At 37.2% G+C, this 72,089-nt stretch overlaps 2 protein-coding genes across 3 annotated transcripts; one reads left to right on the top strand and one right to left on the bottom strand.

Annotated features, from left to right (window-relative positions):
• Window positions 1-12,700: 12,700 nt before the first annotated feature.
• LOC115975611 (derlin-1) lies at window positions 12,701-19,388 on the bottom strand. 2 transcript variants are annotated; one of them, XM_031096469.1, is made up of 7 exons: window positions 19,201-19,386; window positions 17,409-17,544; window positions 14,927-15,000; window positions 14,670-14,763; window positions 14,053-14,181; window positions 13,758-13,918; window positions 12,701-13,235 (listed from the first exon to the last, which is right to left on the bottom strand). In XM_031096469.1, the coding sequence occupies exons 1-7, from the start codon at window positions 19,215-19,217 to the stop codon at window positions 13,106-13,108; spliced, it is 741 nt and encodes a 246-aa protein (XP_030952329.1). In that variant the 5' UTR covers window positions 19,218-19,386; the 3' UTR covers window positions 12,701-13,105. The 2 variants fall into 2 exon arrangements, with proteins under 2 accessions (XP_030952329.1, XP_030952330.1); XM_031096470.1 differs by lacking the exon at window positions 12,701-13,235 and adding an exon at window positions 13,244-13,471 and having other exon boundaries at window positions 13,730-13,918; window positions 19,201-19,388.
• A 49,197-nt stretch (window positions 19,389-68,585) lies between these two features.
• Window positions 68,586-71,695, top strand: LOC115975610. The gene is made up of 2 exons (XM_031096468.1): window positions 68,586-69,413; window positions 70,420-71,695. Exons 1-2 carry the CDS (start codon window positions 68,824-68,826, stop codon window positions 71,081-71,083), a joined length of 1,254 nt encoding a protein of 417 aa, XP_030952328.1. The 5' UTR covers window positions 68,586-68,823; the 3' UTR covers window positions 71,084-71,695.
• Window positions 71,696-72,089: the final 394 nt, after the last annotated feature.

The raw sequence follows: 72,089 nt of genomic DNA, 5'->3' as shown, positions 1-72,089 counted from the left end.
GCCCAGTCCAAGGTACTATAGCAAATGACGCGAAGAGCACTTAAGGGGAACCTAAGTCCTGCTTTCAGGTGCTGCTCATACACTCTGACGTCTTCTACACCCTTGTAGTAGCACTTTTCACGCTTAAAAGGTAGACGCATTGGGATGTTGACGGATATTTGGTACTCCTCCCTAAGCGTGTTGAAGTGTGTTTGTTTAACGGAGGAGATGAAGTCATTTATTGTCCACAACGGTAGCATAATGAACTTCCTAAATCCATCAGGGCCTACAGTGGACTGAATAGGGGGTTCACCAATATCTACATCATCACCGTTTGAGTCTCCCTCCAAACCATCATGTTCATGTCCTCATCTCCTATGGAAGGAGAGGTCGCCGATGGTTCCCTTTCATGACTTGAGGTGCCGAGGTCATCAAGACCTGACGGAAACACCTCATCGTAGCCCGCTACCTTGTGGACACACGATTGTTCACTCGACGCACTAGATATCTATCACCTACACGTGACGGATAAACCCTACGACTCTGACGGTCTACATAGACGATAGGTGTGCAAAAGTTTAAATAAGTAGCAAAGAAATTCAACATAAGGTAAAAATACTTGCCAGTAAGAGAAAGCAACAAGGAGTGGCTGACGATCGCACGAAGTAGACGGTTTGCCAATTTAATAAGGTTGACGATAGGACTCTAGTTGTAATTTCATTAAGGAAAGTAAAAATGAAAGGTAAAGGACCGTGTGTAAATATAGAGGGAACGACACAGAAGATGAAAGGATGCTTCGATCTGAGTGATTAACCACTAAAAACATGCCACGTGCCCCTACGACATTTATGGCCCTAGTCTAGTTTGTCAATCAAAGTACGTTCCTCAAAAGATGAGTTAGACTGTTACTCCACAGGTCCGTCCGGAAAGGAAAGTGACGGACCCATGGAGTGAAGGGGCAGCTGAAGGGGATAAAAATCAAAGCATGACAGATACATAAGCCTGACGGCACTAATTATGTAAAACGACGGATTGAGGTTCTGGACAGAAAGAATGCATGACAGGTAGTCCTATACAGATGGAATCCTTGGTGTATGGACATGAGGGCGACTGATGTCAAGGCCACGTGGCACCTATGGGGCTTAAGTGAACTCCAAGGAATCCTAAATGGAAATATCTTGCACTTTACATTTGACTTTGGTCAAGAAACCCCTATATGGAAAAAATCTCGTAAAGAAGGTACTTTTATTAAGATCTTTTTCCATAAGGAAAGATCTTTCGACCCAAGAAACAGAGTCAATTTTATACTACTATAAAAGCTCAATGCCCTCAGAAAACAAGGTACGGATAATTGACCCCAACTCCGGCACTCTAGAGTTGTGAGAAGTTTTCTAACTTAACCTTCGGAGGGTCTTTGGCGGTACCACACCAGTACTCTTCTAAGGTTTTCTTGTTCTGTGTTGTGCAAGTGTTGTCTTGAGCATGTGAGGACTATGTGACTTATTAATGATTTCCGACATCATCATTCTTTTATGGTTTTTTTTTTGTTTTTTTTAAAATTTTTTTTTATGTTTTGGGAGGAAAGAGACATAAAATGGGAGCAAAATTACATATTTAGCCTCATTTTTAACAGAAGTGAGTTATAGAACCCTAACTAAACTAACCTCAAGTGGGTAAAGTGTCAAATTTCAAACCACGAGTAAGCAACTTAAATTTCGGCCAAACCACAAGTGGGTAAATTGTAATTAGCCCTTCTTTTTATCTATACTACTATTTGAGGAGCTTCCCATGTTTGAACCGGATTTTTTTTTGGTCCAAAATACCCTTATTTCCTTAAGTTTAAGTATAGACAAAACTAAAGAACAACAAAGTAAAAATACATCTTTAACTTCCACTAAAATATTGTCTACAAAATAGGATTACTCTCTCACTAACCCACTTATTCAGAACCAAACTTCACGTTTAAACTTTTCTCTTTCTTTATTTTTTTAATTGGCCAAAATTTTTACTTTTTTTCTTTTTTAAAACCCATGTTAAAAAGTTACTATTTTTTTGGGTAAAATTTAATAATTTACATCAATTATAATTTGGGATTACTATATTTTCCAATCATGAAAAAACCTAGAGGTAAGATGAGTGTTATGCATTTGTAACAAATATTAAAATTATAATTGATGCAAATTATTAAATTTTACTCAAAAAATAAAAGAGCCTCTGAGTACGCACGTGAGCATGTGCTTAGAGGCTAGTTTAATACTTATATATTTGGGTAAGAATTTGCTACATTACTACATACAATGTTGCAGGACTTACTGCATACTGGGTTACGTGTCAAATTATTATTACTTCTCAACCATTCCCCTTTCTCTCTCTCTCCCTTCCTTCTCCTCCTTTGTTCTTCTCACTTTCGAATACCTAGCCCCAAAACAAAATCAAAATACAAATTTCTCTCTCTCTCTCTCTCTCTCTCTCTCTCTCTCTCTTCACAAATAATTGATTATTTATAATGATTAACCTCGATGAATGGAGAAAATGGTCATATTTCATAAGATTCTACCTAATACTAGAATCCTCTATAGTTGAAACCCTAAGCTCTCTTGGTCTCTCAAGTCTCTCTACCTCTCTTTAGATCAAACTCGCTCTCTAACCTTCCTCTTCTCTCAAACCTTCTCTAAACCGAAGCTCCATAACTCTACCACAAACCTCCATGGCCAAACCCTTAAGAGCTTACCAACCACCGGTGGTGGTCTTCTTATCTTTCTCTATTGTTATGTTCAGTCTATTTTTCTATGTATGGTTGAAAACTCCTTCCTTTCTATATTTGTTTGGTTGGTTATGGGTTTGAGAATTTGGTATTTTGTTTAAGGATTTGAAAAATGGAATATTTGAGGGGTTGATTGTTGGTCCATTTGTGGGTTTTGGGTAGGCTAAAACAAATGGGTTTTGATTTGGTTTTATTGGCTGTGATTTGTTTGTATGTATGTAAATCTAAGCATGTGTGTACAATTATTTGAGAGAGAGAGAGAGAGAGAGAGAGAGAGAGGGTGGTGTTGGGGTTTTGAAGAGAGAGAAAGGGATTTGTCATGAGAGAGAGAAAGCATGAGAGAAATGTTAACATTAGAGATTAGCAGACGTTACCATTAAATTGGTCACTTGACAAGTGTCACTATAATTGTTTGACACATTTACCAGTATGCAGCAAATGCTGCAACATTGTATGTAGCAAATTCTTGGCCATATACCAATAGTTACAAACTCTTACAAAAATAAAGGATAAGATGGTTCTATTGAAACACTTAAAAGTCTCGGTTAGAGTTATCTATTATTAAGTAAGAGTTATTTATTATTAATTTACTAACGTATAACTTGTGCATATGCATGATACAATTAAAAAAAATTACAATTACATACATATATGGGTTCAAATTATACTCTCTCTCTCTCTCTCTTTTATTTTTTATTTTTATTTATTTTGGATATACACATGAGTTTACTCTTTTCTTTTTTTTTTTTTTTTCCTTTTTTGTTTATTGAGTTTTTGCTGATTTATTTATATTAGACCCTTCATCTTATACACCTCATTAACTCACCTAGAACAAAATTTTTAAAAACTTAAATAGTACATATGGCACAAAATTAGACAATAATTAAAATCCAATTTAAAACCTAATATATATATATATATATAAGGGGGTGGAAGTGCACAATATTTATTAAATTAAAATACTTAAAGTAAAATGTTGAAGATAAGAAAGCTTTAAAAATAAGTTGTTGATATCATAACAAAATATAGTTTAGATAATAGATTAAAACACTTACAGGAGATAATAGTAGTTACAAGGCTTTGAACTGGAAAGGGAAAAGGTTACAAGCTAAGCAGTCTGGGAACTAAATGGGACTTGAAACTAGCAAAATTTTGTGGTGCCCTATCTGAAATGGACATCCCCCTTTTATAGGCAAAATAAAACACTATTTAAACAGTGAATAGAAAACAGTAAAATCGACTTTTTTACTATTCATCGTAGGTCAGCAAAATTATCAGCATGTGCTGCCTGGAGGGAATCATTCCTCGTGGGTAGGAATGGCAACAGGTCGAGTTCAGGGCGGGTTTTTTGATACCCGAACCTAACCCATGGGTCCTCCTCCGTTACCCGAACCTAGCCCGTTTAATAAACAAGTTTTTTTTAACCCCAAACCCACCCCGTTGGACCCCACAGGCCCCATGGGTATTGTCTAGCCACTTCTGGGCCTAATCTAAAGTTGTGACCCAATCCGACCCAATCTTTAAAAAAAAAATATATATATATATATATATTTATATATATATATCGATTTTACATCCAGAAATCACAACCACAACCACAGAAATAGAAACACAAATCACAAACCCAAACATAAACACAAACACAAACACAAATCAGCTTGTATTTTTGGCTCTTCTTTGTTAATAAAGATTTTTCACTAATTAAAAAAAAAAAAAAACACACACACACACACACACACATCACAAGTCCAAACATAAACATAAACGCAAATCAAATTTTTTTTTTTCACTCATAAAAAAATAAAAACACAAATCACAAACAGAAACACAATCTCGTCCTTCGATCTAACAATCCTATGCTCAGATTTAACAATCTTGTGCTCCAATCTAATAATCTCGTGCTCCTCTGTGACAAATAGCAACCACCACGAGATCCGTGCTCCTCCGTGAGTGAATGAGAGTGAGGGTGACTAGGTGAGGGGTGGCTGAGAGAAAATGAGAGTGAGAGTGAGGGAGGAAAGGGGAGGCGAGGTAGAGTGAGGCCGTGGGGCTGAAGGAGTCCATGAGGGGAGCTTGAGGCTGAACGCGGCCGTGGGGCCGTGAGGCTGAGTGAGGCCATGATCGTGAGGGGAGCGTTTGAGGGCGATAAAGAATGGCCAACGATGAGAGCTTGAGAGAAAGAGAGAGGGCGGCTGAGAAGTGAGGATTAGGTTTAGAAAATGATATCTAAAAGGAAATGGAATATTTATACTAGGGTTTTTTTTCTTTTTTTAATATTATATATTTATATGGGTCGGGTATGCATAAAACCTGGACCGACCCGAACCTACTTTGGGTTTGATTTTTATAATCCAAACCCGACCCTATTGTTTAACGGGTCGGGTCGAGTTGGGTACCTGCGGGTCGAGTTATATTTGCCATCCCTACTCGTGGGGAGAAGCTAGAATAAGAGTCATACTCCTAGCAGGGAATCAAAACAGTTTTAGTAACTTTAGCAAGGAATCTGAAGCCTTACCAGGGAATTAGTGCAGTCTTAGCAGGAGAATTATATTAGCAGTTTTGTCTACTTGTGCTGACAATGTTAATTCTCTCCTAATTCTAGTGTGGAGGCTTCATCATGGCCAAATAATTCCTAATTGTAGTGGTAATAAGGATTAGTATTAGCAACAGTGGCTTCTGAGGATGCCCCTAATTCTTGGCCATCTTCTTCTTCTTCTGAGTTAGCATTTGCAGCTTCTTCTTCATCCTTCCATTGCTATTTTAACAGGGCGATTAGGGCAGATTTGCTAAGACCATCAAAAGCAAACTTCTTCTTCTTTGGTCTTGGCAGAAGGCTTAGCAGGTTTAGCAGTGGATATGGTAGCAGTGTAGTTGCAATGGGCTGAGGCATAATTGTCAACACAAGGGGGTAAGCTGGAGCTTGAGCTTTATCATGAGTAATGGTGTTAACAGCAGGGAATTCTCGGGTAACATTATCAATAACATCTTGGGTGTGGGAAAACTTATCCCACCATTTAACAAACCATTGCCGAGTAAGAACATCCCCTTCCTTTACATACAGCCATTTCAAGATCCAGGGGACCTTGTATTTTTTAACAAAGTGAAGTGTCACAGGAAATTTAGCACCATGTGAATCTGTTTTGTAAACACTTGTAAAATACTTGAAGGAGCCAATCAGAGGTCTTGGAAAAATATCAGTATTAAGGCCAAATTGTGTCCACTAACGAACGAACCAAAGAGGTAGGTGAGAATTGAAATTTTTATCAAAATGAACAAACCCAGAATGAGTCATATTTTCATCTTGGTGTAGCATGAACTTGAACTAGGCATGGATGTAGTCATGGTAAGAATAAGGAATAGTCTAGCCAGGTAAAGGTTTTGTAGAAGCAAGACTGAGTCCCCATTTTTCTTCAGTAACAATGTCAAGTAAGAGAACACTATGGTAAATAACTTTGGATGTATCAGCTTTATCATGTATAGGTTTGATAAATATTGACTTTTCATGGAACAAGATAGCAGAATAATATCTTAAATCTTTACCGATGTGTTCGGGAATCCAGTGGAAATTCTGAGGAAAATATCCTGTAGCAAGTTTAAGGGGATCTTTGATCATAGCTCTGTTAGGGTCAATAGAGAACATGTTTTGGCAATATTGTTTTGTGATATATTGAGAAGCATTAGGGTTTCTGGAGAAGGTGGTTTTGACAGGTTAGTTAACAGGGACCATAGCATATGGGTCAAAAGAGGATGCTATCACAGTAGAGTAGTTTTATTTGGGGATAGTACCTAAGGTGGTAAAACGGTTAGCAATGTCAACAAGGGAAGTAGGTTCTTGCTTAACAGTTTGTTTAGAAGTATCTATAGTAGGGTGTTTGTCTTTCGACCTTCTACTTGCCATTGTGGCACTGCAGGAATTCACGGGTAAAGAAATCAAGGATGGTATTTTGAGAACCTTTAATATATTCAATATCAAAATAAAAAACACTTAAAATAGCTTGCCATTGAGAAAAAATATGTTTTGAAGCAATATTTTCAACATCCTTTTCTATAACATACTTAGCACTTTTGCAATCAATTTGTAATAAAAACTTTTGATTTAGCAAATCACTTTGAAATTTGGAAATACATAATACTACAGATAAAATTTCTTTTTTAATAGTACTATAATTTATTTGTGCATAATTCTAGAATCCTGAATGAAAACGAACAATTTGTTTGGATGAGTTTGGTGAAATGCGTTGTTTCAAGATACCTCCATAACCAATGTCAGGGGCATCAGTTTCAACAATTTCGAAAGCATTGATGGTAGGAATACCAAGACAAGGCAGAGTTTTAACATGGGACTTGATTTGTTTGACAAGAGAAGTATGAATATCAGACCAAGGAGGAGGATTATTCTGTAATCGATCAAATAGAAGTTTACATAGTTTTCTTAAGTCCTTATAAAAGTCTGCAATGTAGTTTAGAGACCCAAGGAATCTTTGTAGCTGTGTTTTATCATTAATGACGTCAGGAAATTTATCAGCAAACTGAATAGCTCTATCAATGGGACAAATTTGTCCTTCAAAAATGTCATAGCCAAGGAAACGAACTTTTGTTTGAAATAGTTTGATTTTCTTAGCAAAGACAAGAAGACCATTACGTTTAATGGTATCAAGGAATGAATACAAATGTTTCCAATGTTCATCAATGGATTTGGAGTAGACAAGAACATCATCAACGTAAACAATGGTGAAATGACTAAAGGAATTGAAAATATCATTCATAATGTTTAAGACCAAAAGACATAACATTCCACTCAAGGAGTGGTGAAAGTAGTTCTGTACTTATTAGTTTCAAGGATTTGGACTTGCCAAAACCTAGATTTCATATCGAATTTAGAAAATATGACAGCATCACTTAGCCTATGTACTAGGTCATTCTTATTAGGGATAGGATACCTAATCCATTCTAATACCTTGTTCAAAGGCTTGTAGTTAATAACTAAGTGAGGAGCCCATCTCTTAATTTAGCATTTTTTTGAACATAAAAAGCAGCACAAGACCAGGGGACTTACTATTCCTAATTAGCTTTTTTGCAAGCAAATCATGAATTTCCTTTTTACAAAATTCAACAGTTTCAGCATTCATTTGGATGGGACAAGCCTTAGTAGGAATGTTTTTTTCATTAAAACTTTAACATAAGGCAAATTAAAAATATGCTTTTTCCTATGCCAAAAAGCATTAGGGATATCAGAACAAACATCATGAATCAATATTTTATGAAAGTTATCAATTTTGGATTGTAATAATTTATCTAAAAGTTGTTCAGCAATTTTCTTATACCTAACTTCTTATTTTAAAAAATTTAGGTGTTTGGTTTTAGCATGAATCAAGTTTAAAGAATTATCAGTATCAATTTCAAATTTGGAAGCAAATTTAAATTTCACTTTCTGCAAAAAAGTTCAGTAGTAATACCATCATGTTCAATAAGAAAAGGATATAAAGAATTTATGAAAGGAATACCAAGAATCACTTTGTCAATCATGTCTTTAACAAGAACAGAGGGAACTTTAAAACGAACATTGTCATGGCAAACATGAGCATTATTTAATTCATATTTAATTTTCATTTGAGTACCATTAGCAGAAAACAGTTTCTCTATGGATTTTTCATAATATTTAGAAGGAATTGTTCCTTCTTGAATGCAATTCATATCAACACCAGAATCAATCATTGCAATAACATTGAATTCATATTCATAGCAAACAACAATTTTAAATTTTGAAAACCATTTTGGAGGAATTAGTATGTTGATAAGACTGAGCTTGTTACCATCTATAGGAGCATTACCAGAAAGAGGAGCTTATTGATTAGGGCTGTCTTCACCTCTCTACTCATCAGGCTCACTATCAGTTTGTTCATTATCAAGTTTTTTTTATTTTTTTTTTATCAATTTTTAAAAGTAACATTTCTTATTTTAAGCTAAAGTTATCATTTTTAACATTCTTTAAATCATCTTTTAGTTCAGCGATTTCTTTCTTAATAATAGTAATTTCATGTTGTAAGTCATTGACAGTTATTTCTCTGGACTTCTTTTTATTAAACCTTTCTAAGGTCTCATCAAGACTTATCTTTGATTTCTTCTTTATATCATTTTCCTCCTTAACCAAAGTTTTCTTGAGCTTTTTTAGATATTCATCTTTAAGCTCAGGATTCAATTTGGCTTATCAAATTTATTAGCAAATTTTCTTGTTCTTCTCCTTTGGTCAAAACATTAATTGTTTTGCGACCTTCAGGTAGAACATTAATAGTATTATAACAAGAGTTCTAAACCAATAATTAAGCTTGTTTTTGAGGAGAGAATATCAATTTAATCAGGTTTTTTGTTGCAGTCTTTACTAAAGTGGCCATATTTTCCACAATTAAAACAGTTTCATTTACTAGGTTTTTGCTTATCCTTTTTCTTATAAACATTTTTCTTTTTAGCATAAAAATCATTAGGTTTAGTAAATCGTTTTTTATATCTTTTATATTTGTAATATTTATGGACTTTATCATGTTTCTTATTTCTCTTTTGCCTGGAAAGGGCAATAGGGGGTAAACCATATTGCTCACAAAAATTGCCCATTTCATATTTAGCCTTTTTACTATTTTTTAACTACTGTTTTAACATTTTTTGATCATTACACATGTTAGTACCAAGTTTTTTAATAGTGCTAAAAATATCACCATTGTTAAATCATCATAATTAATAATACCATTTTTATCAGTTAATTCTTCTTTTACCTTATGTGCAAAAAGAGGAGGCGGTCCAACAATAAACTTCTCTTTCCAATAAGGTTTCAAGTAGTCTTTTCGAAGCATTAAGTATTGACCCCATCAAGAATACCTTGACCAATTCTTTCATAAAAAATGGGTAAACCATCATCATCTTTTTTAACAGCCTTTTTGATGGATTCTCTAGACTCTTCGGTAAGATATTTTTCCCACCAACTGCAAAGGGTTCTAGAAAAACCGGTAGTAAGAAGATCAACAATTTCAGCATGGTCAAGATTATGGTTGGGGATATAAGCATTAGCAACCATAGACATATGACTCATTTTATTAATAATTTCTTGTTTAGGTAAGCCATCAATGTTCCATTCATAGAGTTTGTCAGTAGAAACAGAAAAATGGGTTTGAAAAAATCTTTCTTCAAACTGCATATCAGGAGGGGTAGGTTTTGAATACCAGTTTTTTGTAAAAGACATGGGATTGGGTTTTACGACAATTCTTTTAACTTTAGGTAATTTAAAAACAAATTTATCAGAGGCAAAGAATGAGGAATCTGAATCTGAATCTTCAGAAAAAACAATCTCTTCTTTGTTTCTTGAAATAGCATGGGCAGTACTAGTAGAAGTATTCTGCTCCGTTTTTATTTTTTGTAAATCAAGAAGCATTTGTTCAACTTTTTCAATAGTTTTAGTCTAGGTGGTCTTAAGGCTCAAGTTTTGCCTTTGGCTAGATAAGTCAATCAAAGGTTTTTCAGTTTTTGAAGAAGTAGGTTTTTCAATTTTTTTCTTTAATACGGTCGAGTTGTTGGCCAATAATATGTAAGGAATTATTAACAAAAATTTTTTGTTCAATAATCTTTTTTGTTTCAATAGAAATAGGTGTGTTAACATCAATTATTTCAGCAATTTTGAAAGGAGGGGCCTTTATCTCAATCCCTTTACAGTTAATAATAAATGTGTCAAGGGGTGGATGACTAGACCGAACAATAGTTTTATCTTCTTTAACAAAATTTGATTTCTTTACCATATTCAAATTGTTTTTGGAAATATTCTTTGGAACATGGTAGTTTTCAATGAAATCAAAAAACAAAATATGTTTTTGCAGTTGGTGCATTTTTTCTTTCCATTTTCTTTTAACACAATTTTTTTCTTTCTATTCAAAAGTAGCATGATAGGATTTTCTTTTCTCTTTGTTTTTTGCAGATTTAAACTCATTAAATAAAGCTACCATATCAATAACAAAAGCTTTGTTTATAACTCTTAGTTGGCTATGAATAATAGGGGTTTGAAAATTGAGGGCAGTAGAAGCTTGAAAATTAGAAGCAGTTGAAGACTCGGCTTCAGTCTCTTCTTCTTCTTCAATGACATGCTTGCCATGTTTAGAAGGATGCTTTGTTTTCGTGGAATAATAAGCCGTGCTTATTTGGGAGTTGTCACTTGCAACTCCTTTCAGCTTTAAATCAGGTTTTTCAAAATTCTTTTGTAAGAAATCACTGAGATCTTGATCTCTTTTTGAAATGTCTTCAGAAACAGTAGATCCAGCAAAATAATATCTTCTTTCTTTAATCATAAGAGGTTTGTTATCATCAAAACTTATTTTAACAGTTCCATCAAGATATTGTTAGATATGGTCAAGATTTAACTCATCAAAAACAAACTTAGCAGGTTGAGCTTCTTGTCCCAACAACCATTCTTTGGGAAGCTTAATATCTTTCCATTGAATCATTTTTGGAATTTGAACCTTACCATCAGGAGTGGAACATTGGATTAACAAAGTTTTATCACCAGTATCTCTTAGTCTAGCATGAGGATTAAGGGTAGTCTTTACCAATCTATAATAACTATGATAAATAATAGCAAGGGGCTTACTACCTTCATCCATATCATAACCAAATGTCAAGATATTTAAAGTTAAAGCTTTAACAATATTAGGATCATATTTTCAAAAAAAAAAAAAAAAAAAACAATATTAGGATCATCCAAAGCAAGAGGAAGATCAGGATAGTAGTTAAAATAAACGGGACCATAAAGCAGAGATGAGGTAATCATGCGAAGAATACTAGAATGGAAATCTTTAAATCTAGCATCTCTTAAGCACATAAGCACAGAAGCATTAATACCTTTTCGGGTAAGGGGTTTAACAGCAATTTGTACTAATCCAATATGCAAAGAATTGAATTTTTTAGCAAGAAAATCATTAGTACTTGTTCTATTAAACAAACAACATTTTTCATGAGTTCTTGAAATAGAATATGTTTGCTCAACAGTTTTAACACTAAACTCAGAATTGAAAGTAGATTGAACCCAACTAGTCTTATAGATGGATTTAGTATCAACTTTAGGAATACACCATTTCTTAAAATCAGTGAAACCAGTTTCTTCAACAAAGTAGTCTTCTTCATTTATAATATCAAGAGGGACACTAGATCTGGAGCTAATAGAAGAATTGGATCCAAATAATCTATCCCTTCTATCCTAGGTTCAACACTTACTTGTTATGTTTATTCTTACAACCATTGCATTTCGTAACACATACCCTAATCAACCCTCTACCTCTCATGCCCTAAAGCTTCTTCTAGCTAAACAAGCCTTAGGGAGGCCTTAGGGAATTCACTTTCTGATAAGGGTGGCACCAACGGAGATAAGAAGAAAGGCACAACAAAGAAAGTATCAAAGATATGTGTGTGTGTGTGTGTGTGCATTGCAGGCTGAGCGAGAATTCATGAATTAAAAAAAATAATAATAATTTACCTTTACCTTTAAAATTATATATTACCCTTTTACTATAAATTTATTAACCACTTCTATTCTTTTGGATTTGGTGGCCAAAGCATAGAAGAGACTACTCTTTTTCTTCAGTGAATGGAGATCAATTTTACATTCCGATTTGTTCATGGGAAGTCACAAAATTAAACTACCAATAATAAGAAAATGTTGCTGATGGATTGAATTTGGAGGATTCTTCGTGCGCATTAGTCATTTTGGCAAAGCTCAAATGTCAAAGATGACCAAAATAAGAACCTAATCATTATTCACTTCAAATCTCTGTTTAATTAATTAAAAAAAAAAATGAAATTTGGCTTAAAAATTTATTGGTATTTAAAATCTAATACCTGTCAAGGATGCCTTCTCATCCAGTTATAGGTTTTGCAGGATTCTGCTTCTATACATTTCAAAAGAAAAGAAAAGATTAAAAAAAAAAATTGATTATCGATGGCACAATTAAATGTTAAATAGTTTGTGTTGCACTAAATTTTAGCAATTCTCTTGTGCTAAGACCATATCAGTTACCATGTCCCATACAGTAGTAAAAAAATTGAATTGAAAAATAGCAAGCTTCCAAAAGGATCCACCAACTATTCTGTAACATATTTTCTTTCAGTTCTACCCAAAAAGAGAGAGAATTCTTCTTGAAAAGACATTTGAATAATGAGAAATAGAAAAATGGTGAAGGTTGAAATGCAATTGTCAGGATCATGTTGCTGAAACATTTCCCAAGCACAATCATCAAATACTTCACTTCCCCAGTTAGTGGTGTCATCCAGAAAACGGCGAAGATGTTGGAAATAATAGGAAATCTTCTGATCCTATGGTAAAAGGTAGCAGAGTTAATCATTAAGTCGATAAGACCTTCCCCTGAAAGCCGTACCAGTTGTCGGTTCAGGTTGGGCACGACCTGCAGGCTGGGCACGACTGATTGGCTGAGCTCCTATCTGCCACCTTGCGACTATTTTATGTCTGTACAGGTACAGTTAAGGAAACTTGCAGAAAATATTAAAAATGAGTGAGCAAGCAAGCAATAACAGATGAACTGGAGTACTGAAGAATATTTAATCAATCACTAGCTCCACTAATTTTTGGGGGTCTTGCAAAGGCCTCAGTTCTCAATTCCAACATGTACTAGGTCACCAACAGCAAAAGCAGTTACCCTTTATGAAACGATCTTGGACAAACTAATCAAATCTGTTGGTGTCCTAAAAAGAAAAGTCAATTATTGCCATCAAACTGTGAGGATTTATCATCTTGTATAACAGTGGCATACAATGCCCCTCTCATTTAGGCGTGGGACCCGTCCCTATGGCAGAGGGATGATGTATGCAATTGTTACACAAGATACCATATCGTGGATGTGTGTGTGTGTGTGTGAGAGAGAGAGAGAGAGAGAGAGAGAGATGATAAGGGCTTCACAAGGAGCAATTGGGTTAAACATATTTAAAATTGCAAATTTTCACCTTAAACAACCCAAAATTTGAAGGATACACCCACATTGGAGTCTCCAGTATGTTTTTGCCACCAGCAAGTGGATGCAACACTGTCAAGAAGTAATACAGATGCCCTGCAATGATTCCTAGCAAATCTGGCATAAGCGGTGAACCGAAAATAACATCCATAGCAAGCATGGTCCATGGTAGATAAAATGCCTGCAATAAACAAATATTGATGTCAATTTCATATTTATCAAACATTCAGAGACTTAGCCCAAACAGAAAGTTTAGAGGTCAGGGGCCTTAGGGTGACCCAATCAACTGTTTGAATGAACACAAGTTAGCCATACCTTAAAAGTCACAAGGCCATATATGTTGATTTGGGCATTTGGAAACTCTCTACTCCAGACATAGAGAAGCATGAACACAAGTGATATTCCTAAGAAGGGGGACCAAAATATAGGGATTGCTGATAATACCTAAAACACACGAGAGAGGAAATGTAGAAAAAAAAAACCACTAATGTTAGCATATGCATTTAATAATAAGGAAAGATGTCTACAAAGCATAATACCATAAACTCAAACACAGATTGGCACCAGAAGGGAAAGGGGGAAAAAACAGGGGTGGGGGTTAGGACTTAGGAGGAAGCAATGTGCAATTGACTCCCCCCTTCCCTTTTTTCTCCTTTTCTCTTATTTTTTCATTCTTTTAATTATTATTTTTTTCCTATTTCCCTTCTAAAACTTTTTTTTCTTTTTGTATAACATAGGAGAACTTCACTCAGATTAGTTGCACATTGCAGAGCATACTGAATTTCCCTTCTAAAACTCTCTCATCTCTCATGATTTTGAGCAAGCCCAATCACAACTCCACTACATAATGAATCTCCCCCTAATTTAAAGGACAGATTACTATTGGTTACCAGATCACAAAGCTGAACAATAATGAAAATAATCTCACATACCAACAATGAAAAGGATCCAAATATCATCATCCACAAAAAGTCTGCTGTCCGCCTATCAAATGGTCCCTTCTCAAGCTGAACTCCATATCTAGCTCTATATAATCATTCACAAGAAACTGTGAGTGCATGAAAAGAACAATTCCCCATTGCAGATCTCAACTGATCACTTAGTTCTCACACTAGCAGTAATGGAGAGTTGCATGAAGATAGATCATATTGATGCACCTCATTAAAATTTCCGAGTAACCAATACTTACATCATTAATAGGCGGATTCCAAAATTGATAGAGAAATTGCCAAGGAAAAAGAAATTTGTAATAAGCCTCCACACCTACAAATGGATGTGAAATTATCAAAGAGTTCTACATAATGATTGCAAAGAATAATTCATATAATAAAGAGAAAAAAAAAATGATCCCATATGAATAGCACACTATGTCTGTGTGTGTGTGTCAATAAGCACACGATCGAATTTCTAGAACTCTTTGAAGTTCATACATACAGCAACTCTTAGAAAGGATTAAAGTTATTTTAGAATGAATTGACACAAGGATCACCCAACTAGCCCCTTATTATGTACGTATTGATGCCTTCAACTTTATAATTTAAAATTTTATGTAGCCACAACATACAGCCTCTACACCAGAAGGGGAAAAGGGAAGGGGGGAGGGGGAAAAAGTATTTTACTGTTTCTATAGCAGAACAGACATAATCTATATATTTTCAAACTGGGGCAAAAATGGCCAAATAACACTATTTGGCAAAATTTGCAGCAATTTACCATTGTTCATGAAATAATTTGAAGAATACCATCCTTTTAAAACTCGAGTTTATAAAACTCAAGTTCACAAAAATCAAGTTCTATTAATAAAAGTGCCATGGTGGCACCCAGTGATGTGGATTCTACAAATAAAAAATGCCATGTGGAACTTGAGTTTTATAAACTCGAGTTATGTGTAAGGGGAACTCAATTTTAATAAAATTGAGTTCTGTGTAAATATTTAAAAAGAACATTATTTAACTTGAGTTTTTGTAAATCGAGTTATATGTAAATTATTTAGAAAGAACATTATGGAACTCAATTTACTCAAAATCGAGTTTTGTGTAATTTTTATAAAAAGAACATGCTGGATCTTGCCATCTCCCATTCAGTCACTCTCCCCTCTCTATAACTCAGTCCAGGTCTCTAAGCAACATTTTTGCCTGGTCACCATTGAAATCAAATACATCTCTCTTTCCTCTCATCTCACCAGAAACCCAAATCCCACTAAGGTAACTCAGTCCGTCTCCTCCCAGCAGATCTGATCTGTCTCCTGGAGATCCACTCAGACTAAAACAAGAAAATCAATATTGTTTACTTAGCTGAGACTGGTGCAAGAACATACTTAATACAGGCCAGAGCAAAAATTCAATTAGCAATTGTATTTAACCACAATTGTATTGAAAATTGTTTTATCAATTTGTCCACAATCAATAAAATTCAACATCTGGTTCATCAATCAATATAATCACATAGCTAAATTTAATTAAAATAACCAAGACACCTAAATAATTGCACATAAAGTTTTTTTTTGGACATCATGGACCTTCTGGTGCTTTTCCATCAAATCCCCAATTTTTCCCACCATCCAAACACAGTCAAATGCCCAAAATTCAAAAACCCTATCTCATTTTATTTCCTCTCTCACACTCTTAAAACCAAACAAATATTATCCAAAATAAAAGAGAGGGGTTTTGTACCCTTTGATTTGAAATTCAATAGGAATCTAATGATTCAGATCGCCAATTCTTACTTGATATTGTCAACGTCAAGATCGGCCTTGTATTAATACGGATTAATTGGGTTTGATTTTGGTTCTTAACGGGTGATTTCGGTCTGGTATGGTTTCCAGTAACCAACACGTCTGCGACGGTGGGTTGATTCAAACTGAGCATTGGTTTCCGATGAGAGACGGAAGAGTTTGTGTAGGAGAGGGAGAGGAAGAGTGAGAGTGAAAGTGTGTGGCAGAGGCATTTGGGTTTTGTTGCAGTAGAACTTGAGTTATATAAATCGAGTTCTGTTTACACATAACTCAAGTTTTATATACTTGAGTTCCACGTGGCATTTTAAATTCCCAAAATCCACGTCACAGGGTGCCACCGTGGAAATTCATTAATAGAACTTGATGCCCATGAACTCAAGTTTTATGTAGAACTCGAGTTTTAAAATAGTGGTATTCTCCAAAATATTTCACAAACAGTGGTATATTGCTGCATATTTTGGAAAATAGTGCTATTTGCCCATTTTTGCCTTCAAACTGGTCTATTATGGGGAAAAAAACTTTTTTCACTTTTTATAAACCTTAAACCTTAAAACATCAATACTAGCACATGACTGAGATTCTCTTAATGAGTGGCTAGAAACCTAGTGTTGATTATACAGATTCCAAATTATATATTTCAGGGTGCTACATATCAGCTGCAAGATAGGTTTGATTAGCAATTAACATACATAGATACAGGTCAATAAAAGTTTGATTTCCATCTAAGGTCATCTAAGCCCCTTTCCAAATACATGGAATCAACAGACTGGTGGATTAAGCAATGACAATTTTGTTGCGGCTAGCTTCAAATATGAAAAATATCAAATTGAAATACATTAAATTAAAATATTTTAAACAAAATAAAGAGTTTAAGAATGAATATTAAATTGTACCAATAGAGCATGTAATCCAACATCCACAAAGATCAAAGATGTACCTGAAAATGTGTGAACACGGGTTTATATATTAACGCAATATTTTGAAGATCATACAGCTTAAACTGATAGGCTGTGGTCATCAGAAGGCAAAGGGTCCCAAAAGCCTTGCTTATGGGTGGAAGAGACTTATAATATCTGAAACGAAAGTGAACAATAAAGCGTACATCGAATAAAAGAACCAACTTAAAGTTAAAAACATTTGTTAGTTCTTCAAATAAAAACGATAAAAACAAAAATATATATATATATTTCTGGACAATCATATTCAAGCAAGGTGGATAACTAATACAACAACAACCAAACCCTAGTACCTAATATCAAGGATAATATGTCTAAAGTACAGGTACTAGCACTGCCACTATAACAAGTACTTTGCTGCTATCAAGCACCAAGCATAAAGAATAAGGCATATAAAGCAAAAGAACATCATTTTTTGCTATATATAGAGAGAGAGGCACTGTGATAAGTGAATACATCACCACATTAATGTGTCCCTATATTGAGGTCTCATTGCTACATGTATCAGTTCACCATGACATTTCCACATTTTGAATGTCCTAAACCACAGATAAAGAACTTTTTGAATAAATATAATCTGTGTGTTGAAAACAATTCAATGCCAAGCCTTACTGGCAACGACCGCAGTCATTGACCAACTTAGGGGAAAAAGATTTACGATATAAATTCTGCTGAGAGTTATGAAGCGTAATAATTTTTCAGGCAACAGATAAACCCAAGAGAATTTTATTTATTGGTAAGTTACGCATGCACCTAGTGATCATGGATTTGCAGCTTCATCCTGCATCCCATTAATATTGGAGGAAGTGCCAATTGAGTTATAGTTAACTGGCAAAAAAAAAACTGAGGTACTGAAGTGCATACATTCAAAAAACTCAGATTGTGCAAGGGTTTACCTCAATTTTCCCCTTATCATACCTTTCCTAGCAACTTTCTGCCAATAATTTTGATAACAAGTGTGCCACTAATTCAATAGGTGAGTGTAGTTCCCCCGGCTCGCACACACTAGGTAATTACAGGGACAAATCCCTTGGGAGTGACCCCAAAGTGTTTAACTCTGCCAACATTTCTGCTAAAATGGATGTCCAGGGCTTTATAGGTGAGTGTCGTCTCATGTCCCAAACACAATGGGTTATTACAGGGGCAACCCCTTGGGAGTGGCCCCAAAGTGTTGATTTCTGCCAATATTGAAGACATAGATATACAAATGACCTCTCAAAATCGCCTATTCATAACCCTGCTTTTGCTCCCATCCATAATTTAGCAAAGGCAATATCTTCCAGTAGAAGACTCAGAATTTTCTATGTTATTAAACGATATTGCACATGAAGATAATTAGATAAGTAATTATTAACCACATGCTGTAATGGTTTCCGTAGTATAAAGCAAATATACGTAAGATTTATAGCTTATGCTTATATGAGAAAATTGTTCCACAACGTGTTCTCAAAATGCTTGGAATAACTCTACTCCACTGCTAGCTAAATAAGCAGACCATTAGCACAAATCCCAAAAGTCAAACATTGTTTCCACACACACAAACCACAAAGAATTTCAAATTGAAGTCACAACCATGCCCAAAACAGTTTACAGACTCAACAACAACCGAAGAAACAAAACTCTCATAATCAGAGAAAGCCATATGAGATTCATTACATCAATATTATATGAACAAACACCCAATTGAGGAATCAATAAATTTCAGTACAATACAAAGAAGCAATAAACAGAAAACAAAAATCTATGAATTCGGAAAGGAGAAAAGGGTATTACTCAGCAGGAGAAGACATTGCAATTGCAACAGAGCAGACCCAGCTTCTTTCTCTCTTGGTGGGTTCGCGAAGCCAGCCAATTCAAAATTTTGAGATCTCAGCCCTGTTTGGAGAGGAAAACTTTCTTCCAGAATAAGAAAAAAGAGAACAAGAGAACACGACACGAATGTTTTATGAGTAGGACCCAGAAGCTTCGTATACTTAATAGTAATTGTAATTGAAGAGTGCGTGCGTCTTGCAGACTCTGGGCTATGATCATAAATAGGTTTAATTTAAGGTCCATGGATGGTTCCCATTGGGCCTGATGTTCACAAAACCACCTAAGACCGTGGCCCAAAACTGGCTATGATTTTTTTTTTTTATGAGAAAAACGGGCTATGAAAAAAATTTATCTGGGCCACATAGAACATTTTAGTGAAAGACCCAAAAAAGAAAGAAAAAAAAAAAGACCCAAACTAGTTTAATGTTGGCTCTAGGTCTGGGCCACATTGGCCTAAGGCTCTCCCACTAAAAAAAGACCCAAAGTTAAGGGAAAATAATTAATTTTTGGTAAAAATACCATATTGATCCCTACATTTTTGAGACACAAATAATTTGGTCTCTATATTTTGATGATAGTCAATTTAATTCTTATTATTTTCAACTTGCAATTAATTTAGTCTATACCGTTAACTCACTAACGGAAAATTTCTATGTGGCACATGACATGCACAAGTGGCATATTTGAAGCTTACTTAGAAAATCAAAATAATAATAAATATTTGGGCGAATTACAACTTATCCACCTGTGATTTGGTCAAGATTTAAGTTAATTACATGTGATTTGAAATTTCATACTTTACCCATCTGAGATTAGTTCAGTTAAATTTCCTTAACCCACCTCTATTAAAAACATGGCTAAATATGTGATTTTGCTTCACTTTTATGTTTCTCTCCTCCAAAAACACAAAAACCATAAAAATTCAAGATCATATAAAATTAAAAAGAATTCAGCGAAACATTTGCATCATGGGATTTCAAACCACAGGTAGGCAACTTAAATTTCGATCAAACCGTAGGTGGGTAAAGTGTCAAATTTTAAACTACAGGTATACAACTTTAATTTAAGTCTCTCACAACTCTATAAATAGAGGGGCTAACCCATCAGTTAAGGCACCCAGAACTCCCTCAAATGTTTGAGAAATTCTTGAAGCTTGGCCAAAATACTAATCTTCACTATATCAGATTTTTGTAGAATCCCTTCTACCATTTCTCATTTATTAGTATACTCTTCTTAGAAATTAGAGAGATCATGATCTCACTACTGATTTCATTAATCTAGTAATTGAGTTTATTATTCAAAATCTCTCCCATTTCTAAGAATATCCCCTTTGCTTTCTGTCGATGCCTCGCGGCAGTCGACCACCCATTGCGACGACGCTCATCCTCCCTTAGGCGGCTTTAAGCTTAGGTGTTGTGTGAAAATTAGGGTGAAAGGATAAACTTTTGGTGTGTGACTTAAATTGATTCAATTTTGATCTATAATTACCAAAGGCAAGTGAATTCGCCACCAATCATTAGGTTTTTTCTAAGGTGTGATTGATCACTTGACTCTAATTGATTTTATTACCAATCTTAGGTTAAGAAAAATGTCGTTTTTCCTAATCTAATATAGACAAATAAAAAATCTTGATTCTTGAGTTCAAAAGTCTGGTTACGTGCGGGGAAGGTGTTAGGCATCTCATAACGCCTGTCCAAAGACAGTCCTTTGTTTTGGTAAAATCTTAATTTTCGAACATTGGCAATTTAAAACAAGCTGTTAGCATGAACTTTTGAGGCTTTAAAATAATTAGGCTATAAGGGTTGATTTTGAAAGTGGTGTGGTCTTAATTAATGCTTTGCTAGCACATTTTGGAATTGTTTCCAAATTTCCACCACAAAAATCCAATAGCATTTCACCTTATTTTTTGTGGCGAAAATTCGGCAACGTTTCACCTCTAGTGCGTCATAGAACACAAAACACTATTCTCACCAAGCTTTCATTGTGAGAATATAGCAATAAAGGTGCCCCCTTTCCACAGCAAAAATCCGGCAGAGTTTCACATTTGGTGTGCTATGGCACACCAGTAGGGTTTCATGCTTATGTATACGACGTGTGACAATATGTTCGTACTAAGGTGAGCTGAAGCTCACCAAAGCATCAAACATTTTGATGGTGTCTCATACACGGGGAAACCAATGTCACTAGCTAACATGGATTGAAACAATCACACCGCGATGATTATGCGCACAATGTAGTATGAATATGCACCTATGGCAATTGTCTTAAGCACATACCCACACTACAAGGTCAAGAGCACCCATGATCACAAGAGGGTTGCTTTCCTGTTGAGAGTCCATAATACAAAGTGCACGACCACCCACAAGTAAACAGAGATATATATATATATATATCATGCACAATGGTAGCACACAGAGCAGAGAAATAAACTAGACATTGCCAACGAGGGTATGGCCCAGTAAGGTACAGGAAAGATAAATTAGACATTGTCATACCCAAAGAACGTGGCCCAAACAAGGTATAGGAAAAGAAAGCCTAGTCTAGATACAAGGTTCTAAAGAAAGAGGCTAGGAGAGAGAAAGAGATAACCACACGAGAGGCTAGGCCTCCAAAACTACTGAACATTGCCCTTTTTGGGCTTGCATCTTCTTGTTTGCATTCTTGCCCTTTTTAGCTTGCATCTTGGAAGTTGCGTCATTTCTCCAAGTGTGTACATGCAACAAAAAAGATGACAAAACCAGCAAGCAAGCAAAGAGATAAACATAAAGGAAGCACATAAAGGGGCAAACAAAGAAAGAAAGTGCATAAAAGGGAAAACAAGCATGTTGAAGCACAAAAAGGAGCAAACAAACATGTTATCAAGCAAAAGAGGGGGTCCTAGAAGGACAAATGTAGGTTTGGATTTGGTGTTCATAGTTTCATTATATTGGAGTACGGACAACACACGTGCCATCAGGCAAAATTCCTAAAAGGGACTCGGGATCTCGCGTACAAGAGATGAGTGCGAACCCATAAGAGATTATAAGTAGGGACTAGGCTTGATGATATGAACAAGCACACAAAGACACATGTATGGACAATAAACAAGGATGCAAATATGTAAACAAACAAAGAGCTAAACAAGATGGCACAAAGCAAGCAAAGCATGTTATCACACAAAGGGAAAGGGTAAACATGTTAAAAGGCACGTATAAAGGCTAACATGAGAAACCCTAACATGCACACTAAGCAAAGGAGAGAAAGGCATGCAGCAAACATGCCGAACATCACTATGATGTACCCCTACACATGGTTACATCCAAACAAACCACCAAAGGGGATGATGCAACCAAATAAGCAAGTGGCCCTAAAGACCAATAAGCAACAAACCCACAAAGGGAATAAGACAAACACATGTCAAAGACCTAGATCTAAGCAAACGAGCATGGATCCCAACATGAACACAAGGAAAAGGGCAAACAAAGCACAAACATGCATAAAGGAACTAATCCAAACCCTTTATTGAGACTTTGTTGTATGGATGTAGGCCTAGACCACAAGATCTAGATCTACACCCTACCTAAAAGCCAAACACAAGAAGGTGGCAAAGGGCACAATCAAGAAATTCAGACATATCCTAGCCTAAGAAACCTAGGCCAACAACATCAAAGCGATAAAACATGTGAAAAAGCTAGTAGACATGCTTGGAAAACAACAAAACATGCTAGAAACAAGATACAAGAAGAGATATACTAGAAAAAGCTATAAAACATGTTATAAAGCAAGATAAAGCACTAAAAACGCTAGGAAATTAAATTGGTGTAAGTAGTAGCTAAAAAACAACATCTGCACCCCTAAACCTCAAATCCAAGGTACCAAGACCAAGGAGAGGAAAATAGGAGCAAGAACACTACCTCTTGATTGTTGGAAAATGTGGGAAATCAAAGGTTTTTATGTGTATTTTGGAGAGAATTTAGAGAGAGAGACAGAGACAAAAAGACAGAATTTGCCCAAAAAAAGCTCCAAAAATCCCAATTTTTTTTTTTTTCCTAGGGAGTTTGGGAGTATTTATGCTCAAAATATAATCATTCAGCTTCCGGCAACCCTTTAGGGTGCACCGAGTTGTTGCTAATGTCAGCAATTCTAACTTTTCCAGTTTTGACTTTGATTGTGCATTTGAAGGCCCTCCCGGACTCTGATTGAGCTGATTGTGGTGTCTCTGGAAAGGTATGGATGTCTAGTTTCCAAAACACTTGAAAATTGAAAATCCAATGGTTGGATCAAAATTTATGGCCTCAGGAAGCGAGCTGATGCGCCCAACACAATTTTCAAGATATCTTAGCCGTTTTAACTCCAATTTTGACCCATGAATAATAGTTAGAAAGGGAATTCAATAACATTCACTATGGCATTGTTTTAACTTGTTCTAACAGTTGGATCAAAATTAGGGTTTCTAGTGCTCCTAGGGGTCAATCTTGGGTTAAACTTGGTCAAAGGTGACAAAAATCTCCGAATAGTTCTGGTTTGATGTAAAAACATTAAAAAAAGTAGTTTTGGGGGGTGATTTTGAGCAACTTTTACTTTTAGTCAACCCAAAGTTGACTAAGGGCATTTTGGTCAATTTGACCTAAAAAGATACTTTGAGAGCTCTAATGCCCGAACAAGTTGTGTCACATCAATCTAAATGTTTCCACGGCCCCATGGTGAAAAGTTAATATTTTTAAAATTTTAGGGGTTCAATACGCAAATCGAGGATAGACAAATTACGATATCTACACTTTCACTAATATGTGCAGGTATATAACATGCTTTAGATCTTCATTTTTTTTTACATACTTCTATTTTAAATCTTTATTCTCACAGGCTTCTGTTTTTAGATCTTGATAATTCACATCTATAAAATGTAGATCTAGATTATTCACATGCTTTAATGTTATATCTTCATTCTCACATGCTTCTATTTTTAGAGTTTGATGATTCACATGTTTAAAATGTAGATACAGATCATTCACATACTCTAATGTAGATATAGATTATTCACATGTATTGGTTTTGAATTTTGTGATTCTAGAATCTAGATTTAGGATTATCTTGAGATTTGCCATTATTCCATGCTAAAAAATGTTTTCTATATGATATATCTAAGTTTAGTATTTTTTTTTTTGTTTTAGTATCTAAAAATTCCTTTTTGCACATTATATTGCTAGATCTAGTATGTCACGTATTAATAAACGTTTTTTCCTATATTTTTGAACTTTTTTTTTTCTAATATTTTTGTTATAAAAATTCAGATCTAATCTAATATTTTTATTGTAAAAATTCTGATCAAATATGTTATAAAAATCCAGATTTGATATTTTATGTCTTAAAACCCATATTTTTGATATAAAAATCTAGATATGATATTTTACATCTTAAAAAAAAAATTATAAGAAATAAAACTAGATCTGATATTTTTATGTCTATAAAAATAATTTATTTGTCATAACAAAAGTAGACTTAATATTTTATCTTCATAAAATAATTAATTTGTTTATATAATATAGATCTTATATTTTTCTTAGTAAAAATGATCTCTTTTGCATGGATTAAAGTAGATCTATGAGTTCTAATTAAAAATTTAATCTTAGATATATAAATACAATTGTCCCCCCCTAAAAAAAAAAAAAAAAAAAAAACTAACAATTGTATGTTTGCATTCAAAATTAATGTGTGTTGTATGATTTGTGTCGTGTCAATGCTTGTCGATATATGAATGGTTATCAATAATCTAGAAGACCAGATTTTTTCAAGTAAAGTGGGGGCCTAATACCTTCCAACTTTGTTACCTAGTCCCCAAACTAAGATCTCGGGTTTAGTAGCTAGTGTTTTATTCCTATCTTTTTTACTTTCTTTTGATAGTATTTAGGACCAAAGCCTTGTATTTTCTTAAATTGTAAGCATTAAATCAACTTACCAAAACCTCATTTCTCATTAATTTTAGTACAAAAAGTCCTTGTGCACCATATTTAGTTTTCTTTGTGCCTTGGCAACCTAGGCAGGATATTTCCCTTCTCACGTACCCCTAAATTGAGAAGAAACCAATTTTTAATTAACCTTTGTCCGTTAACATTGTTTTTAGGTTGCTCAAAGAGAATTTCAAAATGCTAATGCTAGCTTGAATTGATAATCATACTTTGAAAACTAGGTTATGGGGTCTACAAATGCCTAACATATTAGGAATTTTTAAGAAATGTGCAAATATCATCAATCAAAACTTATCATCCTATAACTCATTTTTTATCACTTGAAAATCCCTAACTTATACCCTAGCTCCGTTTGGCCCTTAAACCAGGTTGAGTTTTCATTCTAAAAACTCAAAAATCTTAACTTTTTGTGGGACCCACAGACTGACTGGGTGCAGTGAGTACAAACGGCTACCTGTGTGTGGAAAAGAACCCCTTCAATTCTACATACTTCTTATTGCTCTTTTTTCCCTTCAACCCCAATACCCAAACTCACAGAACCTAGAAGCACCGTTCATTGCCTCCATCCTCATCCACTCACCAAACCTAGAAGCTCTCATCGCCTCCTTCCTCCACCAAACCCAGATATGAGTGCTTCCTTATGTACATACATCAACAAAAACAATCCAAGAGCACCAAAAAGTAGAAAATCAACATATCTTCATAAGCAAACACAAATGAAGGAGACAAATATACAAATGAATGAGATACAAATGAAGGAGACAAACATACAAACATAAACCCACTAATACCCAAATCAAAATTCCATTTTCCAAATCCCCAAACTCACAAACAACCAACACTAGGGAGAGGGATTTTCGGCCATAGGTAAAGGAAAAAAAAAAGAAAAAGAAAAAAGAAATAGAGATAGTGATCGGACCACCTTTGATGGTGGCTATGATAGATCTAGACATGGAGGCTTGGCCTGTATTTGAAACATTTGGGTTGAAGATGAGAAGAAGAGAAAATGGGTTAGAGGAAGAAAAGAAGAGGAGCCGGCATGAAGTGAAGAAGAGAGAAAGAAAAAAATGAAAGAAAAGAAGAAAGAAGAAGGTTTGATTAGACAAATCACTAACCATGGGCCCCACATGTTGAGTAAAATCACAATATTGCCATCATCACTCTATTTTCATAACTCAAAAACACCTTTTTTTTTTTTTTTTTTTTCATTCTCACTCACCCATCACTCATTTTGGTGAGTTATGAGTGATGAGAACTGAAAATGAGAACAAATCCAAATAACCATCCTAGACATGGGACCCACCATTTTTGAGTAATGGGTGATTGAAATTGAGTTATGGGTGAATGAAAACATGAAATCCAAACAGCCCCTAAGTTCCTAAATGACTAAGTTATGAGCCTAAGTTATCAAGCTTTTGAAGTGCATTATCTCAAAGTAAAGTGTAAGGTTGAATTTAATCAACCATCTTGTTGGCTTTATTCCGTGCCAAATTTGCTTGTATTTCAGCATTTAGTAACCCTGTATTTAGGTGAGTTTGTTGTAAGGGTAGTGAGTGAGATAGAGTGATTGAATGCTCAAGAGTATGCTAGAAAACAGAGTCTCGCGGCTTGATCTCGCAGGTGACTCGCGGCTTCAAGCTGCTAGAAGCAACACACGTGCCAAGCATGCCAGAAGCTGAAGCGTCATGCTAGCTGGAGCACTATAGGACAAAATAGGACAACTGGCCGTTCTGTTATCACGCGGCTGGAACTTGCAACTCAGTCAAGCCACGAGTCCAAGCCGTGAGCCACCCCTGTTTTGAAAAACCTGACGTTTCACATTCTTTTCTCACCCCAGTATAAATACCCCTTATACCCACAAAAGAATGAGAGCTTCCAAAGAGAATTTTGAGAGAGAAACCCTATAGTAAAATAAGATTGATTCATCTATAATCTTTACATAAGAGTTTCTTCAAATTCCTCAACTCTCTTCCTCTCCATTGTTAAACCCTTGAGAGGCATTTTACCAAAACCTTGTTCTCACCATATTCATTACTGTGAGAGGGTTGTTTGGTGTTCTGGGAAGCAGTTAGGAAGGAACCAATCTACATTGGTTGATGCTATGGTCAAGTAGCGGAATCTGGGAAGCTAGAAAAGAAAAAGGTTCAGCGCAACCTCATTGGAGCAAGAAGCTTGGAGGGCTTAGGTGCACTGGGTAGATTAGGCTTGGAGGGTCTATTGCTGTCCATGTATCCCAACTACATTTTCTAGTGGATTGTTTACCGCTTGGAGGGCGGCAGAGAGGTTTTACGCCGAGAGCTTCGGTTTCCTCTTCGATAACACATTGCGTGTTGTCCTTGTGTTTGCATCTTCCTTCCCTTTTATCTTTACCTTTTATTATCTGCTGTGGGTTGTGATTTTAATTTGGCTTAGGCAGTTTTCCAATTCTGTTTTATAGCTTTTGTTCATTTTCCGCACACTAGTTGTTTGACATAAAGTTTGAATTGGTTCATTTGTAAATTGGGGGTCTAAATGTTCAAGGGTGTTTTTACACTATTTGAACTTTCATAAAGTAAATTGCAAGAAATATAATACATTCAAGCTTAATTAATTAATCTAACACTAAATTGATTAAAAGAAAGCTAAAAATCAAACTTAAACTAATACTTAAATTTTGCAGGTCCAATTAATTGAATACTTCATTAAACTAGATCACGAGTACAAGACAATGAACTTGCAAGCATATACTTAAGGATTATTGGAATTTCCTAAGAACTAATAGATCTCCTAAGAAGTACAATTGATCTTAGACATACTCTAGGGTGTTCTCGATTGAGCGTGTTGTCATTTTCTTGTAGAATCAGCCTCTATTTATACTTAAGATTTTGATAGTTATTGATAAAACGCGATTTCGTCTCGTCAGTATGTTCTTCGTCAGTGCGATGGACGATGTTGAGATCTTGTTCACAAGAAATAAACAAGGTAATGAAGACACCGGTGTGGGGTCCACCAAGGAGCATCCGATGATTAAGTTACCTTATTTCTTGTGGAATCAGCATAATCTCTATGTAATTGAGCTTACTTCCACTTACTTGTTGCTTTTGGCTTTATATAGCCTATCTGTGAGTATACACTCTATGCATTTATCTTCTCAGGCATTATGGTTAAGCTGGAGGATTAAATGGCTTATTTAATAGCCATTTAACCTCCACATTCAATGCCCTATAACGGCTGTGTAACGATCAACATGAGGTAACTGTGATAGCAGTGAGCTAGTGGCTGGAAAGGTTGTATGTCCGTTACACTTGTGCCATTTAAGTGAGGAATTTATATTTAAGCATTAATGTGTGCTTACAATTGTCCTTGATAATGAAGTTCCTATACGGACGGTCATTTTATGGATGACCATTTTACACTACTCGTCAATTGCCCCCTTTATTCCTTTGTTGTCCTTTGTTTGGACGAGCATAAGAATATGAAAGGTTTTTCGAGGTTCAATCTCCCCTTCGTTTCCCGAGATTCTCATCCCATCACATTTAATGCGATGCGGCCTTCTCATCAGGTGATTGACATGTGTTCTCTCTTCATTGGTTGCACGTGTAAATTTTTCTTGAGCTTCACGTGCCTTAATTTTTGTTTCCTTTTTAGAAAAATTGCTCAAATTCTTCTTCTTCTCCATTGTTTATTGTATTTGAGGTCTGAAGTTTTCAGAACTCCTTACACAGTCAGTCCAATAAGACTTCTCTTCTCAAAGCTCCATTAATGATTGATTTTGCTTTCATTAGGCAGGAAACTCCCTCTATCTCTTTCTTCTTTGCTAGACTAGGGGTGTTTCTTGAGCATTCTAGTGGGCAATGCCCCCAAGTAGGTTTATTCTGACCTCATAGTTGTGCAACCTTTAGGCCTGTTTTGCTCATCCTCTACCCTTTGATTTGCCATTATTTGACTTCATATCACTTAGAGATGACCACCATAGAGGATAGGGACACATAAGTTGGGATTATTGACCTTGAAATAGGTCTGTCTTCAAGTAATGAGTCTGTAGATAAAGATTTTGAAATTGTGGTTAAGACCTTTACCATCTTCAAAACCTTCCTCGTCCTTGTCTTCTATCCCTTTTGATGCTCTCTCCTAGTCTTGTTCTTTGGAAAATAAACATCTGAAATCTATAAGGAAGAGATTTCAGTTTCCTTGTGGGGTTGTCACTCGATTACCCCGTTCCAACGAGAAAGCTTATGCCTTTGCCCACGGCGAGGTGAGCTTCTATAAGCCTGCTTTTTTGTGTGGACTTCACTTCCCTGTCCATCCTTTTATCATGACGCTTCTTTCTGCTCTTAATGTCACCTCTGGGCAACTTGTCCCTAATGCTTGGAGGACGATCATAAGCTACATGTCAATTTGGGTGTCGGTCCATGATAGGGACATGATAACTCTAAATGAGATTCTGCATTAATATCTTTTGAAATCTTCTACCCACTATGGGTATTTTGAGCTTTTGCCATGGAGTAAGGAATCTAGGATTGTCCATGGTTTTCCTACATCCTTTCGTGACTGGAAATCACGATACTTTTTTGTTTCTAGATCTGGATGGGAAACCATGACTGATGACCTATGGGGTGAGATCCCATGGATGTGGGGTTGTAAACAAGCTGAGCTTTCTCAAGTAGTGAATGTTCAAGCTCGGCTCGATAGCAAAAATAGAATGTTCAAGCTTGGCTTGAGCTTGATACGAGCCTACAAATAATGTTCAAGCTTGAGCTCGTTATGAAGTATAAAAGCTTGAGCTTGGCTTGGCTTAATTCATTAGTCAAGCCAAGCTCAAGCTCAATATCAAGCCTAAACTCAAGCTTGAGATCCAACATAAGTATATTATCAAGCCTATATCAAATTTATTATCTAGCCTATTTGGTTTTGATGAGTGGTCTCAACTTATAATTAATTAAAGTTTTAGAAAGATATGAGTTTACTTCTCAAGCTCATAAACAAGCCTAGGCTTAACTTGTTTTATTACTTTGTATCGAGCCTTGATGTTCACAAGCTTGTTCATGAACAATATTTTTTTACTCAAGGTCGACTCGTTTATTAAACAAGCCTAAAACTAAAGCTTAAGCTTGACTTGTTTATAAACAAACAAACATGAATGAGATTTTTATCGAGCCAAGCCCAAGCTGTTTATGAACAGCTTGGTTCATTTACAGCCCTACATGGTTGCTACAGAAATGGGAAATTCCATCTCTTGGTGTGTTCTTTTACCTTCTTGTTAGGCGAATTTTTTTTCTGTGTCTCTTATTTTGATTCTCCTTTCTCTGTTTGTTTTGCAGACTCCAAGCATCTCGAGTTGGAGGATCGTTATTAAGGTTGAATTCAAGTTGCTCTAGAATTTGTTCTCACAATCGAGGATTTTGACGACTTTGTGAATCCTTGTCACTTATACAACTACTGCCTTGGCCCTGAACCCTCCAAATATGCTTTAAAGAAGATCCTTCGGGAAGAGAAAAGTATATTTGGCTTGTCTTCCCTTTCTTTTCTCTCTCTCTTTCTCTCTCTTTTTTTTTTTTTTTTTTTTTTTTTTTTTTTTTTTTAAGAAATGAAAGCTCATCCTTCTCCCTGATCTTTTGTTTACAGAATTGGCTACAAGGTACAGCAAGGATAAGTATGCCCGTGTGAAAGGAATGAAAAATGAGCCCTTGTCCCAACTTACCTTTGATTCGAAGAAACTCAAGTTGAATGAAGGGAAAGGTGAAACAACTGCCCCTTCGTCCATTTTCAGTACTCAATCTTCTCCAACACCTTCCCTCGAGATGATGACCTTCATTCCTCCAACTACTCATTCCAAGGAAAAAAGTAAAGCTGGGAAAAGCATTTGGGAAAACCTTGCTACAGCCCTTGGACAAGCCCACAACATCATCACTGACGACGAGCTTAGGGGCCTTTCTTCTACCCCATCACATGAACTAGTTAGCTGTCACATACACAAGCTGGTGTAGGTATTTTGCTTAATTACTTTTATTGCCATTAAGATTTTCACATCTATTAAAAAGTTTGATTCTGTTTTCGTCCTAAGGTTCTCGAAGAATCCCTGCGTTTGACGATAGATTACTTAAGTAATGAGGAGAAGGTGGTGGTTGCCAACTCTAAGATCGACTCTGTTGAAGCTGAAAGTTTGAAATTGATGAAGGACTTGATCAAGGCTATGGATCAAGTTACAAAGGCCAAGGAGAACGTGAAGGAGCTCAGGGAGGCACTGAAGGTGGAGAATATGCTAGTCATTCAGAAGGACGAAGAAATCCAGGTTTCTCTTCTAAAGACCGATGAGGAGCGTGAGAAAGTGATCACGAAGTTCTTGGAGTTTGATCGCTTTTTTGATCTCCAGTTCATCTAGGTTTTGAGCTACTTTGTAGGTGGATGATGAAGCATCATAACCAGGTAGTGTATTTTTAGAACCTTGACTTCGAGGCCATTAATACTAAGGTCCTTGCTAATGAGACCAAAGAAAAGGAAGGAGAAGCTATTACTGCTGCTATTGTTGGAGGAGGAAGGGAAGGCCGTCATTGCACCTTCAAAGCAACTTGCACCCTCCGAGCAAATCTGTTTTCTTCTTTCCATTAATCTTCTTAGTAGACAATGGTTGCCTCCCAATTTTGAGGCTTTTTTTTTTTTTTTTTTTTTGGAAAACAATGGTTGCCTCCTTGTTTTGAGGCTTTTGTCTTGGAAACAATGACTTTTTTAGAGTTAAGCTTTATTCATGCCTTTAGTCTTGATTGCCTAACCTTTTCTTATGGAAAGTTTGTCAGCGCAATTCCCTTGAGAAATTTTGCTATGATTCAAACTTGAAGTTTTTATTTTTTATCATAACTTTAAACTTCATTGTTTGGGGTTCTTCTTGTCATACATGGTATTTCCTTTAGGAATATATGATTTGAACTCGTCATTGGAGTCTTTGTTATTAGTGACATACTCTTGTGGTTTTATGGTTTAAACTCGTCTTTAGAGCTTTTAACCATTAACGATATTCTTTCTTGATTTAAACTCATCCTAGGAGTTTTTACCATTAATAATATTCCCTTAGGATTTTATGATTTAAACTCGTCATTGGAGTTTTACCATTAATAATATTCTCTTAGAAATTTATAATTTAAACTCGTCATTAGAGTTTTTACCATTTGTAATTTTCTTCTACAATTTAAACTCATCAATGGAGTTTTTACCATTTATAATTTTCCTTTACGATTTAAACTCGTCAATGGAGTTTTTATTGTTAATAGTTCCTTCATGATTTAAACTCGTCGTTTGGAGTTTTTACCATAGGTATATGGGTATCTCTTTTTCATGATCTAACCTCGTCTGCAACTTTACCTTGAGATTGTGTTGTTATGGACGACTGAATCAAAGATCAAGCCTTTTGGAAAAAAAAAAAAAAAAAAAAGGCTTATGGAGCCTTATTATTTCATTCACCCTTATTTGTGAGGGGATTACAAGGGAAATAACTTGACCAAACTAAAATGCTGAAAGGAAAAAGGCTAAAGTAAAAGCAAAAGAAATCTCGCTTATCTGATGCATTGTTAGGCGAGGTACTCCTATGAATGGAGCTTATTGATTTAGGTACTTCCTACTGATAGTACTTCTCGAGGTACTCCACATTCCAGGGACGAGGCAATAGGTTGCCGTCGAGGTCCTTCAGGTAGTAGCTTCCTCTTCTTGAGTAATGGATGACCTTATATGGACCTTCCCAAGTAGGGCCTAACTTTCCTTGGGTTGGGTCTCTAGTGGCTTATGAGACTTTTCGCAGTTCCATATCTTCAAGGGTGAACCCCCTAAGCTTCACCCTCTGATTGTGGTACTTTGACATCTTCGACTGATATCAGGCCATTCTTTGGGTTGCCTTGTTTTTGACTTCAAACAAACAATCCAAACTTAGCCTTAACTCGTCATTGTTTGAACTCTCGTCATAATGGGCTCGCCTAAGGTTGGATAACCACACTTCAACAAGAATAACGACCTTCGTACTGAAGGACAGCTTGAATGGTGTTTCTCCTGATGGTGTTCTTGCTGTTGTTCAATTAGCCCATAATACCCCTAGTAACTCTTTTAGCCACAGAACCTTTGCCCCCTCAAGTCGTGCTTTGATGAGTTTGAGCAAAGTACGATTTGTTACCTTTGTCTGTCTGTTTGCCTGTGGATGGCCCAGTAACGAGTAGTGGTTTTTTATTCTCAGCTCTGCATAAAATTCTCTGAAATTTCGGCTATCAAATTACTGTCCATTGTCAGAAATGATTGCCCTTGGAATTCCAAACCTGCAAACAATGTTCTTCCAAACAAAGTTCTGTATCTTGCTTTTTGTGATTATTGCTAATGGCTCTGCTTCAACCAATTTAGTGAAATAATTAATAGCAACGAGTAAGAATTTAACCTATTTTTTCCTTTGTGGCAGTGGACCAAAAATGTCAATCCCCTAGGTGGAAAATGGCCATGGTGAGGAAATGCTTGTCATTAGTTCTCCAGGAATGTGCTGCACATTTTCGAACCGTTGACACTTATCACATTTTTTGATAAGCTCAACTGTGTCTTTTTGCACGGTTGGCCAAAAGTAGCCTACCCTGATTGCCTTTCCAACTAAAGATCGAGGTCCTAAGTGATTACCACATACACCTTCATGGATCTCTTGCAACACATATGTCGCTTCTTCAGGATTCAGGCATTTTAAGTAAGGTAATGAAAATCCCCTCTTGTAGAGTTCACCATTCACAATAGTGAATCTTGCGGCTCTGACTCTAACCTTCTTTGCTTTGGACGGGTCTAATGGGAGTTGGCCGTCTCTAATGTAAGAAATAATCAAATCCATCCAGGTGCTTGATTGTTGGACTAGGAAGGCTTGTAATCCCTCTATGCTAGGGATTGACTGAATTTCCATATATAGCTTGGGCTTCTCTGGGGCGTTTTCAGTTGATGCCAACTTAGCAACCTCATCAGCAGCTAAATTGTTCTCTCGTGGGATTTGCTCGAACCTGACGTCATTAAAACAATCAACTAGTTGATTTGTTAGATTCAAGTATCTCTTTATTCTTTCCTCTTTTGCTTCATACTCGTTGGTTATTTGCCCAACAATTAGCTTGGAATCAGTTCTCAGCTTCAAATTCTTGACTCCTAAAGCTTTTGCAATCTTCAGGTTGGTGAGGACTGCTTCGTACTCTGCCTCATTGTTTGTAGTTGGAAATTGGAGTTGAACTCCATATTTAAGGACGTCCTTCTTAGGTGAGGCCACAATCACATCGATGCCTCTAAGACCTGCGACAGATGAGCCATCTGCACACATCGTCCAGTACTCTGCTGCTAGATCTAAGTCTGGAAGGGTGAATTCAGCGATAATATCTACTAACGCCTAGGCTTTGATTGTTGTTCTCAACCTGTATTCAATATCAAACTGGCTCGATTCAACCGCCTACTGGACAATGCGTCTTGCTGCATTTGTTTTGCTCATGGCTTTCTGGATTTGCTGATTTGTCATTACCATTATGGTGTGAGCTTGGAAATATGGACTGAGCTTTCTCAAAGCGACGATCAAAGAAAATGCCATCTTCTCTATCCATGGGTACTTCATTTTGGCACTTTGAAAAGCTTGGCTTGTGTAGTAAACAAGTCGCTACACCTAGGACTCTTCACGAATCAAGGCTGAACTGACAGCCGTTTGTGATACAGCCAGATACAAAAATAGACCTTCCCCTTTTATAGACGGGCTTAAAAGTGAGGGCTTAGCTAGATAGTCCTTAAGATTCTAGAAGACTGCTTCAAACTCGTCTGTCCATCGGAAGGCCTTCTTAAAGTATTGAATGTCTACTAGAGGTTATCAAGGTCAGTTTTTGCTTCCTTGCTTTTTACGAGCATGTCATCCATATAGACCTCCATATTCTCACCTATTTGCTTGTTGAACATTTGGTTTACCAATCTCTAGTACGCGGCACCTGCGTTCTTGAGTCCAAACGACATGACTTTATAACAATATAGGCCCTGGCTAGTCACGAATGCAATTTTCTCCTAGTCTTCCTCATTCATAAGGATTTGATTATAACCTAAAAAAGAATCCATGAAGGTTTGTAGTTCATGGCCAGCTGTTGAATCAAAGAGCTCGTCAATTCTAGGAAGGGGAAAACTGTCTTTGGGGCATGCATTATCTAAGTCTGTGAAGTCTACACACATTCTCTGCTTTCAATTGGACTTTTTCACCATGACAACGTTGGCAAGCCCTTCGGGGTAGTAAACCTCTCGAATAAATCCCGCAGTCAAGAGCTTTTCTACCTCTTCCATAACTACTTTATTTCGCTCTAGGGCAAATACTCATCTCTTCTATTGAATTGGATTCTTTATTGGGTCGACATTGAGATGATGCTCTATCACATCTTCGTCAATCCCTGGCATATCTTCGTGGCACCATGAAAAGACATCCAGATTCTTTTTAAAGAATTTCACTGGTTCGTTTTTTAAGGACGGTTGGAGCTCCTTCCCAACCTTGGTAGTTTTGGAAGGATCTCATTCCACCAACTCAATACTTTCCACCTCTTTCGTGGGCTTGGGTAGCTCTTCCTCCACCTTCTAGGTGTGATTTTCTTTGGATGCCAGTACTGCCTGGTGTGTGAGACTAGGAAATTGCCTCTCAAAAAAAGAGAGATTTTTGAGTGCTTTTTAAGGCACTTCTTTTTTTGGGTAAGTGGTGTGGAGTCGCCACTTATTTTTTATACAAAAAAATAAGATAAACTAAATATAACATGACTGAATAGCATCCTTTCATTGATTGAATAAAAAATTACATAATTGAAAATTTGAAAATTACATGGCTTTGGGTCCTAGTTACAATCTACCAAAAGTACATGGCTTCTTATCCTAGTTACATTCTACCCAAAATAAAATTAAAGACAAGGCTTAGATCTACTTATCCAAAAACCTAAATTCAGAGGCTAGGTTACGGAATGGGAAGGTGTTAGGCACCCATTCCACCCAAATAGAGTCTGGTCTTCTAGACTCTTGTGACCTATGTACCCTTTTATGTATGCTATGAATGATATGTTGAGCATGCAAAACAAGAATTAAATCACACAAATTTATCTATGAATAAATCCTCTTCTTTGTTTATTTATTTATTTATTTTTTTAAATCACATATGTTTTAATGATTAAAAAATTTGATTATGACTTATATAAACAAATCAGATATGTTTTTGTATGTGTAGAAAAAAGGTTTTTGGAGAGAAAATTCAGATTTGTTTTGGTGATTAAAAGAAATTGATTTTGGTTTGTAAAAAAATCAGACCTGCTTTTAAGAATCTAAAAAAAATGGTTTTAACTTTGTAAAAGATCAGATCCATTTTGTGATAATAAAAAAAATGGTTTTTAATAACAGAAAAATCAGATCTGTTTTTATATCTTCAAAAAATATGTAAAAGATTTTTTTTGAAGAGAATTTCACTCATAACATAAATTTATGCTACATGAATTAAACAAAACAAACAACCATAAACACAATTATGCATAATCTTTTTCTTTGTTTCAAAATCTGCATATTTTTAAAAAATTAGATTTGTATCTAAGAAATATACAAATTAGTTTTTAATTGGAGAAAAATTCAGATCTACATCTAATGAAGACGCATATCTGTTTTTTATTAAAAAAAATTCAGATCTACATCTAAGAAAGATGCAGATCTGTTTTTTATTAAGAAAAATTTAGATCTATATCTAAGAAAAATGCAGATCTGTTTTTGATTTTAAGAAAAAGAATTGGTTATATGCAGATAATTGAAATTAAGAAAAATATTGAAATCAACCTCTTCCATGGAGCACTTCTTGTTCTTAAGAGGATATTTTAGGGTTCAAAGAAATCTATTTAATTTTCTTTGAAACATAAAAACCCTAATTTCAACAGCAAATATCAGAAAGGAGATTTGCAAATATGAGCAATTTGAGAGCCTAAAAGTGTGTGCCTCTCAGAGCCTCCGAAAGGTCTCTTGAATTATGAGATCTAGTCTCTATTTATAGAGGTGGGAAAAATCTAAAAAATCGGCACAAACGATTAAAATGCAAATCCGAACGCATCTTTCTGTGAAAAGGTCGAAAAGGGTATGCCTTATCATCACCTGAAGGGAGTTGGGCCAAAGCTCAAAACGGGGCCACTCTGCACTTTTAATTTTAGCACTCCAAAAGTGCCGAATGATGCTCTTGGATGCCGAACGTTCTTCCGTGTTCGAGTGCGTTTTGGACTCTCTTTTTAGGGTTTTTTGATCTAGTACTTGTACCTAGACGTGTTTTCATCCTTAGTCTATGATTTTTTTCTCTTTTCTGGACAATTCATGCTTTTTTAGGAATAACTATCTTGTAGATAAATACCCTAAAATAAATCTTGATAAAGTTCAGATTATCCATAATTTTATTGTTATCCAATCATCCCTTTTATTCCTATGCAAGCAATCCCATTTTAGACACTAATTATCAACCAATCATGGAATTATTTAATTAATTTTAATTGTTTAACCAATCAGAATTAATTTAAATTAATCGTGTGTGGTCGACTCTATTTAGACACAACGCATGCTGATCGTGCAAACTTGATCATGTGATATCTTTCAATCCGATGGTCCAATTTGGAAACCGAACACACTGTTGCAATTGTTAGAATCTCAATATCATTTTTATGATATGCAATGAACAAATTAATGCACGTAATGCCAAAACAAATTGATGCATGTAATGCAATCATGATTTTTGGGGTACATGAATGATCATTCCAGTCATTTTCCTTGATTAAATCATGGGTGCAAAGTCGAGTGTCTATACTTGGTAACATTCCCTAGCTAAAAGTTGGTTTCCACAGATTTCTCTGATCCTTTAGGGGGTTGGGAATTTCACCTTTAGAATCACATTATAAGATGAAGGACAGTCAGTAACTGGAAAGTCTACCTCCTTGGTTACCTGTGCTGGGTGAGTCCCTGCTATATTTAATAGGGAAATGATGCCCTTTGAAAATACGTGGTCCCCACTGAAACTAACTAGAGGAGACTCGAAAGGTTTAAGGTGTTTCAGGTCCAACTTCATCTGTTGGAATGCCATTATGTATATTATGTCTGTTGAGCTTTCGTTGTCTACCAAAACTCTCCGGGTATTGTACCCTTCGATGGTCAACATGATAACGAGGGGGTCGTCATGTGGTTGTCTGACTCCCCTTGCATCTCATTCAGAAAATATAATGTCTTCATCTCCTGAGCGATGATATTTGGCTACTGGGTGCTTTATATGAACACTGTTGACTTGTCTTTGAACTGCCTTTCTCCAAGACCTGTATGACCCCCCTGCTACTAGTCCTTTAGTGATTGTCCTTATTTCTCCCACAACCTATTTAGGACAGTCTCACTCATCTTCTTTTTTATTGTCAATAGATTTCTCTTTCGTCTGGTGGCGGGATTGGTAGTCTTTCTTGAAAAAATTTTGGAGTTGTCCTCTCTGGATTAACTCTTCTATCTGCTCTTTCAAATCTCAACATTCTTCAGTGTAGTGGCCATGATCCTTGTGGAAACGACAATACTTCTTTGGATCTCTTCGTTTTAAGGATGAACTCAACGGTTTAGGCCACTTCAAAGCAGGGTCATCCTTTATTTGCATGAGGATTTTGTCCACAGGCATTAGTAAAGAAGTGAAATTCAACTTTTTCTTCGATGGTACTTCTAGATTGCTTTTGCCGGCCTTAGGGTCTGAGGGATTAGCTTTGCGATCCCTCTTCTTGCTCTACGACTCAGCACTCTCTTCTTTCTTCCATTTGCCCATCAATCCCTTTGCAGTTAGTGAGTCTTCTCCATTCATATACATCTGCACTTTGAATATCAAATCTGTCATCAAGGTCGGTGGGGTCTTCACCAGGGAAAAAACAAGGTCAAGATTGTTCAACCCCACTTGGAAGGTCGTCATTACTACCTAATTGTCTGTCTCGTCAATTTCCAACACTGCTTTGTTGAAGCATTTCACATATTCCCTCAAGGTTTCTCCTTCTTGTTGCTTTACAACCAACACATATGAGGTGGGCCTTTTATGGCATTGGCCTTCAATGAAACACTAGACAAAAGAGTCGCTCAGCTGCTCAAAGGTTCGCGATAGACACCACAGGTAATTTTCTAAACCACACTCTTGTTGCTCCTTTGAGGGTTGCTGGAAAAAATCTGTAAATTACCTCGTCTGGGGTCTACTGAAGGCTTAATATTGTCTTGAATGCCCCTATGTGATCTAGGGGATCCTTAGTGCCATCGTAAACCTCTAGCTATGGGAGACGAAATTTGGGAGGCAAGGGGCATTCCAAAATGCTAGTAGTGAAGGGTGAGCCCGTCCTCTTGATCATGCCATCAGGGTTTATCACCATCTTTCCCTTCATGGCGTTCTTGACTTTGTCTAACTCATTCCTCATGTTTTTCATCATCTGATCGTTGCCATAAGTCAACTGTGTAGTGTGCTCAAAAGTCTCTCTCTGTTGTTTCCCAGGCTATGGGCTTCGTCGTCGTTGTCATTGCGGTTACACCGTGACTAGGACATATTAGTGTCCTCTGGACGCACTCATCGCTTCAAATCTTCATTTTGTTTCATCAACTCTTGCACATTGGCTGTTAGTGCTTGGATTTGTTGAGCCATCACCACCAGGTCCGGCGACATGGTTGTGGTTGAGTCCGTCGGTTCTATGGAACTTAGTCAATAGAGAATTCAACGACTTATTGATTGATAGCTCATCGTTCCCCACAGACGGCGCCAAACTGATAAAACGCGATTTCACCTCATCAGTATGTTCCTCGTTAGTGCGATGGACGATGTTGAGATCCTGTTCACAAGAAACAAACAATGTAATGAAGACACTAGTGTGGGGTCCACCGAGGAGCCTCTGATGATTAAGTTAGCTTATTTCTTGTGGAACTAGCATAATCTGTATGTAATTGAGCTTATTTCCACTTACTTGTTGCTTCTAGCTTTATATAGCCTATCTGTGAGTAAACGTTCTTTGCATTTATCTTCTTAGGCGTTATGGTTGAGCTAGAGGATTAAATGGCTTATTTAATAGCCATTTAACCTCCTCATTCAATGCCCTGTAACGGCTGTGTAACGGTCAGTTTGATGTGACTATGACAGCAGTGAGCTGGTGGCTGGAAAGGCCGTACATCCATTACACTTGTGCCATTTAAGTGACAAATTTATATTTGAGCATTAATGTGTGCTCACGATCGTCTTTGATAACGACGATCCTGTACGGACGGTCATTTTATGGATGACCATTTTACACTACTCGTCAAATATGCCTAGTTGATCCCTCTTGTCATGTGTCATTTGTTCATTGTCTATCCACTGACATGTGTCTTGTTATCAACAAGATTTGGTAACCTCTTATTAGAATTTTATTTTTAAATAACAATAAATATTAAAAAATTTAGTTAGTTGTCACGTTTCAAAACAATGTTGAAAATTAGCATCTCGAGTGTCTAAAACTCGAGTTCTAAGATAAAACTCGAGTTTTTAAGTCTCGATTTGTAAGAGGATGGGTTCAAAGTGAGAAAAAAATCGACATGAAAATCGAGTTTTAAATACTCGATTTCCATAATTTGTAGAAAAACGCCGCTATAGGGTTTTAAAACGTCACTATAGGGTTTTAAAACGCCACTATAGAGCTCCCTAAACCTGGTACTTATAAAAAAAATTTTGCAGGAAAACGCCGCTATAGGGTTTTAAAACGTTACTGTAAGACTTAAAAACGCCACTATAGGTGAAATTTTTTTTGCATGAAACTCGAGTCTTAAATACTCGAGATCTATGTGGCATTTTCGCACTCGCAAGGCGAGTTTTTCGGACTCGAGTTCTAATATGGATCTCGAGTTCTAATATGGATCTCGAGTTCTAATATGGATCTCGAGTTTCTAAAACTCGAGATGTTACTTTTCTTAAATCTTTCAAACCGTTCCTAACTTGCTATTTTGAATCACTATTCACATATGTTTTGCACAAAACCTCCCTCTTATTACCACCTTAGGGGAGCTACTTCCTGGCTATCTTTATTTACTTAACAGGTGTCTAACTAATATTCGCTTGAGATAACTGCTCACGATCCTATGAACCTGCTTTTGATTAACGCCACTTGTCACTCTGGACTTTAATCTTTGGTTTAATTTTATTCTACCGTCTTCTATATGGCCTCTACTTTTTACCTGGCTAATCCTTGTCTTGCCACTTTTTCTATTACTAAATTAGTTATTTGGCCCAAGACCCTCCTTCATAGTTTACCAATATAAACTGCAATAATTAGTTGGTATTTTGCTCTAACCCATTTTATGCAAGTTTACTATTTAAGTAAAGTTTCAAGACGCAGTTTTTGGCTTTTTGCCTTCATTACCTCTCATGTTGATGTGAGTAGTAGATTTGACTTTCCTAACTTGAACTTGGGTAAAAAAGACAAGCACAATCAAAATCAGACAACTGGTAAAAGTGATGAATAAGACCCCTGGCCCTACACAAATGATGAAATGAATATGGTCCTTGTGTTGTTTGGCTGGCTCTTAACCCCATTCCAGCTAAAATTGCTGTCCTCCACTAATATGCAGTTTGAAGAAAACGCCTTCTTTAATATGAAAGAAAGCCATCTGCTTTGGCAAAAGACTTTGTAATCATTTGTTCATATTTGTGGGGGAAGCGATCATCTTTTTATCATCCCCTTGCACACTTAATTGATCATTATATCGCGTGTTTCTTATAAGGGGGGTCCTAAACCATAATCATCTATCTTGTTTAACTTTCGAAAGTTTTGTTTACCTTGCAATAAAATCAGCGCTAATGATTAGGTTAATAATAAAGACCAAAACAACACAAAAATTTGGTGCATTAATAAGCAAACAGTGTCAGTACTAGTTGGTCTACAATCAATCTCCATGGAGATGGAGGTAGTGCCTTGTTGCTGGTGGAGCACCCGACAAATTAAATAATAGCCTGTCTGTCTTCCAACTTCTTCTCTCTTTAATTTGATTGATTTCAATCGACGTGCTGGACTGCCATTGTTTATTTGCTTACCTGGATCCTTATTGCACACAACAAACAGAGACAAACAGCCAAAGAGGCAACAATCTCCAAGCACGTGAATACCACGCTTCAAAATCGTACCCTCTGCATTTGTGGGTCCACTAAACTTTGTTCTTTGGACAAAAATACAACCGATATTATATTGTCGTTTTGTGCTGGTAACGTTAACAAACAATATTAATGTTACATGCCAGATTTGGAGTAGTGCTCAGGATCCACCATACAGAATATGCATTTTCATTAATTCAAGTTAATTTACTACACATTCAACCAAAAAAATAAAAATAAAAATAAACTTGTTCTTCTTAAAGTTGAGTTTTCACATAAAATCATGCTAGAAATAAAATATACCATTTTTCTTATATAAATATTACAAATTGATGTCTTATCAATTACAAAAAAAAAAAAAAAAAAAGGGTCAAGCATTTATTTATTATGTTTTGCTAATAACATTTATATTTATTATGTTATTTAAGTAGTTCCAATAATTTTTATTTCAAATATGTCAAGGTTCTTTCTTACACTAAGATATTTAACAGTTTATCCAAAAAAATAAATAAATAAAAAAGTTTGGGTTCAAATGCTAAAGTAAAAGAAAAAGAAAAAAAATACAAAGAAAAAAAAAATTGCTGAACCCGGGTAACACCGTACCGTATAAGGTGATGCGAATTAATGAGTACCCTAAGCCTATGGCAGTGACTGAAATTATTTTTGCTAGCGTAGCACTGCAAGCAACATGATGACGTTGTGAATGAGATTGATAAACAATAGGGATGGTAAGCCTACAAGCCTGCTCCCCAGTCCCCACGCTCAGATCACAGGTAAAACAGTAATGAGAAGAGTTAGCTCATAGCTGGGTGGTTTGGGTCTTCCTCAATGAAAAGTTGATTGGAACGGAAAAGGATAAGGCTATAGAAAAGAACACCTAAAAAAGTGAATAGAATATTTTGACATGGCAACAAAACAATCATATATATTTAGCATTATAGCAAAAGTTTGAAATTAGTATGAAGGGTTTGCTTGTGACTATTACGTAAAAAATGAGGGATAACAAGGAGTCCCACTCCCACAAGGTAGCAACTTGGCTATCAAAAGTCAAAACTTGATCAGCAAAAAGATCTACTCATTTTCTTCTTCGATCTTCTTCTTCTTCTTCTTTTTTCTGAATAAGTACAGTTCTACTCAGTACTGTTCTTAGTACAATTTAGGGTTAATATAATTTTTTTGAATGGATTCTAATATAATGTTAATCCTCTACAAAATACTTGTTAAAAATGGGTTTGCTTACTTGGTTAACTGGCTATATCTAGAAACCATATTAACTAAAAAAAGAAAGGCGGTGATTCTTCTATATCTAATCTTATAGGCAAAGAGATCTCTTTGGTTCTCCTTGTGAATCAAAAAGAGAGAGGTAGTCAGAATTAGTCAGAACTTAAGAAGGGTTACAACTTACACGGTCACCATCTCCCTCTTTTGAAAAATACTCTAATATATTATTTTTATCCACTTATCCATTCAAGATGGATGGGTACATTTATAAGAGTATCTACATTTGTAAAACACAGTTGTGTTAGGACATATGTGATTTGATGTTAGGAACATATGTCAATTTAAAATTAGTTAATCCTTTGACAAAATGCACTTTACTTGTAATTAAGTAGATCTAAGATATGTTTAATACTTCAAAGAACAAGAGTTCAAGTTTAGTATTGAAACCATGCAAATCTGTCCAAGAAACAAATGAAAAATGGTTGTTCATTAAAACCGGACAGATTCCTGACAGATAGCTATCTATCGAGCTCGACAGCTGCTCGATAGATTCTATCTATCGAGGTCTCGACAGATACTATCTATTGAGGTATCTATCAAGAATTACGAAATTCAGATTTCCAGATTTGATTTTTGGCCCATGCTTATCTATTTGTATATGGTTTTTTTTCTCACAACCCTAGACATGTAAAAGGCTTATTTTAAAGACTATCACATAAAATATTACAAGGAGAACATATGCAAAAGGTAACCGATGCCTTATTCTCTCTGAAAGAAGCTACTGCGTCTTTTGTGTTTTAGAGTTTTGTAACCAAGTGCTTCTTGATCTTCATTGTTGATGAAGTGAAGAACTTTGGAGCCAACAATCTTCTTCAAGTTGGTGTGTTAGTCACGAACTGAGAGTCGTGCATCTTTAGTTAGTCACATATTGAGATCCGTGCAAAAATGGTGGCATTCATATATTGAAGAGTTTAGAGGTTCTAAAGCGGTAGAAGGTTTTTGCTGTAAGTTCATCTACGGGGATTGTAGAGTCTAGGGACAAAAGTTTTGTACTAGATCTGAAACTTCTCTTTATTATAGTAGATTACTTTTCAAGAAGGTTTCCCCTAGGTTTTTTACTATAAAACTAGTTTGTTTCATTGGTTTTCCTAGGTCATCATTTTTTTTTTCGCTGCATGATATTGACATGATATTGATATTTGTTTGTTTAGCAAGTTTTATTCATAATAAATCTAATTAACAACTTGGGTTTAAAACTTATTAATTCTATCAACTAAGGTCTAAATTTCCCAACAAGTTGTAAAATATTCTATCTTCAAAATATCGATAACCTTCGGGAAACCCAGTTGGCATCCGCATTTCCCAAAGAATAATAAGTGGAGATTATCTCATTATCCAAAAAAACACAGTTCATATATACGATAAATGACAAAAGAAAGAAGCAATTTTGTCATTTAAAAACAGTTCATGCTATCTTGTACATGCAACTTTGATTTTCCCCTATTTTATTGGCGAGAACTAAAAACCAAACGGGCAACATAAATAAATAATTTGAGAAAAATACAAAAACAGCCTCATAGTTTTATACCTATGCCAAATTCAACTTTGTCCTTTTAAATTTTAAGAGTTTGTTTGGATACCGCTTATTTTGCTGAAATTGAAAATTTATTACTGAAAGTACTGTAGATAAAAGTAAAAATTAGCTAAAATAGTATAGTGAAACCCGTGAATAATACCAAAAAGTGCAGTGGAGCCTATAAATAGTAGAAAAAAATAAGCTAAATAGTAAAATAATTTTCATTTTTCATTGGTATCCAAACGGAGGCTAGTTGTACCAATTCATTCTAATCCATTCATCTTTGTTAAGCTCAGAAGGAGCAATTTGTAACACCTTTATCCAACCAAAATGACAAATTTGCTGAACTAAAAGTAACATGGTTCAATTTGACATAGGTGTAAACCTACAGAGTTTCTTTTCCCCAAATAAATGTTTTCCAAGAAATCAAGCCCACCGATCATTTTTCTAATTGCAAATTATTCCTTTGACATTTTATATTTATTAATGTATAGAGACACAATAATATTCCATATGTTTTTTCTTATAATTGTTTACATATGGTGAAAATACACTTTTACTCCTTACATTTTGGGGTCAATTCCCATTTTGGTCCTTAAATTGATTTTGTGCCTAGGTCAGTTCTTGAAATTAGAAAATCGATTCTGTTTTCGTCCCTACCATAAACCAACTAACAGAAAAGTTAGACGTGGCAGACGGAGTGCATTGCCAGTTGACATGACGTTGATGCGGGTATTAAAATATTATTAAAAAAAGTTAGTTGGCATTTTTTAAATGCCACGTTAGCATTTTATTTTCTATTTTTTTAAAATCACATTAGAATTTTTTTTTAAATCTAATATTTATTTTTACTTTATTATTTATTTCTTAATTTCCTCTCCCAGCAAAATCAAAATAACTATTCCAAAATCCCTACCCTAACCTGACTAAGAGACAAAGAGGGCAGAGGAGAGAGAGAGAGAGAGAGAGAGCCAAAACAGAATTGATTGGAGAAGGTGGGTTTCCTGGAGAATCCAAAAATAGCTCTCTCTCTCTCTCTCAGTGGAGGCGGCAAGGTAGGTTTGGATTCCCAGGTTAAGTGGGAATTGACAGTGTTGCGGAACTCATTAGCTGCGGCATCGTAGGCACGTGCCGCCTTTTCTACTGTGTCAAAAGTTCTGAGCTAGACTCGGGTCTTCTTCCTCAAGTTGCGATCTCAGCTACGTAGCGACCCCATGGACACTTCCTCACGCCTCTATATTGGATTTCTTTGGTATTCGGGCCTGGGTTGACGAAGTCAGGTTGGTCTTTGGGAGCCATTTGGGTTTGTAAAAGTTTTAGAGATTTTTGGATTTGTTTGGAACGAGAAGTGAGTTTCAGAAATTGAGTTTGAGGAAAGGAAGGAAGTGAGGGTGTAGATTTTATAGAGGTAGATCAGTGGTGGTGTGATGTTATTGTGGCCCAAATCGGTGGTGGTGTTGTGTTGTTGTGAAGCACAGATCAGTGGTTACCAAACCTCTCTCCACCCTACCCTTGCTCTTTTCCTTTCTCTAAGGTTGATTTTGAAGTTTTTAGCTTAGGATTTCTATGGATTTAATGTTAAGGCTTTGCTAGTTGCTAGGAAAGTTTGGAAGATTTGATTCGGTGGTAGTGCTTTGCTGGTTGTTGGGTTTCTATTCTTTTACTTGGGTTTGATGTTCATGTTCTTTGATTTGGGGGTTTTTGGGTTTGAAGGCTAAAGTAAGCTTTGCTGGTGCTAGGTTTGGTTGTTGGGTTTATGGGTTTGGTTGCTTTGCTGGGTTTGGAGTTTGGTTCTTTGCTAGAGATTGATTATGGGGAAGAACACAAAGAACATGAACATGTTCTTTCGAAAAAATAATGAAAAAAAAAAGGACAAAAAAGACACTTGTTTATGGCCATTTCGGAAGCCCAACTGGAAGGGAGAAGCCCAACAACACGGACAGAAAAGAGTTGGCAAACGGATAGAAAACCCATTAAGCCTAAGCGGCAGGAATAATGGATCACAGGCCCATGAGATAAACAAATGGGCCTTGAGGAGGTAAATGGGCTTAAAGAAGCTTGAAAAGAAAGAAAAAGCAAACCATGGGAAGTATATGATGTGGAAAAGTGAGAATGGGCCACAGCAAGCCCAAAGTAATGAAAGTAAAGAAAGTAAGGGGTTGATGGCAAACCCATGAACCCCAAGGATGAGGAATAATGTAATTGGGCTGGGGAAACCCAAAGAACTTAGTAAAAAGCTCATAATAATGCAAAGTTAAGAAAAGGGCCGAGGAAGCCTAAGGGAAGCAAACGGGCCCGGGACGCCCAAGGGAAAACAAATGGGACACAGGAGCCCGCCAGTGATGTAACAAAAGAACCAATGGCCTTGCTAGGCCATTAAGAGAAGAATAAACTGTAGGCTCAAAGAGGCCCAACCAGATTGAGGCAAAACAACTTCGCAACAGGAATGATAGAGTGGTATGGCGAGAGATGGTAGCAGGAAAAAGGGTGGGCTGAAGAAAAAGCAAAGCCTACCGTCAAGTAAGGCCCAGCCTTGAATAGGGCAAGCCATAAAGGAAAGGGAAACCAGAAAATAGTCAAGAACGGACGACAGATTGTGTAGGCCAATCACGGCAGACGCATGAGCAGCAGACAAATTTTGGATATACATGGAAGAGAGACACGCGCAAGGGCCAGACCTTACCAGCCTGTACCCAGCCAATACAGGACATAGTGAGGTCATTGGTCAGAGGTAAGAGGGCATGGTTTGGTGGTGGGGAGAGGGGAAAACCTATTTTGAGGTTCTTGCTATGACTCTTTAGGAGGAAGTGTCTTGCTAGGATGACATACCACCCAAAGGGGCAAAATTGAACTGGAACCACTAGGTGCATGCCATGAGGGATAGGGAGAGAGAAGGCACCCATACCATAGCAGGAAAGGGTGCCACGACAGATAAACAAACAAAATAGCTTTCTTTTGTTTGGCGATGAGGAGTGGCACACAGACAGACCAGTGGTGGTTGGCAGGTACACCCATACCAGACAAAGATGGTTAAGGGCTAAAATAGTAAAATCTGGTCACGGTAGGCACTATAAAGAAGCTCTTGCTGTGTGCAGAAAAAGAAGAGACGAAGGCACCATAGTATTGGAAACTTGAAAACCAGGAAATAGAAAAATAAGGATTAAGAAAAAGAAGTAGAAAGAAAAGGATAAGAAAGGGGAATATTAGAAAATAAGGAAAGAAAAAGATAAGAGAGTTAGAATGGCAGGCATGCATCAATAGGTTGATTCCCTCTCTCCCTCTCAAAATCTTTCTCTTTGCCGAAAGCAAAGAGTGTTATTGTGTACCAACCATTTAGGTCCGTTTCCTTCAAAGTGATTAATTTCCATGGCAGGATCTCCCTGAGAGATTATTCACTTTGAAAAGAGGCATTCTTCCCTCTTTGGTTTTGGTCTTGTGGACTAGACTTGATCTGATTTATTTCCTCTCTTAATCAACTCATATACTACCCCTCTGTTTCCCTTACTTTTCTTATAAAATGATTGTGATCAAACTGTGATTATCTCTTTCTTAAGTAGGGATTATCTGTTTACCTTAATAAAAATGTCAAAGTATTTTATTTTATCTTGTTATTATCATATTTGTCTACTGCAATCCATCTGAAACAGTTTTGCCTACCTTAAGCGTGCTCCTAGTAGACGAGGCATAGTTTGCACACAAGCCGAACCAAATTGAGTTACAGTTCGACCGGTTTCAACTCCCTTACTCAGAATACTTGGGCCTAGTACCATAGGAGGCAGCCTAGCCCATTTTAACCACTAAAGGCCCACTACATTAAATTAGCGACTTCACTGGGGACTTGAGAAGTAGATAGGGACAAAAGCCCTCGCAAACAAATGCCTCCAAAGTCCAAAACAACGCGAAATATGAGTGTTGTGCCCTCACAAGTGGAGTCCAGGCCAATGACGCCTCACCAACAATAGCCTAACCAGGTGGAAGGTGAAAATGGAGTGGGGGCTAGACCCCAGCCACAGCTAAGAATCCCTACTGACAATGCCAACATCTTCATTAAAGTTTTGTAGTCCCTGCAACAGTCACAGCAACAAATGATGGAAGAAATCCGTCAGCTGAAAACAGACAAAACAAAGGAAAAAGGAAATCAACATGACCCAGAACATGCAGCAGACAAAGAAGAGACACTAGCAGGAGGTGTCCCACAGAATGCGAAACAACGTTTCATTACTATGGCTGAAGTAGCGGCTCTCCTGGAACAAGAGAGAGCCAGAGCACCTAAGGAGAGATTCTACGTACGAAGGCCTTCTTACCCACTAAGGGTACTCAGCAAACTGTACCCTGAAAGGTATGAGCTAAGGGCCTTTGCACAGTACGATGGCAAGAAGGGAAGTGCAATTAAGCACATAAGCAAGTTCATTGATACTCTTGGCCCTTACGCTACAAATGAAGACTTATGTCTTCGAGAATTTTCCAAGTCGCTATGGGACTGAGCATACACCTGGTACATCGGCCTAAAGCCAGGATCGATCCTAACTTGGGATGATATGGTGGATGTATTTTGCACTTAGTACTTCCACGAGGAAGAAACAGTAATGCTTGTAACCTTGTAAGAAACCAAGTAAAGGAATGGCGAAGATTTGATGGAATACATCAAAAGATTCAAGAACATAGCACTTGATTGCTATGATCATTGTGAAGAAAGAACATTGGTGGAAATGTGTATGACGAACATGATCAGGGAGTACGAGGTAGTCTTGGAAAACTTAGAAATCTCCCAGTTTACGCAGTTGTCGCAAAAGTCCAGAAAGACTGCCCAATCCGTAAAACCAAGTTCGGACAAAAGAAATGCTCCGCAAGCTATAGCAGTATCTACTAGCGAGCGGAGAAGGAAGACCGATGGACGAGAATACGATACTCCACCACCAATACCATGCACTCCAAAAGAATTAGATGTGCTGCAAGACAAGTGGATAGTAGATGGAGTTTTCAAGCCTAATCAAGTTTCCAGAGAACCCACAGAAGAGGAGCAGAGGGAGCCCTGCTTCTACCGTTTGCACAACTACGTGCAACATCCTACCGCGGAGTGTTGGGCACTCCGCAAATTGGTGCACTGCAGGATCAAAGAAAGGACTCTAGAACTATCCCAGCAAGAGGTTCAAAGAAACCCACTCCCAAACCACAAAGGGAAGGGTGTAGCAGCGGTGGTGATTTGCGCGGATCTAGGAGAAGACGAAGAAGAAAATCTAACCCTACCTGTCGCAGCAATTACCACTTTACAACGAAGCTCCAAATTCAAAAATTTGTTTGACTAGCTGGGGCTCACAGCAAAGGAAAGAAAGATAGCCACGGAGGCTCTAGTGAGCATCACCTCCGGGGCAGGAGTAGAATGCTTATCAGCGAAAATCCCAGATGACAGAGCCCTCATACAAGAGTCGACTGAGATCACTTTTAGTAATGAGGATATGAAGGTGGGATACCCAGATCACCGGAGGCCCCTCAACTTTGTGGCATCTATAAATCAAATCCCCTTTAAGAGGGCCTTGGTAGATACAGGTGCTTCTGTAAATCTCATTCCATTGAGCACTTTACAAGCAGCAGGAATTTCAGAAAGAAAGATTCAGGGATGCCAATGGAAGTGACGGGGTTTGGCAGAAGGGGCGAGTACACCGCAGGCCACATTTAGTTGTGGTTGAAAGTGGGCCCCATAACTTCTTTAGCGCGGTTCCACGTGGTGAAAATGGAGGTCTCCTATCATGTGCTTTTGGGAAGGCCATAGTTGCACAGACACCGATTGGTCCCGTCCACCTATCACCAATGTGTAAAAGGATGGTTGAACAGCAGGATGATACGCATAGCAGCAAACCCCTCGTTGTTCGAACAGGCGGAAGCTCATTTAGTAGAAACTATGTTTTCAACCAATGGGCTCTGTCCGGGGAAAGCTCAATATCAAAGCCACGAGGCACCTTCGTGCTTAAGTGAGAAGATGTTCAAGGTGACCCAGAGCCTGACCTAAGGGAGTTGCTAGCACAAAAGAAGAAAAGAAAAGAAGCACCCGTCGTAGAGTTAGCTAACACACCCCAATGTGTCAGGGTCTGAGGCCCTGATGGTAGGATTGTGTACAAATTATAAAGGCGCGTGGGGCCCACGAGTGAAATACAAGCGGGCCCCACCAGGAGGGGCAATGTAAGAGTTTGGTTGTTGCGTGGTACAAGAAAGTTCGGGGGAAGAAAGTAATAAAGAGAAAGATGAAAAAAATCGTGGCAGAAAAGGAGGTGCAAGTTGTGGCAGAAGCAAAGTTGGAGGAAGTTGACCTGGGGTCTGGTTCACAAGAACCAAGACCTATCTCAATTAGTGCAAGTCTGACAGAAAAGGAAAAATCAGAGCTGATACTGCTGTTAAAAGAATTTAGAGACGTTTTCGCATGGGATTACAGTGAAATGCCAGGACTAGACCCTGGGCTAGTGGTGCATACGTTGAATGTGGACCCAGAAGCCAAACCAGTGGCCCAGCCTACTAGGATATTCCACACTAAAATAGAAAGGAAAATAGTTAAAGAAGTACAGAAATTGCTGGCCGCAGGATTCATCAAGCCTATTCAACACCCGTGCTGGCTATCCAATATAGTACCAGTAAAGAAGAAGAACGAGTAGATAAGATGTTGTGTAGATTTCAGAAATCTCAACAAAGCCTGTCCTAAAGACGAGTTCTCACTGCCAAACATGGATTTACTAATAGATTCTACGGTAGGAAGCACTATGTTTTCATTCATGGATGGGTTCAGTGGATACAATTAGATCACCCATAGGCAACTTCTACTATACTATAATGCCCTTTGGGTTAAAAAATGCAGGTGCAACTTATCAACGAGTAATGATGGCCATATTTCATGACATGATGCATCAGGAACTAAAGGACTACATGGATGACACAGTGGTTAAATCAAGGAGGAGAGAAGAGCACTTCCACGCGGTGAAAAGGGTATTTGAAAGGTGTAAAGCCTTTAAACTAAGAATGAACCCTCTCAACTGCACATTTGGAGTGTCTTTTGGGAAATTCCTGGGCTTCCTAGTGCACAGCAGGGGAATAGATGTGGACTTGGCCAAAGCTACGGCTATAGCCACTATGAGACCACCAGCCACGGTAAAGGAGTTAAAGAGCTTCTTAGGGAAGGTCTCGTATATTCGAAGATTCATCCCTGGGTTGGCATCAATCACCTCTGCTTTCACCAAATTGCTCAGGAAAGGACAAAGCTTTGAATGGGGAGAAACGCAGCAGACGGCCTTCAAGAGGCTACTACAGATCATGATGGACCTCCCAACAATACAAGCCCCAGTCCACAGAAAGCCATTGCTACTCTACTTGGCCGCCAACTCTTATGCCATTGGTGCATTAATTGCCCAAGATGATGAAGGTGGTGTTAAGCAACCAGTATACTACATCAGCCGTGCCTTAAAAGATGCAGAAACTCGTTACCCAAGGGCAGAAAGGGCGTGTCTAGCTATTATGTATGCTTCGTAGAGGTTATGCCATTATTTCTTGGGCTTCGAAGTATGGCTGATGACCAAGTCCAATGCTATCAAGGCTCTGTTGCAGTAACTAATCCTCTCAGGCAGAATATCCCAATGGTTATTACAATTGTCACAATATGACTTAAGAATGGAGACACCCAGGGAGGTGAAAAGCCAGGTTATAGCAGATCTATTGGCACAGTTTCTGGGAGAAGAAGAATTCTCGTTGGACGATGAAGTTCTAGGGGAAGTAGCCATGGCAGAAGAAGTTAGAGAACAATGGGTAATGAAATTTGATGGGTCTTCTATCAACCAATCAGGGGGAATGGGAGTAGTTCTGTACCATGAAGAAGATAAGGCAATAGCGCTATCATTCAAACTGGAATTCCCTTGTTCAAACAACATGGCAGAATATGAAGCCTATCTAACCGGGTTGGCCACAGCTCTTGAAATAGGGGTCAAGCATTTAAAGGTGATAGGTGATTCAAACCTGGTGGTATGCCAGGCCAAAGGGATTTTCTCTGTAAAAGAACCCAGCCTAGCCCCATATAGAGTAATGGCCTAGAAGATAGAGGAGAAATTTTCAACCTTCGAAATAGAACATGCTCCAAGGAACGAAAACCAGTTTGCGGATGCATTGGCCGCACTGGGCTCGCAAATAATGTTCGAAGGGGAAGGGATAACACTAGGGTAGTGGTCAACAAGAGGGAAGAATCCATTATTGAAGTATTAAAGGAAAGATTCCGAAAGGAACGGTGAGAAAGGGATTGGCGAATCCCCATAAGGGAAACCTTGATGAAAGAAGAAGGTGCCGCAGAACTGAAAGTGTTGAAAACTACGCCCTAGTGAGAGGAGAACTGTACCGCAAGATGCCTGGTGGGATTTTGTCCAAATGCGTGGGTAAAGAGGAGGCCCAGAGAAAGTTGAAAGAAGTACATGACAAGACTTACGGATCCTGTGGGGAGGTCAGCCTTTACCGCACATTTCAAAGGGCAAGCTTCTATTGGCCAAGCATGGGTAAAGACGCAGACCAAGTCCAAACCCAATATGGGACCTACCAACTTGCAGCAGACAAAGAAGAAAGTTACGCTATGTTCATCAGCGAAGACTGGAAAAGCCCATTCGTGCAGTACTTGGTAGAAGGCATCCTGCCACAAAAGCACAGTGAAAGATACAAGCTTAGGAGGTTGGCAATGTGTTACATTTTACATAACTCGGTCTTTTTCAAAAAAGGGTATGATGGTGACCCCTTAAGATGTTTGGGCCTTGAAGAAGTAAGAGAAATGATAAAAGAAGTGCATTCGGGAGAGTGTGGGGAGCACTAGGGGAAGAAAAATTTTTACAGATGCCTGCTGCAAATGGGCTACTACTGGCCTACCATAAAGAAAGATACAACAGAATTTGTGAAGAAATGCCACAGTTGCCAAGTACAAGCCAACTTGATTCACACTCACCCACAGAACTTACATAGCATGGTCACCCCATGGCCCTTCCACACTTGGGGGCTTGATTTGATAGGACCAGTTAACCCACCATTGCGTGGATACATATGGATACTAGTGGCTACGGAATACTTCACTAAATGGGCAGAGGTAGTGCCACTCTGAAAAGCCATAGGAGGAGCAGTGACAAACTTCATCAAGGAAAACATAATTGTAAGGTTTGGAGTGCCCCACAGGATTATCAGCGATAATGGCACACCGTTTGTCAACAGTGATGTAAGGAAAATACTGGAGTTCTACCAAGTCAAGCACCATCGTTCATCGCCTTGTTACCCTCAAGGAAATGGGCAAGCAGAGGCAACAAACAAAGTTCTCATAAAGATCATCAGTAAAATGTGCCAAGAGTACACAGGAGGATGGGCAACGCACCTGCCAGACGCCCTTTGGGCTTACAGAAAATCACCAAAGTCTATCACAGGATTTTCATCATTTTCCTTGGTATAAGGGACAAAGGTAGTAAGCCTAGCAGAAGTGATGACTCCATCTTTAAGAGTTATGCAAATGCAGGGGAAGGAAAAAGAGGAAGAAGCCTTTATGGCAGAAAGGTGTGAAGATCTAAAAGGACTTGATGAAAGAAGGGAGGAAGCCCAAGAGCATAGCTGCAGATACAGACAAAAGATGACAGAAGCCTATGGTAGGATGACTAAAGAGAGGGTGTTTGCGGAAGGATAACTTATGCTGAAAATGGCAGACTATGCCAAGCGAGGTATGGCAGGACCGTCTAAGTTTGCACCAAAATGGAAGAGACCCCTCGTGATAAGAGAGACACACCCAAGTGGGTATTATCATCTAGCCCAGATGGATGGCAAGGGTTCTTTTTTTTTTCCCTTCAAGTTAACCATGTCACAGACAAGTTTTGTAACATGCTTTTATGAGTACACAATGAAAAGGGCATGAAGTATTATAAAAAGCATTCCATGTCATAAGTAATAGCATAAATAACAAATAAGTGTAGCAATTTAAGAGTTACAAACCCAAACTATGGCAACTATGCCAAATTAGCTAAATAAGTGCTATAAAAAGGAAGTATGTAGATAAAGTGTACTAAGGCGGGGCAGTAAAAGAAGGAAAAGAACAAAAAAAAAGGGGGAAACTACATCAACGAAGCCCAGAGATAAGAGGCTGGTTTCCGAAGCGGCTAGACCCACCAATGCTAGCAAGAAGACACTCATGACGACCCTCCAAATCTGCCACCTCCTTCTTAAAAGTCTCAATTCGTGTGTCAATAGCATCTACAGCAAGCTGAACCTTTTTCATAAAGAAGGCTCGGGCAATCTCTCGGAGATGGTCTAGGATGAACTCCATAGCAAAACCCACACTGATCAGCTCCTGAACCGCAGCCTTCCACTGCAGGACCCTCTCGAAAGAGACAGTATCAACAAAGTTATGCTCAATATCATTCATTACACTTCCTAGCAATTTCAAGAAATGCTCCTTGGCAGAATGACCAAGGCGGAATCCCTACATAAAGTCCCCCCAACTACTGAAAACTGCCTCTAAGTGAAAAACGCAATCCTGGGGAACCTTAAAGCCATGAAAGTCCACATAAGGAGGGCCGGAACCCCAGAAGTCTGCAGGATCGAGGTCGTTAATCTTAGGCTAATCAAAATGTACAAAAAAGGTTGCAGCCTCACCCACAAGGTCTGGAACCGTGGCAGAACTGTGCCCACCTCAAACTGAGAAGGGACAGCAGGCAACGAACCTAACAAAGAGCATTAGATGAGAAATCATAAGTTAGGAGCGATAAACTCGCAAGAAAGAAAATAAGGGAGGAGCCGAGAAACTCACCAAGACCCATGAAAATGGAAGCTGTGGGAACGGCAGAAATAGATACAAAAGGTATGGCTGAAACAGGCACTGTGGGAATAGTAGAAACAGGTGCTATGGGTGTGGCTGGAGCAGTGGCTGGAGGCATATCTACATCTGCTACGACCCCTGGCTAAGGATGGCAATTTTGACCCGCCCCTCCCCGCTTCTCCCTGTGTGGGTTTTCCCCGCCCTGCAAAGGTGGTGGGACGAGGATGAGGCGAGATTTTAGACCCGAATCCCGGGGCAGGGCGGGGATGGGTTTACACTTTTTAGACCCACCCTGCCCCGCCCCATCCCCATCCCGCCCCGCATTAATAAGGATTAAATTGTAATTTTTTCATACCCTAAAACCCTACTATTTAAACAAAAATATCATCAGTTTATTTTATTCTACTTAACGTGACTCTCTACCTCTTTTTTCTTTCTAGCAAAGTTGGAAATAAGATACCAATTTTAACGTTTTCTTTTGTCTTTATTAGAAACAAATTTATATACTATTGAATTACTGATTTCATTCATGATTCATTCGTCTTTCTCAACTTACTTTTTATCATGAACATAATTTTTTTTTTTAATGTGGTACAAGTCTGGGCCTGAGTCTGAGACTCTAAATATTTGTGTCTGTGTCATTGTGTGTGTGTGGGCATTTGGCTGTTATAACTTATAAGGTACAAGTTTAAGACTTTGTCCCACTCTCTGTGAAATAGTCATAAAATGGGAGGACCTGAGTGTGCTAGTTTTTAAACATGCGTAGGAAAAAAAAGACAACCAATACTTCTTATAGTTTTCTTTGTTTGGACACAATTTGTTACATTATTTTATTTTATTTTTTGGAGGGCTGCTATCTGCTACTATCCTCGCTTTTTGTAAGTTTTTGGGCTTCAGTTCCTTTTTTCAATATAATTCTATCTTCAAAGTCAAAAAAAAAATACACATTACTTAGTAATTTATAACATTTATTGGGTTCAAGTATATTTTTATTATTGAAACATGTCATTTTATTTGAAAAAATGTAATAGTTGTAGGGAAAATTAACAAGAAATAAAGTTTTACGGGATGGGGCGGGGCTTCGCGGGGCCTTAAGGGGTGGGGATGGGGCAAGAAAAATCCATGTGGGACGGGGGCGAAGGCCCCATCCTTCGGCACCGCCCCGCCCCGCCCCATTGCCATCCCTACCCCTGGCCCCTTAAAAGTCTCTACAAAATATGGAAATAGACATACAAATTAAAGGGAATTGTAGCAAAGGGGAGACACAAATACATACGCCTAAGGAAGAGATAACAAAAAAGGGGGAGGAATGGACATAGCCAAAAACAAAAAGAAGGGAGAAAGGCACATACCCATGAATTCGGTCTCAGGGGGAGCATCCTCCTCGTCATCAGTGTCAGAAATCCTCTTCTTCAAAACAGGTTTATCGTCCTGACCCTTAAAGACATCCTCGGACTCCTCGGAGGATAAGTCCACATCAGGACCACGTGTGGCAGAGCTGGGAATGGAAGAAGCAGTAACTACCAGTGAAGAACCATCCTTCATAGCTTAGGATAGAACTGCAAAAGGGTCACTGGTGGAAATGACAAGGGGTGTGGCAGGAGAGGCAACCTCGGTCTCAATAGTAGTAGGAGGAGTAACCATTTCTTGGGGAGAGTGTGTCTCGGCAGGAACGGGAGTGGCCTCACTAACCTTCCTAGTATAAGTACCCTCGTCTATGGGTATCGGCTCAATGGGAAGGCTAGAAGCCTCAGCAGGAACTCCAGGTGCAGTAGTAGAAGGGGCAAGTGTTGCAAATACTACGTCGGCCCCATTGAAAAAGCCTCCCATGGGTGCACCCATGGAGGCAGAAAGCTCATCGGCCGTAGGGTGGTATATAGAAAGAGGCTCGGGCTCATCCTAGAAGACGAAAGGAAAAGGATGTGAAGATCAAAGGAACTTTTAAGCAGATGAGTCAAACAAAAGCATATGGCAGATGAGATACGTGCAAAGAAAAAAAAAGAGAGAAGGAAGAAGAAAAGAAGAGGAGATGTACCTCAAACTTAGGTTCATCAAGCAAAATGAGTCGGGTGACTGATGCATCCTCCTTATACTTAGACTGCAAAGGGAAAAGAGAACAAAAGATAAGGTTAAAAAGAAAAGTCAGCACACGTGTCAAGAGTAGTTGCAGGAAAGTCAAAAGTATATAAAAGACAAAGCAGAATTAGAAGTAACTTACTCTTTGCTCGACAGCAAACACAGGGTGAAAGGCTGTCTTTCTCTTGCTGCCTCGTGTTCTACTAACAGAAGGAGCATTTGTAGATGGCCGTGGAGTGGCAGGTTTGGGCTTGCTTATAGACTTAAGCTTGGCAGGAGCCCTCTTACTCGGCACAGAAATATTCGTCACTTTAACTTTCTTCTCCCAGCCCAGAGGTTAATCACTGGAGTGCCAATGCCACCCTCTTTTCTCCTTGTCCCACTCAAAGATAGCACACCAATTCGGCTCCCTGGCATATGCTAACATAGATTTGGAAGGCAAAAGCAACTGAGGATTAACCAAGATAATTGCGCTAAGCCCATCAGAAGGAATGAGGGAGAAGCCACGACTACCTATCAACTTTTTTTCAAATGAAGTCATCACGGCCTGCCAATATCCATGCATGGCAAAGGTACAAAGACCTTCCCTCAATGAGCCCGGAACGATGACTGTAGTAAAACACTGACTCCAAAATTCAAAGGCAGTGGGCCGTAGAAAGGGTCGGACAAAGGTGGGGGACTTCATAAGAAAAGAAAGGTCATCAGGGATGTCCTGATCTAGTCCAAACCGTCTTCTCACCTGGTTGGCAAGACAATGAACAAACCTAATCCCTTCATCGGCCAAATAAGGCAGCCACCTAGCATTGGTGGCCGCTAAGTAAGTGATTTCGGTCTCATCAAAACCGATTAAGGGAGTGGTAGTCCCGGCGGTGTCAATGAACAAATCTATAGCGAAATCTACACATGTATAACTGCCACCCAATTTTCTATAAGCTTTCCAAGAAAATCCGACGCCTTGATCAAAGGATTCAATAGTAGAATGGTCAATTGGTTTCAAGCCTACCCAGCGAAAGGCCAATGGAAAATCTGACTCAAATCTACCACAAAAATCAGTAATGGCCTACGGACATGACTGGTACTTGTCTCTAGCGAAACAAAAGGGCCTACACTTCGACAAATGCTTAGCACAACGCTCGTACAGCAGGTGTTGCAAAATAGTACTATGAATAGAGGAGGTGACTCTATGGCAGGAGCTTGCTTGGCTCTTATCACTCTGTAGGATGTCCAGTTGAACATATAGATGCCCCAAGAACATTGGAGCCAACGGCAGACTAACCCCAACAGAAATCTTAATGGCCAAATGAAAATATAAAGGTTTCACGACGTAATGAGGGTGGGACCCAAAAATAAACTTGCAAAGCCAAAACACAACAAAGGCCGCACAGCGGGCAAACTCATAAAATTTAGAAGAACTAACCTAGTAAGACAACTTGGCATTCCCGCTCATCCTTGTCTTCAACTCAGCTTCCACGACCTCTTCCTCCGAGGAAAGCTCTAAGGTGGCAGGATCAGCGTCTCCAAGGATGGGCAAGAGTAATTGGTTGGCCACATCTTTTAAGGTCAAGACAACCTCACCGCAGGAAAAGAAAAATGTATGGGTAGTGGTACACCATTGGCAGACCAAGTGATGAAGGTTGAAGAGGTCCCGAAAGTTGCAGAAGCAGCGAAATGAAACTATGACTTTCAAAACACCAGCCTGTTGTAACAACCCCATGAAGTCGGTGTCAGATAACTCATTGTCCACCCACTCTCTCCAACCTAAGGCGGTACCCGACCCGAACTCAAAATGGATGGGCACGGGGAGCGAAGTACCCTGGCGAATGACTAGAACGGGGATCGAAGAGGCCAACGAAGCCCAACAAATGTACGTATTTTGCCGGCAAAGAGTGATCCACACACGGCTTGATGGTGGCGGCGCATAATCGCCAGGAATCTTTGGGAAATGGGCATGAACGTCGTACCAAGGATTAATAAGTGGAGCACACTCACTGTCTGGGTCACGCTTCGTTTCTTCCACGTTGAAATGGTCCGACTCGGAGTATACTGCCTCGTCTACACCCCGTGCGGTGGGAAGATCAGAGATCACTTCTTTTCCTTTATGGTGAGAGGAGCTTTGGCTTTTTGCTAGTGTCATTGTGCAAGACTTTGATCGAAGAAAATGTATGGGGTGTTTGAGGAAGAGGAAACGGAGAAGAAAGGGAAAACAGAAAGAAAGTTCTGGAAAGAAGGAAGGAGTTTGTGTTTGGATTACAGAGGGACTCCTTCTTAAATACCCAGGTCATTAATACCAGCACAAAAGGAGGCAACGGGTCAGCCATCAGAAAGAGGATGAAATTAATGAAACGACGGCTGTGTTTCAAAATAACTACCAAGTTGGGAAATCCGAAAGGACAACACTATTCATGGCAGGAATATATATATATATATATATATATATGTATGTGTAAGGTAGGGACCACTGTTCAAAAAGCCCGCGAAAGAAAAGAAGATAGAAAGATAGAAAGGGTAGAGAAGTTTTTTTATTTTTTTTTATTTTACATATGAACTGTAGGAACGCTTCATATGTTTAGGGGGCTAAATGTTGATGGCCATTTTGGAAGCCCAATTGGAAGGGAGAAGCCTAGCAACACGGACAGAAAAGAGTTGGCAAACGGATAGAAAACCCATTAAGCCTAAACGACAGGAATAATGGATCACAAACCCATAAGATAAACAAATGGGCCTTGAGGAGGTAAATGGGCTTAAAGAAGCTTGGAAAGAAAGAAAAAGCAAACCATGGGCAGTATATGATGTGGAAAAGTGAGAATGGGCCACGACAGGCCTAAAGTAATGAAAACAAAGAAAGTAAGGGGTTGATGGCAAGTCCATGAACTTCCATGAACCCCAAGGACAAGAAATAATGTAATTGAGTTGAGGAAGCCCAAAGAACTTAGTAAAAGCCCATGGGCCACGACAGGCCTAAAGTAATGAAAACAAAGAAAGTAAGGGGTTGATGGCAAGTCCATGAACTTCCATGAACCCCAAGGACAAGAAATAATGTAATTGAGTTGAGGAAGCCCAAAGAACTTAGTAAAAGCCCATGGGCCACGACAGGCCTAAAGTAATGAAAACAAAGAAAGTAAGGGGTTGATGGCAAGTCCATGAACTTCCATGAACCCCAAGGACAAGAAATAATGTAATTGAGTTGAGGAAGCCCAAAGAACTTAGTAAAAGCCCATGGTAATGCAAAGTTAAGAAAATGACCGAGGAAGCCCAAGGGAAGCAAACAAGCCCAGGACGCCTAAGGGAAAACAAATGGGACATAGGAGCCCGCTAGTGATCTAACAAAAGAACTAATGGCCTTATTGGGCCATTAAGAGAAGAATAAACGGCAGGGCCAAAGAGGCTCAGTCAGATTGAGGCAAAACAACTTTGTAGCAGGAATAATAGAGTGGTATAGTGGGAGATGGTAGCAGGAAAAATGGTGGGCTGAAGAAAAAGCAAAGCCTACTATCAAGCAAGGTGCCCTGAATAGGGCAAGCCATAAAGGAAAAGGAAACCAGAAAATCATCAAGAACAAATGGTAGACTATGCAGGCTAACCACGGCAGATGCATGAGCAGCAGACAGATTTTGGACATATATGGAAAGGAGGCACGCGTAAGGCCCAGACCTCACCAACCTATGCCCAGCCAATACAAGACACGGTGAGGTCATGGGTCAAAGGTAAGAGGGCATGGTTTGGCAGTGGGGAGAAGGGAAAACCTATGTTGAGGTTCCCACTATGGCGCTTTTGAGGGAAGTGTCCTGTTAGGATGACATACCACTCGAAGGGGCAAAACTGTGTTGGAACCACTAGGTGCATGCCATGAGGGATAGGGGGAGAGAAGGCACCCACACTGTAGTAGGAAAAGGAGGAAAGGGTGCCACGGAAAACAAACAAACAAAATAGTTTTCTTTTGTTTGGCAATGGAGAGTGGCACACAAATGGACCAGTGGTGGTCGGTAGGTACACCCATACCAAACAAAGGTGGTTAAGGGCTAAAATAATAAAATCCGGTCACGACATGCACTATAAAGAAACCCTTGCCGTGTGCAGAAAAAGGAGAGACGAAAGCACCATAGTATTGGAAACTTGAAAACCAGGAAATAGAAAAACAAGGATTAAGAAAAAGAAGTAGAAAGAAAAAGATAAGAAAGGGGAATATTAGAAAAGAAGGAAAGAAAAATATAAGAGAGTTAGAATGGCAGGCATGCACCAATAGGTTGATTCCCTCTCTCCCTCTCAAAATCTTGCTCGCTGCTAGAAACAAAGAGTGTTCTTATGTACCAACCATTCAGGTCCGCTTCCCTCAAAGTGATTAATTTCCACGGCAGGATCTCCCTGAGAGATTATTCACTTTGAGAAGATGTGTTCTTCCCTCTTTGGTTTTGGTCCTGCGAATCAAACTTGATTTGATTTATTTCCTCTCTCATTGAACTCATATACTACCCCCCCAGTTTCCCTTACTTTTCTTATAAAATAATTGTGATTAAACTGTGATTTTCTTTTTCTTAAGTAGGGATTATCTGCTTACCTTAATAAAAATGTCAAAGTACTTTATTTTATCTTGTTATTATCATATCTGCCTACCGTAATCCATCTAAAATAGTTCTGCCCACAGTAAGCGTGTTCCTGGTAGATGAGGTATAGTTTGCGCATAAGCTAGACCAAATTAAGTTGCAGTTGGACCAGTCTCAACTCCCTTACTCAGAATACTTGGGCTCAGTACCGCAGGAGGCAGCCCAGCCCACTTTAACCACAAAAGGCCCACTACAACACTTAATTAATTTATTTTGTTTTGATGTGTTTGGTTATAAAGAAAGTAAAATAAAGACAAGGAAAATTATGAGAAAATAAGGATTAATTTGCCAAGAATAATAATCATATTCTGGGAAAGAACACAAAAAACATGAATATGTTCTTCCAAAAAAAATAAAAAAATAAAAAATAAATCATTTAAATAAAAGAAAGTAAAAAAAAAAAAAATTGAAAGAAAGCAAAAAAAAAAATTTGTTTGTTTTTTATTTTTTAAAATTAAAATTTTTTGTTTAAAATTTTTTTAATTTAAATGCTGACTTGGCATTAAAAAAATGCCAACTAACTTTTTTTAATAATATTTTAATACACATGTCAACCTCATGTCAGCTAGTAAAGCACTCTGTCTGCCAAGTTTGATTTTTTTTTTTTGTTAGTGGGTTGACAGCAAGAACCAAAATAGAATTGATTTTTTGATTTCAGAGACTGGCCTAGGCGTAAAATCAATTTAGGGACCAAAACTGGAATTGGCTCAAAATGTAGGAACCAAAAGTGTATTTTCGCCTTACATAATTTGTGGTGATTGATGTATAAGAAAAGTAGTGTTAGTAATCAATTTTTTTGATAATTTGATAATTGAAGGTGAGATGATTTAAATCATAGATGTCTCCATTAAAAACACCAAAACATGCTAATTGGTTTTAGTTGAGCTACAAGACTCTTGATGTAAGTGATAAATTTAAATGAAAGTAATATTACTTCAATTTATAAGTGGATTTGAAACAAAGTGTACATTACTTTGATATATTACTAACCTAAGTAATAGTTGTCAAAATGTGAATCGTATCATTAATTGATTTTTAATTTTTTTGTATTGTGCATCATATCATATCGTGTTACAAACACGTAATAAAATTATAAAAATTTATAGATATTCATATACACACACATACATACATATACATACATACATACATATATATATATATAAGGTATATTAATTATAAATCTGGAATATATTCGGCTAATTATTAATTGAATCATCACTTATATAATAAAATTTAATAAATCCAAATAAAGAAATCAAAATAACATATGTTTATAACATACACATTCAAATTTATTAAACTTAGAAGTAATAATGCATGATATATGAGCCAAAATAATGATTTTTTTTTTTTCATCATCTTGTCTAATCAACTCCATCTAAGTCTTCCTCTCAAAAAAAAAAAAAAAAAAAAAAAAAAAAAAAAACCTCCATTTAAGTCTATGTTTATATTACGTTAATAATTTTGCAAAAAAAATTTCTCCATTGATATTTTTTTAATCATCATCAACATTTACCATCTCTTGTTCTTTTATTCTAATAATATTTTCTTTATATTTATTTTTAACATCCTAGTTTCTTAGAATTATAACAATAATAACAAAAATAAAAAATAATTATATCATCATTTAATACATTATTCATAGCATAAAAATGAAATTTGAAAATATGAAAGTGAAGTGTCAAGTATGTAGTCCAAATTTTGTATTAAAAAAATAAGGAGAAAAAAAAAAACTCATGGACATATTATTTTATTGGATTCGATTAAGTAGCTCAATAATTTTGTGTTAAAAATAAATTTAATAACTCATTTGACTCAAATAAAATTGCAAATTTTAACCAAAAAAAATAAAAAATAAAAAACTCATTTTTAAATCCACATGTTTATATATAGTACAATATAATTCATAATACATGCATTTATGTATTGTACAATTTATGAGCACTTACAGCTACCTATTTTATGCTAAATTATTTACAAATTTATAGAACACATTGAATATGTATGTATGTATATATATGAGTTACAAAAGTGAGGTGTTTGACAAGAAGCGTCAATGTTTGTCATTACCCACATTAACTAAAAGGTTATAAACAAAGAATGGAATAGTCTGGAAGATACTCGTTTGTTAACATTGTTTAAATAACAATTTTTAATATTTAAACAATATTATACATATTTTTCAATACCTTTTAATTTTATACTTTTTTATTTATAAATATTTTTAAAAAATATAAATAATATTACCAAATAGACCTTAATTAAGGACGAAGTAAAGTACAGCCGTCTCGCGGCGCCGATCTGAAGGAGCCAAAGGATGCCACGTTGGCAGGCTGATATTCCTAGGCGGCCATCGAGTAAAAGTATGGCAGACAAAAATTCCCATATCTCGGCCCAATCAACTTACAGCTGCACCTGCACCTAGGCTTCCATGCCAACTTGGTGACAGCCATAACTTAGCTGTGTCCGACCCCACCGTGGGACCTATTTATCCTTTATCATTTAAATCCCTCCGATTTTCTCGGCAATTTATCCTCTACACTTTTTTTTTCCTTTTTTCCCCGGAACCTTTATTACCTCTATCTTAACCCCACAATTAATGGACATACAAAAAAAGAAGGAAATACCGAAATAGTACTAAGAGTAATCGAGAAAATAATCTTCATTTTTATTTTTTATTTTTTATTTTTTGAGAAACCAATTTAAATCTTGAATCTACTAAAATATAAAAAAGTATCAATTGAGTTACATTAACATTTGACCAATAGCAATAAATTTCACTAGAGTTGTAGTAGGGTATATTATTAAGGTTAAAGTGCAAACTACACTTCTAAAAATCGGAAGTTTTTGAATTTTACATTTTAAAGTCTCATAATTTTTATTTTAACCCTTGAATAGAGGTGATAAATGGGCGGGTTGGGTGGATTTTGGGTCAAGTATATAATTATTAATTTACTCGTTTATTGCCTGTTTAAAATATTTTTAAATACCCATTACCCACTCAACCCATTTTAATTTGGACAAGACCCAACCCACCCATTTAACCCACTATTAGATTTTGCAAAAATAACAACACTTAAAAACTTATAAAAATACTGAGAAACAAACATGTTCATGCTTTGTAACTTCCTTGCATTTTCTCAACAAACAAACAAAAGTTGACACACACTCCAAACTGCACAATAAAACATTATTGAAATTCACAAAATTACATTTGAAAGTTCATTTTCTTTCACTTTCCTTTACATTCTCTCAACAACCAAACAGAGTTGATACATACCACACTTCAACTAGCTCATTTCAAATGTAAACCAAAAGAAACAGAAATAAGAAAAAGAGATAAATCGAGTAGAATCAGAATTGACTCATGGAAAAGGAGATCGAAAACTTGAGAATCAATTTGGCAAGTCAAGAACTGGGAGTATCATCAAGTTGATTCAACATCACAAACGTTTGAGTTGGAAAAGTTTGCGAGAGAGAGAATAGAGGCTTAGGACTAGTTTGGTGGCTAAAAAAATAAGAAGAAAATTAAAGAGAAAATTTTCTCTTTAGGGTTTAGAAGCAAGAGGGAAGACGACTGGCTAGTTCTTTAGGTTTAGGTTTTTTTTTTTTTTTTTTTTTTTTTTTTTTTTCCAAAACGTTTTTAGGTTTAAGAATTTTATATGGGTACCCACTGGGTTTACCCATTTAACTAGAATACCTAGTGAGTTTTTATCAATTTAACCAATATTTTTAATTGGGTTGGGTCAAGACTTACTCAAATTAAGTGGGTCATGGGTGGGTTAATGGACTTGGGTAAAAATTGCCACCCCTACCCCTGAAGTTATATTCTATTTGCATCAGTAGTCTCTCCATCCATATTTTCCAGTTAAGTGGCACATAAGCTTGCCACGTGTGTTTAGTTCATCCAATAAAATGATGTCACGTCATTGTTAAGCCTAAAAAATATTTAAAAATTATAATAAAATTATAAAATCTAAAAATTACAATAAACTAAAAAAAACTATTTAAAATTTCATTTTTACAAGAAACCTAGCATAATAGCAATTACTCTAAGACAATAACAATCAAAATAATGAGCAAAAGCCAACAATTAAAATACAATATTTTGGGAATTCATAAAATTTCCCAAGAATTCAAGATTTTCTATCCAAACAAACATTAAAAAAAATGGCAAATCAAATTGAAGCCCCATTCCAAAAAACACAAACAATTTCAATAGAGCACACATCGAAACCCACAGATCTACGTTTCCCAAACCCAAATGAAATCCTCAAACTTTCATAACAAAATCTCCAAATCAACCAAAAGATAAAACCAAACCAAATAGGCCTAGTGCCATGAGAGAGAGAGAGAGAGAGAGAGAGAGAGAGAGAGAGAGAGGTTGGTAACCATGGGGTTTGGTTGCGTGAAGCTCAACCACCCCCACCCAATTTGCTTCGCCGCTAGTTCAATCACCTCATATATATATATATATATATATATATATATTTTGTGGTCTTTTGTGATTTTTGTTGGTTTTTCTAGCAACAAAAGAAAGGGATACGGATAGGGGCGACATTAAATCCAAATGTCATGTTTTAATTATATCAATTAGTATATTTTATAAGCATTAACAAAAAACTGTTGATAAAAACAAAATATAATGATTTAGAACCCGTTTAGGATGAGCTACAAGTTTCAGCTTATTTAAAATTTTAAATTCTTTTTTGTATTATTCATGGGTCCTATCGCATTTTTTGGTATTATTTATGAGTCCCATTATACTATTCAGCTAGGTTTTAACCTTATTTTCTACACTTTCAGCAAAAAAATTTTAGTTTCAGCTAAATAAGTTATTCCCAAACAAACCCTTAATGTCATGTTTTAATTATATCAATTAGTACATTTCATAAGAATTAATAAATAAAAAAATGTTGATAAAAACAAAATATAAGGTTAGGAAGTAAAATTTAAATCCTAAAATTTTAAAGAGTAAAATTAAAAAAATCTTAAACTTGATGGATGTAGGGACGCAATTTGAATCCTAGACCCAAAAGTTAAAAGGATTTAGGCCCAAAGAGTTTAATACAATGAATTTGTAGAGAGTGAGTTGGAAAACTAGGTTCTAATGAGTTGGGTAACAATTATAGTGGATCCAAATGACAATAAAGTAAAAATAGACTGGTTTTAGCTAAAGAAAATTGTCTTCGGTACAGTCTGAGGAGATCAGTTCTTGTATATGATTCTTAAAGTTGATAACAAGTACATTCTTATTGCTACAATCTTTCTCTCTCAATTTTCTGATTCCTTTTCTCATGACTTTCTTCCTATTTTATACTATTCTCTTCCTTTCATTTCTACCCTCCATGTGTAAAGTAGATTGTTGGTGTTGATCCTTGTCCCATCAGCACCTTCCTAAAGTCTTTGGGGAGTAGCTGTAAGGTTGGAAAATACTATTTAGGTATCACTTCCTTATTAATGCGGTCAGAGAGTTAGCTACAGAGTATTCAATACGGTAGTAGCAGCTTTCTCGTAGATATAGGGCTTCCCTCTATCCTACGCTTCTAGGGTGTTTGTCTTTATTAATAGAACCTCCTAGAACGTTGTCCTGAACGGCAGATGACGCTGTTGATTTTCAGCTTTGCTTAGTCGAGAAGACATTCATCCTCGGACCACTTTCTCCGATCATCATGGCCAAATCCCCTCCTTTATTTATGAACATTGACCTCCATAATAATGCTTATTTGTCCTCGAACTACTAAGTATCCTCGGACTGGGCCTCCGACCCAATATACACTACTAGGCCCATCAACCCCATGATGGATATGTTAATGAAGTACATATTTGCGTAGTTTGGTAATGAAATAATCCCTTTAACAAAAAAAAAAAAAAAAAAAAAAAAAAAGAAAAAATCATATCGGCGTAATGATAAATGGTGATATGATATATCGTGGCGCAATGTTCCCGCGAAGGGAGAATAAAAACAAAATAGAAAATCCTCCAACACAACACACCACCCTACTAAACTAAACACGTTACAGGCATTCTTCAGAGTTGAGAGTTGAGACAAGGAAAGAGACAGAGAGAGTGGAACGTTAAAAATATAGTTTATAAACGCCAGATAGATAAATAGATAGATGCTCCCAAAGTCCGCCCTCTAGCTCTAGCTCTGGCTCTAGAAGTTCCATTAATTAATAAATCCACCACAGCGCGCACTGAACCATCATATTTGTTTGCTCATAACAGTCGTAACTACGTACTGATATAGCTATACAATGGATCCGTGTGCGTTCGTTCGGTTAATGGTGGAATCACTGGCTCTAAAGCTACCACAAGCAACGAAACCAGCAGGTACAGGTGTACACCCATCAACCACACCCTGTTTCTGCAACTGCAAGCTTCGGATAAAGAACTTTCCTTCCCAAACCCAAACTGCCCTCGTTCCACTCTGCTCTACCACACCTGCAGGAGACTCCCCGCCTGACTCAGACGCTTCCGCCGGGTTTAGCCTAGACCCCGCCGCTCTCCGCCGAGGGAAGGCCATCACTCTCCGTGTGTCGGTCTACACGGGCAGAATGGGGCGTACATGCGGTGTCTCCAGTGGAAAGTTACTGGGCCGGGTCAACATCAGTGTAGACTTGGAGGGAGCTCAGACTCGGCCCACAGTGTTCCAGAATGGTTGGATGAAGCTGGGGAATAACTCGGCTAGGATACATATACTGCTCCGCTCAGAACCGGATCCCCGCTTCGTTTTCCACTTCGGCGGTGAACCTGAGTGTAGCCCTGTTGTTTTCCAGATTCAACACAATATTAGGCAACCGGTTTTCAGCTGCAAGTTTAGCGCGGACCGGAACTCCAGATCCAGGTCAGTCACCTTTTTTTTTAAAATTTTTTTTTTTTTTTAATTCCCAAGAGTCTTTATCAACAAGTTGGCATGCTAACTTAGAATTTGACATTTCAACTTCGATTTGAGTTGTTAGATCTAATTCCATGTTCAGAGGCCAGTTCGATACATGTTTTTAAATAACAGCTTTTAGTTTTTAATGAGAATATATATAAGAGTAAAAATGTGTAAAAATAAGTATAATATTGTCAAGCCTTAACGTTTCAATATTTTGGTATTAAGCAACCATCACGGACAATTAATAAATTTTTTTATAAAATATTTGTTACTCAAGACTCCGTAGATGAAAATTATAAATTTTGGTCAAACACAAAATTCAACCTACAACTGTCTGCTTTTCTATAGCAATACCTTGATTTAATATTTTATTGATCCTTTCTTTTGGATGTTAATTCATGAATTTGCTCAACATTATTTCTCTTCACTAGGCTGTTGAGAAGGAAAATCCGACCAATAATATACATACCTGATGTTCTTCCTTTGTTATTTATTTCCGAAATTTTCTCCATGCTATCTACAGCCATGTGGGATGAATCTCCATCGTTTTGAGTTATAGTTTCATAATAACTAAAATTATAAACCAGAAATTTAATAAAATACTGGTGGCCATTGCCTAACTCCGATTTGGTCAAACTCCAAATCTCTCAAACACAACTACTTTGGATTTCTTCCCATGTGCAAAATATATATATATTTTTTGGTAATAACAACAACTACAATTAAGCCTTATTCTTAAAATTTTGGGGATATGTATCATTTTCTGCTATTCTATTTTATTTAAAATTATACAGTGGCTACCTTCTCATCATTGAATTGTACTTCTTTATATAAATCTCTTTTGGTATCAGCATTCATGTTTAACATTTCTATGCTCATACTAGCCATGTTATGTTATTTAACAACTTCTAATACTTACATTGAATTTTGTTACTTACGATTTTTACCTCTTGTTCTTATGTAAATCCAGGTCTCTCCCATCAGATTTTACCAACACTACTAATAGAGGATGGATGAGAACCTTTTCTGGAGACAAGGAACGATCAGGAAGGGAAAGAAAAGGGTGGATGATAATGATATACGATCTCTCTGGTTCACCTGTGGCTGCTGCTTCCATGATCACTCCATTTGTACCTTCACCAGGCACTGATCGCGTGTCTCGATCAAATCCGGGTGCTTGGCTTATTCTCCGCCCTAATGGGTTCTCCGTTAGCAGTTGGAAGCCATGGGGACGTCTCGAGGCATGGCGAGAGAGAGGCCCTATTGATGGCCTAGGTTACAAATTCGAGCTTGTTACTGACAATGGCCCAACTAGTAGCATTCCCATTGCTGAAGCTACAATGAGTAGCAAAAAGGGTGGCCAATTTTGCATTGATAGTAGGCTAATTAGAGATTCTGCATTGAGTTCAAGGTCACCTGTTAAAGGGTTTGTGATGGGTTCAACTGTGGAAGGTGAAGGAAAAGTTAGCAAGCCTGTTGTACAAGTAGGGATGCAGCATGTAACTTGTATGGCTGATGCTGCCTTATTCATAGCACTTTCAGCTGCCATTGATCTTAGCATGGACGCTTGCCGAATGTTCTCACATAAACTCAGGAAGGAACTTTGCCATGACGACCAAGATTCCTCTTTCTAAAGACTAAAACTTTGTTTTAAACCCATTCTCTTTTGCAAAATACCCCCACTAAAGCTATGATAATCAACTAGCTGTTGCACATTATGAGTAAAGCCTAGTTGGTTTGAGCAAAAATATACATATGCCTCTTCTTTTTTATCCCTAATTTTTCACCACGATTTTTTTCCTCACAACTCTTCGACTTAAACATTTCCCCATATTCTTTAATGTGGCCTCCTATCTCCTATTTGGTTTGTGAGACGATCTTCTTGATTTTGGTCCTCGCGAGTCACAACGCCTTGCTGGTTTTTGTTGCCATCAGTTTGGGTTTTGTTGAGTATATTATGGTAGGTAATTTCTCTTATGACTGCATTGTTCCATGTATAAGTCTTGAACTTACAAATTGATACTGTACAGACAAAAAAGGGCAATTGGTTGTTAATATTTGTTGTTTATAATTTATATTTCCATAATATGATTGGTCGATTGATTTATTTTGAAGTACATGTAGTGGGATTGCTACAACTGTTGATTCTACAGTCTTTTAGTAAATCTTTATCTTACTCAGTTGTCTTATTTTTTGTGGACAACCTCAACGTAGCTCTAGGAAAAAATTTAAAGAAAAAGAACCTTATGGATTCATGTATAACTCTATGCAGGATATGGCAATTTGTTATCTTTTGCTATTGTTTCAACTTTCAAATAGTTTGCTATTAAAGAAACCGAAAATAATATATGAAGTTTATTCTTATTATCTCAGAATTGTACACAATTGAGTTGTTTGAAGCTGAAATAGAACTTTTTGCCATACATATGGAAAGGAGGGAAAGAAAACCACTTCCAATTAAACATGCAAAAACAGTGCTATCATTGGTTAGTACTTTGTAAACTTCTAAACAAGTTAGAACCTTTCAGCTCTATCGATGAAAAACAATGTGATTTGTTCTCATAATTCAAAATGTATTGACAGCATTTGATTTTGATATGAAATTTACATATATTTTATTTAAATGGGAAGGAACAATTA

This window comes from Quercus lobata, chromosome 2 (assembly GCF_001633185.2).
Source record: "Quercus lobata isolate SW786 chromosome 2, ValleyOak3.0 Primary Assembly, whole genome shotgun sequence".
Classification (NCBI taxonomy): Eukaryota; Viridiplantae; Streptophyta; class Magnoliopsida; order Fagales; family Fagaceae; genus Quercus; species Quercus lobata.
The sequence above is the reverse complement of the archived record's forward strand: the minus strand, read 5'-3'. Positions and strand labels throughout refer to the sequence as shown.

Coding starts and splice junctions, on each gene's coding strand:
- LOC115975611 (XM_031096469.1), bottom strand. Junction 14,764..14,926: donor GGAATCCGCCTATTAATGAT/GTAAGTATTGGT, acceptor ATGATTATATAG/AGCTAGATATGGAGTTCAGC. Junction 13,919..14,052: donor ATGGCCTTGTGACTTTTAAG/GTATGGCTAACT, acceptor TGTTTATTGCAG/GCATTTTATCTACCATGGAC.
- LOC115975610 (XM_031096468.1), top strand. CDS start 68,824: ATGGATCCGTGTGCGTTCGTTCGGTTAATGGTGGAATCACTGGCTCTA. Junction 69,414..70,419: donor GACCGGAACTCCAGATCCAG/GTCAGTCACCTT, acceptor ATGTAAATCCAG/GTCTCTCCCATCAGATTTTA.